Consider the following 72089-nt stretch of genomic DNA (forward strand, 5'->3'; position numbering starts at 1 on the left):
AAGGTTTCCTGGCCTCAACGAAGGAATCAGTTACAAACCCTTTCTTTAAATGTGTCTTGTCCATGTCTGCCTCACTTCTTCTGTTCTGCCGTTGCTGTCAATCTCTGCGATTTCCTTCCTTTTATTTTCCTTGCTGAGCTAATTTCACCTTATATGGAGTGCTGTGTATTGTAAATTGAATATGTGGAGATTCAGTTCCTTCTTTATTAGGAACAAAAATTTTTTTGTATTGCGTTATATATGTATATTGTGTTTTTTCTTTTATTTGCTTTATTGTTACTTGTTTTGTATTTTGATTTATGTCAATATTTTTTGCATATATTTATCCATGAATATGTATCAAATGTAACATACATAGTTATTGTGTCATGAATGTCTTGTACATGCCACGCTTGCTCATGCTTTCTATTTTGCAGACTCTATGTTCCAGCTTTCATTACCCTTTACAGTTCTTTAATTTGCATTGCCTTTTTTTGAGCCCTTCCCTGAGATTGCCTACCATTGCTGCACCTGGTCCCTGTACGGACGCCTGAGGTGTTACAGGTTATCATGACAACTCTGTTGTGAGTTTCCTGGGCGGTCTCGGAGTGCTGGGGGCGGGACTTAGTGGGAACCACACAGGCCGCTGGTTCATACACATCTACCAACCATCTCTCCCTCTATCCCTCCCGGCAGCCAAGCACATCGGATGATGACTCGGTGGAGTCCCTAGTTGTGGGGCAGCGCTGTCCCATCCTCTAGCAGTGCCGGTGTTCCGTGAGAATTACCTACCCGTGAGAAAAACCTACCCCTCGTCACTTCCGGTGCACGGCACTGTAATGCAGCGGTTACATTAAAACAGCTGTGCTGCAATACGAGTCATCTCCGCTCCTGTCCCTGTCACTTCCCTGATCTCGGCAAGTAAATATAAAAGCGGCGGGGGGTGTATGAAAACATAAATGACGGAGCCGAGAGCCGCTTTTATATTTACTAGCCCAGATCAGGGAAGTGACAGGGACAGGAGCGGAGATGACTCGTATTGCAGCCCAGCTGTTTTATGTAATGGTCGCGTGGGTAGGTTTTTTTCACGGTACACCGTGATCTTTTCATACTAGTGCGCATGCGCACTAGTCAGCTCCTCAGCTGTCCCATTACGTATCCGGGGCTGTGAGCATGCGCACTGCTGCACTGCTCAGCTGTTCCTGGCCGGAAGTGACGAGGGTAGGTTTTTCTCACGGGGTAGGTAATTCTCATGTTACATCGGTGTAACGTTAGAATTCCATACCTCGTTAGATTTCCATACCCTCGTCACTTCCTGTCTCAAACAGCTGAGCAGCGCAGCAGTGCGCATGTTCAGAGCCCCGGATATGTAATTGAACAGCAAAGAATTTGACAAGTGCGCATGCTCGGAGGGTAGGAAATTATCACGGCACTGTGTGTAATGTTATACTTGCGGCGGTAACATTAAAACAGTTCGGCTGCAACATCAATAATCTCCTCACCTATCCCTGTGACTTGCCTGATCTCGCCTAATAAATATAAAAGCGGCGGCGGGTGTATGAGATGTAAATGACGGCGATCGCGGCTCCGTGATCCGCTTTTATATTTATTACCTGAGAGCAGGGAAGTGACAGGGGAAGGAGCGGAGATGAGCCATGTTGCAGAGGAGCTGTTTTAATGTAACCGCCGCAAGTGTAACTAGCGTGAGAAATCCATACCCTCCGTAGGTGCACCGGAAGTGACGAGGGTATGGTTTTCTGGAGGGTATGGTTTTCTCACGGGTATGGTTTTTTCACGGAACACCGGCCCCACCCGCCCTCTACGTCCGCATTCTGTTGATGTTATCTAAGTCAGCTGAGTGGAGGGGGATTTAAATCGAGCTGCTGCCTTTCCGACAGCACTGCTCTCCAGACGCCGTCTTGATCAGATGATCTGGCACTCCTCGTGTTGAAAGGTAGCTATATTGCACTCTGGTCTCTCATCAGTATGCATACCTCCTTTATAGATTTATTTTTTGATGTCTCCCTCTCAGTTTTAACTCACACCTGGGATTGCTTCTTTATGTATTCCAGGTGGAATTTGGTATTTGAAAGCTTGTTGGATGCACCCCTAACAGTCTTGCATACCTCACATTTTCGAGTGCCAATTTAACTGTGAGGATTCATCTCCTTTTATATATATATATACTACCCAGACTTCTGATTTTTTTGGGGGGTTGCTTTTGACCTATGGGCTTCACCTGCTTTTAATACTTTTGTTGCTGAATCTGACCTTCTATATTGGATCTGTAAGCAGCTCTTATATATATTAGATAATTTTCTTGCATTACTTTGTCTAGTATCCAGTTTTGATTTAGCATTACCATTACTAGGTTTGAGCCCTGTGGCTTCAGCTCCCTTATCCCCCTCTGCGGGGGATGAACACGAGGTCTGGGCGTTAATCGGGTGTTTTCAGCTCCCGGGTTTGGGCTCATACATCCTCACAATTTATGTTCCACACCACAGGTATGGACCATTCCTTTTCCATCTCTTTAGAGTTTGCAGAGCATTTGGCATCAGCGTGTAGTGGCATTCTTTAAAATACAAAATGTGTATATAAATATTCATGTGATAATTTTTTTCCATTTGTGAAACTAACTATACTGACCGTGTATGTTCATTCAATAGTGGCATCCATACTTACGCTCAATTTCTGAAGAAGCCTTTCCGGCGAAACTGGTCAAATCTGTAAAGGGTAATGGACCAATATGCGTAAAATGATTTCATTCAGCATATAGTTTTACTTTTTGCATAAGTCTTTTTAAATTTTTTGATATCAAATAAAAAATCAATCTATTAGTTTGTTTGGCTGTATATTTGGCTGTACTAGCTAGGCACCTACAAAGTCCCATTATCCCTTTGCTTTCTTTTCTTTCCAAAATAGGGGAAATTTGTGCTGCTGCAACTTTTCTGGCTCTGAGGAAGGGGGTACGCCCCTGAAACGCGTCAGCCCAGCCACAGCAGCCCCATGCGGCACTCTGCATGCCATTTTGTTATGTATGGGACCTTGGCTACCTTGGAGATTGTATATGCAATGTTGATGTGTGTATAATCACACCCGCTTTGTGAGTATATTGTATACTTTTTAATATTTTAATAAATGGTTTTAGTGGTGATGCACTAGGTCGGTGCGCCCCTTTTCTTTTGTCTTTTTCTCTCAGTTGGTTCTGGATACCCTTGATCCTGAGGGGGCAGCAAGACCATTGGCCTTTTTTTCCATCTGAGTCTGAAGTGCATCTCTCTTCCCTTCGTCATATTCTACTTGAGCGCAGGAGATTTGCTTTACTACTACACAGGGGGGCCCAACAAAATTGGGAATCAGTGCAGTCGGGCGAAGGGGCAATTACAGAAGGAAGCCCTGTGCAGCCCTCTGCAGCAGCTGAAAGCCAGTTTCTCCCCCTCCTGCCAGGTTTCAGCTGTTGCAGGGAGAGACACAGACACAGGGCATCCTTCCTCTAGTTGCTTTTCTGACACCGATTCCCCTCCCTGTTCTGCCTGCTCCTGTTCCCCCCCTTCCCTGTGCATCCCTTTCACTGTGCTGCCCCCTCCTCCCTCCTGCAGTGCTGCAGGCTTCCATGTCCTGTAAAAAAATAAGAAACTGTAAAAAAATAAAAATAAATAACAATTAAACATTGTAATAAAAAAAATTGTAAAATAAAATAATTGTTAACATTTTCAACTTTTGAAAAATGTAAAAAAACAACTAAAAAGGAGCTAATCCACACAGGTTCTCTGTTATTTTTGTGTCCGATAATAATGATTTTAGTGTATTTTTAGTGAAAATATTGTCTTGACATATTGGAGGGGGGCCCTGCCAGGTAGGCTGTACGGGGCCCCGTGATTTCTAACTGCAGCCCTGTGTCCACATACTCATATTGGCTGCACCAGGACTAGACGGACTGGATATCCTTAATAACAACACTTTTGGATATTTTTATTTTGGATTTTTGTGAAAGCACACGGTGTTCCTCACACTGGATGAGCCTTGCTAATGTTTTGAAACATCATTGTATTTTTTTTCTATTGTTATAGCAGCAGCTAAGGGTTCAATGAAATATTATTTTTAATTATATACTTTGAATTTCTTCCTCTGCCTTATGTGCGCTGGGTTTGAGGATTTGTTCACCTGTTGTACTAATTTACCACTTACCGCCCGCCCACCGTCATATGATGGCGGAACGGTGCGGCTCTCGTTCAGGGACTACGTCATATGACAGCACCCCAGAACGGCCTCTCTTGTGCACCCGGGGGGCACGCAGTGCGGCGATCATGGCCGCGCCGTATTGCTAAGACACGGCGCGACGCTGATCTTGGTAAAGAGTCAATGATGTTGCTCTTTACCCATGTTATCGGCTGTGTCCAATCACAGCCGGTCACATGTAAGTGAGGAAGTGCGTTTATCGGCTCTCCTCGCCTCACACTGTCAGAGTGTGTGGCGAGGAGAGATGATCAGCAGCTCCTCCTCAAGCCCTGATTACAGAAAAGTAAAAAAACAGTGCCAACCGGTGCCCACTATCAGTGCCCACCATCAGTGCCCATAGTGCTGCCCGTCAGTGCCTGCTCATCTATGCTGCCTGTCAGTGCCGCCCATCAGTGCCCGTTAGTGCGGCATATTAGTACCTCCTCATCAGTGCCACCTCATCAGTGCCCATAAGTGCCACCTCATCAGTGCCCATAAGTGCAGCCCATCAGTGCCCATAAGTGCAGCCCATCAGTGGCCATAAGTGCCACCTCATCAATGCCCATAAGTGCAGCCTATCAGTGTCCTTCAGTGCCGCCTCCTCAGCGCACATCAGTGAAGGATAAAAATTACTTATTTTCAAAATTTACTGACAGAAAAGTTTGAAAAAAAAAAACGTTTTTCTTATTTTCTGTCTTTTTTTTTTTTTTTAGTAAGAAATAAAATACCCAGTGGTGATTACATAACTCCAAAAGAAAGCTCTATTTGTGTGAAAAAAATGATAAAAATGTAATATGGGTACAGCGTTGCATGACTGCGCAATTGTCATTCAAAGTGTGACAGCGCTAAAAGCTGAAAATTGGCCTGGGCAGGATGGGGGTGAAAGTGCCCGGTATTGAAGTGGTTAAACTTGTAAACTAAAAGTTCCAGAAAAGACCTGTTTTTTTTAAAACAATAAAGCTTGTCACACCTTTGCTGTGACACTAGTCAGGTACATGACATACGTTTTACATTACGTATGAGATAATAATCTTCATGCAGCTTGCAGTCTTTCCACAAAACTGTTAATTAGGGCTCCTCCCCATCCCCATCAAGTGGGGGGGGGGGGAGTATTTAAGACACAGGGCGGAACCCAAGAGAGCACAGTTGCAGGCATGACGATGGAGGAGGACGAGGAGAAGGGAGAGCAGGTCTCTATGGAGGACGGCCAACAGCGCCTGGTTAACACACCGGCGAACAGGCGTGTTAACCAGGCATCACCTCAGAGACAGGTAGGAACCTGGGAGAGGACGGGGGGAGGGAGTGCAGACTCCATACATCAGAGGGACATGTTGGGACATGTATTAATTCTGTCACACTGTACGACAATGTTATACAGGAGCAGTGTGCCAGAATTATTATAATAATGTGATTTTTTTTTTTATTTTTATTTTGCAAATTTTTGAAATGAGGAAGAGAGATTGTTCCTGGGATGACTTACTATCCAGCTCTAATGATAACAGTGTCCATACACGGAGTGAATTCATATAAAATTGAAATGCAAATCCTTTTACTGTCAGGGATTAAAGTTCGATCAGACGACTGACCATGCACCAATACTGCAATACTTAAAATTACAAAAAAAAAAAAAAAACAGTAATGAAAACCCAACCATAAAATCCCATATACACAATCCTATACCCGCATTTGATCCAGAGGAAGGCGAAAAAAACCCCAGCAACCCCAACATTAACCCCTTCAAGATCAAAACAAACCCTAACGTCCAAAACTAATTTTGAAATTTTGACACGTGTTAGTATAAGCGTACATATCAACTACGTAGGGTATCTAGGAGGATTAAATCTTTTTTTTTTTTTTTTTCAGGAGCAATTAGGCTTTCGTTTGGCAGTAAATGTTAATGCATACATCCTGATTTTGTTTTCTTAATAAAGGAAAACAGGCCCAAAATAGTAGAAAAAATATAATTGTTTAAAGTTTAGCCTTATATTTTTATTGTATGCCATTACCCAGGGCTTTATTTCTCAGGGGAAAAGTGTCGGTATTCCCCCCCTTCTCAGTCACCCCTTGGCTCCACCCCCTACCCACCTCCGAGCACTGCCCCTTGGTCTCCCCCCCTACCCACCTCCGAGCACCCTCCCTTGGTCTCCCCCCTACCCACCTCCGAGCACTGTCCCTTGGTCTCCCCCCCTACCCACCTCCGAGCACCCTCCCTTGGTCTCCCCCCTACCCACCTCTGAGCACTGTCCCTTGGTCTCCCCCCTACCCACCTCCGAGCACTGTCCCTTGGTCTCCCCCCTACCCACCTCCGAGCACTGTCCCTTGGTCCCCCCCCCCTACATACCCCCCAGTATTGTCCTTTTTAGAGAATATAGAACCAAGTATCATTTTATGGTGCTCAGTAATTTGTATGGAATTTGTTATGATAACAAGGAAAGTAATAAAATAGATCTCCTTGAAGAAAGCTCCCAAAATGTCCTGGTTTCGTGACAACTGTGGAGATTTTCTTCAGCATTAAAAAAGTCTCCGGCCTTATGCTTTACCTCGCTCAGGAAGTGCAGCATTACCCAGGGACAAGGTCCAGCAACCCAGCATCAATAGACTCTGCAGCAGCCAGCAACAATAGATGCCTCCCTCAACAGTAGATCCCTCCCAACAACTATTGACCCCCCCCAGTAACATAAGGCCCCTCCAGAAAGAACTGGTTACCAAGCAACATAAGACCCCCCCCTGCAACAATAGATCAGGCATCAACAATAGATCTCTCCCTCAACAGTAGATCCCTCCTGACAATTATTGAGCCCCCAGCAACATAAGACTCCTCCAGGAACAGGTTCCCCAGAAACAATAGACCCCCCCCCCTCCCAGCAACAATTGATCTCCCAGAAGCCAGCATTAGTCGACCCCCCAGCAGGCAGCAAGAATAGACCCCCCCTTCCTTAACAGTAGATCCTCCCAACAACCATTGACCCCCCACCAGCAACAATAGCCCCCCCCCCCCCACCAGCAAAAATAGATCCTACCCTTTGACAATAGACCCTTCAGCACACACCACTACCCTTGCCATTACATACATTCAGAGCTAGAGGTGCCAGAACTGTGTTCCCCTCCACATTACCGCTGAAAAAAAGCCCTGCCATTACCATGATCCACCACCAAAAAAAAATGCAAAATACATGTTCCCACTCCTGGTGATTGCAGCAATACCACATATGTCTGCGGCATTTGTTCTTTGCACCTGTATTAGAGGCAAGAAACCATAGTACGTCTTTTCTTTTTTATCTGTGTAGCTCTGCTGGCTCTGTACACGTCCCTTCCCTGCCAGTATGCAGTCAGACCTATATGGAGCAGGGTTCGCCCCCCCCCCCCACCCTCTTCTGCACAGTGACAGAATAAATGCAGTTGTTTTTTTTCCTGCTTTCTCACACCTGTGCTGTGCGCACGTGTGTCGCTGCTGCTTCCCTCTTCCCTACTAGCAGAGTAGATCAGGTCTAGCAAGACCTACTAAGGACACTGAAACTTGTATTTCTTAAAGGGGCACAATGCAATACAAGTTAAATGGGGGCCAGATTGAGAATTGCACTTCAGAACCTAACAGCCCTTTTTACAGAGGAGGAGGGGGGAGAGCAAGATTTTTTTTTAGTCCAGGTAAATACGTCAGCAGAGGATGAGTGTACAGGCACTTAGAGTACAATGGGGGGAGAGAGGGAGAGCAAGATTTTTTTTTGTCCAGGTAAATACGTCAGCAGAGGATGAGTGTACAGGCACTTAGAGTACAATGGGGGGAGAGGAGGGGAGGGGGGGAGGGAGGAGGGAGGGGGAGAGAGGAGACTGACCCATTAGGGGCTACCTAATTAGCTACCCTATAGCTCTAATACTGCCTGCAGGTCTTGTTGAATGCCCTAAAGCAAGTCAACAGTTACTGGGCCCCAATGTTTAGCCGGCAGAAGGGCCAGGACTAATGACTCTTTTTGTTCAGTAGTTACAGAGGTACCTCCTTAGGAGATGCTGCACCATACCCCAGTCAATCCCTTGAGTGCACTCTTAAATTAGTAGTATTAGTTTCACTCCTACTGCATTTTAACATGTATTTACATTGTTTATAGCTGTAATCTTAGTCACTGTGGCATAGTTATTACTCTATCTAGCACACTGTGTTCAAGTTCACCAGCTGTGTGCTCATTTAGGTTGTGCTCTTCTCGGCCTTTTGGCTAAGATCAAGTGTAGTATCTCTTCTTATCAGTTGGTATGGAACCTGATGGTTAGTATCGGCATGGGGCTGAAAGGTACCGGGGCGCTCTGGGCGTAACTGGAGGACCGGGAAGTAAGCCATGCCAGAGAAAGCCGGATGGGTCCATTGCCTTCTGCTTTGAATGGGTCCGCCCCTGTCAGTTTGAAGGTAGTGAGAAAGCCGGGTGGACCACGGCTAGTATTGCTCCTGGATATATTGGTAAGGAACGGCGGATGGTGGTGGGAGAGCTTTTCCTCCTGGGTTGAATCTGGCCTTGCAAAAGGCTTGTCCCCAGTTGAAGGCAGGTTCTCCCTAAGCTGTCTAAAGTTCCGATGCCTCCTGACAGGATAGGGCTACACTTGGTCTGGCCATGGGCCGAGACCGGAAAAGCCCGTGGTGTACGTGCCCCTGGGGTGGCAGCCCAGGGGTGCCTTAATTCTCACTGGTGAGGGGCAGCTCGCCTTGAGTTTTTCGGCACCTTCGTCACTGCACCTACACACTTTTTCAGCACCTGCTTCTTGGGCTAGGCCTTTTGGCTTCGACAAGAGGAATTTTTATTCCGGCCGGAAGGCCTGCCTTTGTATTTTACACATTGGCACTAATTCACCTCTCCACTTCCCCTTCCCCACCTTTTTGTTGTGTGTGCTTTTTCTTTGTGGTGTGTCACTTCACTGTCACTTTTTTCTTCCTGCACGACGAGTACGGTGTGGGTCTCTGGGCCTACCTTGAAAGTCTTGGGAGGGGGTGGACATGGCCTTCTGGCTTAGTTCGCCCTCTGTCATGGGGTCTCCCTTCGGGGGAGCCCCACCCAGTACTTGGGGTGGGCTGTTTCGGCAGTCCCCCTGGAGAACGGGGTTTGCCAGGTCTTGGCCAGGCAAACCATAGGAAGTACCTCAGTCCCTGTCAAGAGTCTTGCGCCCCGGGGGATCAAGGTATAGGTCCAACCTCTTCGGAGGCCAGACCATTCGCACACCCTGTGCAGTTTTTGTGTGTTTCACGTTTGCGTGTGTGCACTTTTTATGCACCGGGTGTTAAGTCTTTTTGAGTGTGTTTCACACGCTACGGGCTTTTTTTAAAAAAAAAAAAAAGGTTCTCCTGCCCTTTATATAAAACTTGTATCAATAGATGAAGTGTGTATTTATCTCTTAACGGGTGTGCCTCTATTTTCTGGTAGTAACCCACAACCAGGTTAAAGTTATTAATGACTGTCTTTATATAAGCTTGCGGTGATTTCTATTCACCCAGGTGTGTCAGAGGGGCAAACGCATGAAAGACAAAACCAAGAGAAAATTCCTAGCTCAAATCACCAACCAGTCTGCTTACCAACAGTAGGCCAGTAAGGTCAGTTATAGATGTGGGCAGGAGCCATTTCTTTGTTACTGGTGTAAATATTGGTGAAGGGACACACTGGACACCCTTGCTGCCATTGTGCTATGTACTGGGTGTCCATGGTACCCCTGCACTTTTAAGGCGGATTGGGCTACCTCCAGGCCCACCTGCCCCTTATCTATCCATTTTAATTTACGTGCTTCCTCTGTGGAGACTCATCAAATTTAGAAGGGTTAGGACTGCAATACAGGGTGCCGTGAAGGGGCTTTGCAGCTTATGCATGCGTTTGCAAATGTGTGCTAAGTAAACTCTTTTTTTTGTTTTTAATGCATACCGTTGGATAGGTGAATTTGGTTGGTAAGCAGACTGATTTGTGAGTTGAGCTGGGAATTTTCACTGGCTTTGTCTTTCAGGTGTCAGAGGGGCTGAGATTGTTCTGGGAGTTGACGCTCAGAACAGAGTACCCAAAATTACCAAGCAGCTCCTTCGGAGTGGCACTACCTTTTTTTTGTCCTACCTAACCACACTGACAGTAACACTAACTCCTGCACTAACACTAAATATAAGACCTTTTTATCTTACCTAAAACGCGCTGACCCTAACACTGCCACTAACTATCACTAACACTGGAAGACTGACATTGGCACTAACTAATGTTTACACTGCCACTATCTGACACTTACCCTAAGGACTCACTCACACCATACATGCATAAAAAAACTCATGGGAGAACCGCACAGGATTCACTTGCAGAGACATCAGTTTTCATGCAGGTTTCAGTGGGTTTTTATGCACACTGTTTTCATGTGCGTCATTTTTTTTTGTCCTATTAACACTAATGTTGATATCATGTAAGTTTTTTTTTTTTTTTTTTTTTTCCCGTGCAGAAAACTGATTCCTGCGCCACATTTGAGCAGCACAGGAAATATCCCAGTAACATTTGTGTTTTTGCCATTTTTGCACATGTGCTCATTTGCATTTGTACATGCACTTTGCTATGCAAATTTACTATAAATAGGACCATAAAAACTGAATTTTTGTAAAATCTTACCGTAAAATTCCTTTCTGTGAGTCCTCCGACAGTCGCCGCCCCTTCCCAAGTCTTCACCAATGGGTACTGACCTTTGCTCCGCAGGAGTAGCTAGGCAACAAGATTTGTTAATAACAAAAGCTTTTAACATAGACACACCCCTAGGGGCTGTCCCCTTAGTCAATACCTCCCTGCACCAGCATTCCCAACTCAGTTTGGTAGCATAGCAGTAAGTACACAAAAACCCCAAAAGAGGGGCGGGGGGCGGGGGGCGGCGACTGTCGGAGGACTCAGAGAAAGGAATTTTACGGTAAGATTTTACAAAAATTCAGTTTTCTCCTACGTCCTCCGACAGTCGCCGCCCCTTCCCCAAGTCTTCACCAATGGGACGTCCCAAAGCAGTGTAGACCTGAGGGGTGGGAGACGCAGCTGCAGAAAAGCAACGCAGTACCCACATCAGAGAAAGGAACCTTACACACATTAAGAGAACCAACTGGGCAACAGGAAAACGTGCTCAACAGGAGAAACAACCCAGGAAAAAAACAAGTAACTCAGGGGTAAAACACCCCAACAGCCAAAGACCCCAAAAAAAAACAGGGGTCCCTAAGGCACTGCCGCACTGAGAACTTTACGGCCAAAGGAGGCATCAACCGATGCCTGAACATCCACCTTATAGAACTTTGAGAAGGTGTGAACGGACGACCAAGTCGCCGCCTTACACACCTGGGCCACAGAAGCCTGATGCCGGAAAGCCCAAGAAGTACTCAAAGACCTGGTAGAGTGCGCTTTCACAGGGAAGGGAGGGACCTTCCCCCTCAAGGCATAGTCACAGCCGACGCCGCCATACCCTTCCGAGGTCCCTCAGGAAGGACAAAGAGGAAATCCACCTTGCGAAAAGGCTTAGTGGACGACAGGTAAACCCTGATCGCCCGGACAACATCCAATGAATGTAAGGCAACCTCCTTAGGATGCTTCGGTTTCGCGCAGAGCGAAGGCAAGACAATTTCCTCATTAAGGTGAAAATCCGAGATCACTTTCGGCAGAAAGGACGGGACAGGTCGTAGGACCACCTTGTCCTTGTGGATCACCAGGTAGGGAGAGCTTCAGGACAAAGCCGCCAGCTCCGATACCCTGCGAGCCGAAGTGATCGCCACCAAAAAGGCCACCTTTTTGGACAACAGAGGCAACGAGATCTCCCTGATCTTTTCAAAGGGAGCATGTTGCAACGCGGACAGAACCAGGTTCAAGTCCCATGGAGGCAAAGGCTCCCTCCGCGGAGGGGCCAAATGGCGCACCCCTTGAACAAAGGTGCGGATCAACGAGTTTGACGCCACAGGGCGCTGAAAAAGGACGGCCAGTGCAGAAATCTGGCCTTTAATCGTGGCCAACGCCAAACGCTGGTCCACTCCAGTTTGGAGGAAAGCCAACACTCTGGACACCGAGTACGAGCGAGGGGAAAACCCCCTGGACTCACACCAGGCAAAGTATGCTTTCCAAGTATGGTAGTAAATCTTTCCCGAAGAGGCTTTCCTAGCCTTGATCAAAGTGGGAATGACCTCAGGGGAGAGACCTCTGTCCTTCAGGACCTGGCTTTCAACAGCCAGGCCGTTAAAGCCAGCGACTGTAAAGCAGGATGGAATATCGGCCCTTGAGACAGGAGGTCTTCTCGAAGCGGCAGATGCCACGGAGCGTCGACTGCCAGATTTACGAGGTCTGCGTACCAAGACCGGCGAGGCCAGTCCGGTGCCACCAGAATTACCGTGTGCGGTTCCGAGGCTAACCTGCAAAGGAGCCTGGACAGCAGCTGAATCGGTGGAAAGGCATACATCAGACGATACTGATGCCAGGGCGCCACTAACGCATCTGAGGCGTCTGCCTGAGGATCGCGCGTCCTTGCCACGAACCTTTCCACCTTGTTGTTTAGGCGAGACGCGAACAGGTCCACATCTGGGGAACCCCACTTCGCGCACAACATCTGGAAGACCGGGTGAAGGGACCATTCTCCCTGGTCCAGGGTCTGGCGACTCAGATAATCCGCCTGCCAGTTCTCCACCCCCGGGATGTGAACTGCCGTTATCGCCGGGACGTGCGTCTCGGCCCAAGACAGAATGTCGGCTACTTCCCGAGCCGCTCGGGCACTCCTGGTGCCCCCTTGATGGTTGATGTAGGCCACCGCGGTGGCATTGTCCGTCTGAACCCGAACCGGACGGCCCTGAAGCCGTTCCGACCATTGCAGAAGGCAAAGCTTTATCGCTCGCAATTCCAGAATGTTGATCGGAAGGGAGGACTCCTCCTCCGACCATGTCCCCTGGGCGGACAGATTGCCCAGGACACCACCCCAGCCCGTCAGGCTGGCATCCGTGGTAACCACCGTCCACAGCAAAAGACGAAAAGACTTGCCACCCGACACTGCCGGGGACTGTAGCCACCACAGAAGACTCTGTCTGGTGCGGTGGCTCAACGAGATCCGCAGATCCAAGGACTGCGGACGCCCGTTTCACTGCGCCAGAATCTCCGCCTGGAGACCCCGCCTGTGAAATTGGGCAAAATGGATCGCCTCGAAGGCGGAAACCATCAACCCCAGACATCTCATGTATGTCCGGAGGGACGAGCTGTGGTTGGCCCTGAGGGCCCCGACCTCGTCCTGAAGCATCCGGAGTTTGTCCTCTGGAAGGAAAACCTTCGCCTGAACAGAGTCCAGAACCATCCCTAAATAGGGAAGGCGAACCGAAGGACACAGAGTCGACTTCGGAAAGTTTATGGTCCAACCGAACTCTTGCAGCGTCTGCACCGTGGTGGACAGGTCGGCCATCAGGCTCTGGCTGGCAGTTGACCGTATGAGGAGATTGTCCAGATACCCCAAGATCGCAATACCCTGTGCCCGCAACAGGGCCAGGACCGGCGCCAGCACCTTGGTAAAAACCCGCGGAGCCGAAGCGAGACCGAAAGGTAACGCCACGAATTGGTAGTGTTCCTCCGCAATGGCGTATCGAAGGTACCGTTGATGACCTTCGAAGATGGGGATGTGTAGGTACGCATCCTTCAGATCGATGGAGGCCATGAACTCCCCCGGACTCGGGGCAGCCACCACCGAGCGCAGGGATTCTATGCGGAACTTGCGAACCCGCACAAAGCGGTTCAGAGCTTTCAAATCCAGAATCGGACGCACCTTGCCCTCCTTTCTGGGCACAGTGAACAAATTGGAGTAAAACCCCCGAAATCTGTCCCGATGAGGCACCGGGACCACCACTCCTTGGGTCCGCAGGTCCCGCACCGCCAGGTGCAGATCCTGCAAACGCTCTAGGCAAGATCAAACTGAGTTGGGAATGCTGGTGCAGGGAGGTATTGACTAAGGGGAAAGCCCCTAGGGGTGTGTCTATGTTAAAAGCTTTTGTTATTAACAAATCTTGTTGCCTAGCTACTCCTGCGGAGCAAAGGTCAATACCCATTGGTGAAGACTTGGGAAGGGGCGGCGACTGTCGGAGGACGTAAGAGAAAGTCCTTTTAGATTTAATAATCTGATTTTCTAAAGAATCGTTCAATCACTTTAATACATGTATGACGACCATAAGAAGAGTTGCAATATGCCAATGTCTCTGATAAGATATGGGGTATGTATTATAAATATTGATATTTATTGATGAATGATGACTTAAGCATTTTGTGGCAAGAAAGCCCAAACCTATTATACGGGAGTGCAAAATTTATCTGGGTCACTTTGGTGTACAGTTGCTTTACATACAAAACGAGAGGCAACAAGATGAAGCTAAGTATTATTCCAGTTATACTTTGTGACATCTGGGGGCCAAATGCTGTATTTTTTTTTTATAAATCAATTAACATTCATTCACTATACGTATTTTGGGGATAATAGGGGCACAATAACTTCAATATATCACTATTTTTTCTGGGATGGACAAATATAAAGTAAGAGCGCTTTTTTTGGAAGACATCCCAGAGTGTGGCTAGGTGTGGCTGATGTGCTCATACATGAGTGTTGATGATTGCACACAAGTGCACTTTAATTGTTACAATGTATATAACAGTAAAGCTAACATTTCGTTTTTTTATTTTTTGATTTACAATAAATTGTATTACTGTAAATAAAAAAAATAAAAAAAAGTAAGTAAATATACAATCAGGGTACAAAATTTGTATAATACATGTGGGCTATAACAAAGTATAACTAGACAAATACCAGTCAAACCCCAGTAAATAACACCAATAAGTAGTATATTGGCTAAAGTTATCATGGAGTAAGTGTACAAGAGGACAGGTAGCACAAACTAAAAAACTAAACAAGCATAAAAAGCCCTAGAGGAAATATCCATCCATTAGTGGGTAAGTGGTTGACCAGGACAGAAGGGAGGTGATTGAAATCTAGCTAGCTAATAAATAAAATCATGCGGGCTAAATACCATGTAAAAGGATGAAGGAAAGAGAGATGAAAGTAAAGGGAGAAGAGAAAAGGGAGAAAAAAAGGGGGGAGAAGGAGGGACAGGGTAGGTCAGGATGAAGCTGGAGGTGAGGTAAACCCATGTGGTCCAATGCTGGTGGCAATTTACATGGATGCCACCTGTGATCAAAGGGAAAGGAGGGAATGGTCAATATTCAAGTGGTTGATAGCGTTAAGCCATGGGTGCCAAGTTTTAAGATATTTAGCATAATTGAGAACAAAGGTTCGTTTTTCATGTATCATGGTGTTTGACCTCAGCGAAGGGTGTCAATGATTGTTTCCAGGCTTTAGCTAGGGTTTGCCAGGCCACCAGGAAGATGTATTCTACCAGTATCCGTTGAAGTTTGTTTAGACATGAAATGAGCTTGTGTAAAAGTGCTTCCCAATCATTTTTGTGGGAGAGTAATATGGAGGATTGAATTCAATATATTATAGACCGGAAATTAGAGCTGTAGGGCAAGTCCACCAGATGTTTAATAAGGTGCCATGGTAAGTGAAACCACGTAAACGTAATAGTGAAGCATTAGGAATAATTTTGGATAGACGATGTGAGGACATATACCAATAGGACAATCATTTATAAGCATTTTCTTGCGCAAGTACATGGCGTGAACCTCTGGAGTTAGCTAACCATATAGATTTCGAATCTCGAGAATCTAAGTGGAGTCCAGGTCATACTCCATTTGTCCATGTAAGCAAGTTTATTAGGACTTAGGGAGTCTTTAAGTAATGCATAAACAGCAGATATTAGGAATTTAGAGTGTGGGTTCAGTCAATTGGCTTATCTTAGGTCCCAGATGGCCATAGAGATCCTGCAGACTTCTAAGGACCATCTTTGCGAAATAATATGGGAGAGCCAGTTGTTGCTTCCCAGGGTGATAGAACGCCATGCATTAGAGCAGACCTTTGTCTGTCTTAAACTTCTCTAAATCTCAGGAACTGACCACACTCAGTAGGCAGTGAAAACATTTGCAAAAAGAACAAAGGAAAACCTGGAGCTCATACAGGAAAGGACAGTCTTTTTGCAAATGTTTTAGTTCTTTTTGTAAATGTTGTCACTGCCTATATGTTGCTTGTGGCTTAGATATATTGCAAAACATAAATAGTGCTGTCCTTTTGATGTTTGTTTGTTTGTTTGTTTTTAGTTTCTTTGAGAATGTATTAATTTCTGCTTATGCTTTTGAAACCTATTTAGTGTGTGTTTCTGACAAATGCATCTGATTTTGGTCTTGCCGATTCATCGGTCAGGTTGCCAGTGGATCTGAATGGGAAATACCACATGGTTTGCTATGTTTTGTATATAAACAAAGTTTAGCTGCGCTTGATTAGAAATAGAACAACCAATGAAAAAAATGATGATAAGATTAGCAGCCAGCACATTAAGTGCCGGTTCACACTGAAGTAGCACGACTTCGGGGGCGACCCAGTGAAGTCGCGGTGCACCACTGTGCACCGTGACTTCGGCGCGACTTGCACGGACTTCATATAATGAATGTCTATGCAAGTCCCTCCGAGGTCGGCCCGAAGTAGTACAGGACCCTTTTTCTAAGTCGGAGCGACTTGTGTCGCTCCTATTAGAACGGGTCCTCTAGCAGTCAATGGACCGCAACGGACCGCGACTTGTCAGGCTGACAAGTTGCCTGACAAGTCGCGGTAGTGTGAATGGAGCCTAAGAGATTAAATCCCAACTATAAACTAGAACGCATGACAAAATGTGCAGCGCTAAATATTCAAAACAAATACATAGGCAAGAAAAAGATCATGATCTAAACAGTCACTTTTAGACTATATACAAATGCATTCACATTCTGAGAAGCAACTCTCCCTAAACGTGAATGGAATGTAATCACGAATAGTGAATCCCTCAGGCGATTAGTCCCGTAGACGTATAGTTGATGGATAACACTGCAGGACGGAGAGAAGCTTTCACCAATCACCCAAAAGCGTGGCCGCTTACCAGAAAACGTGGATCCCCATAACAGGGATCTACACTGGCTCCAATGTAAATAAGCCCTGGGCGTGGTTGACCACAACGTAAATGGTGTCCCCTCTCCTCCAGCCAGATTATCCTCCAGATGTATTTAATGTAGGATCCTTACAGAGTTCCACACTTCCAGAAGTATACTTATAGGACCCTCATAAGCTGTCATGCTGAAGAAGGTGACCGCTTAAACAACAGTGGTGTCAGAAAAAAGAGCAAAAAAAGGGACCTCTCATGGTGAAGTACGTAAACACTGTGTATTTTATTAAAGCAAATAAAATCCACTCACATGTGAAAAGCAGTCAAAAACAGCACAGCATACGTCCTGCAGAGGTGTCCCTTAGAGCGGTTAATAGGTCGTGGATAACGGATAGCCCAACCTCAGCCAAAGTAAACCGGAGAGACTCTAAAGATGCTGGTTCCCTTACCGGTTTCGTCAGAGAGGGACGTCTTCAGGGGCATATGTTTTGTATACATTGAATTCTATAGCCGATTTTCTTCTATAGAGCCGTCCCGTAAATTAAGCCGTCCCGTAAATTAACCTATCACCTGTATATGATTGTCAGTTGTATGGAGCTTTTAAATCTGCGCTTGATGTTCAGGTTCATTGGGTAATGAATAAGTACTGGTGAGGGCATGAAACGCGTTTGGCTTCTTATCTCACAGTGTCATTTGGATTTTATCTGCAATAAAGGGGTTCATTAGTGCGCAGCCATCTGGACTTTTCTTTGTTTTTCCATTGTGCAGCATGCGAGCTGGGCTTGCACCTGATCGGAGGATGTGTTTTGCGGTGGTTCAAGAGTGAACTTTCCTAGCAACAGTGTATTAATATATTGTAGACTGGGTAGTTGCATTCATTAGGAGTGAGACTTCGGCTGAGGAAGGCTATTGGTCGTAACCAAGCGAGATACCCTTGGTGCAACACTCCATCCAATCCTACAAAGCTATCATCCGCATGGAGAACATACAGTTTCTGTGCATCAGCATATGCTAAAGCTGGTGCTTTTGTCAGCTTCTTCAATTGAGCCTCTTCACATGCAAAAATTCAGTGAAAAGGAACTTTTGTAAAGCCCCGTACACACGCACCGATTGTTGGCCGAACGATCGGCCGTCTTTTGTCCAGTGCTGTCGTGTTGGTTGAAAAGTGCTCAAGACTGCACACGAATTTTGTCGGCCAACAACAACCAACTTCAGAAGTGATGTCATGTGATGGTTAACTTTCCGTGTGTTTTTTCTTCTCTGAGCATGCCCAGTCTTGCTCATATGGCTTTTGTCGGCCGAAATCTGTACTGACTGACGAACAATCGGACGTTCTTTGTTGGCCAACAAAAATTTTATAGCCTGCATACCAGACTTTGTTCGGCCGAAAAGTCGCAGTTGGTTGTCGGAAGCATCATACTAACAAGCCGACAATCGGCCGATCGGACGTTGGCCGAATATTTACGGCCGACAATCGGTACGTGTGTACGGGCCTTTAGACTTCTTTTGATTCCTTTAACTGCACACATCAGTCTTCAACAGTTATATTGCTACTCAAACTACTGTTAATCCCACGTCAATCTCAGCAGTGCCTAAAAAAGTAGCCCTCTTTGGGGGTTATGAGAAATGCCCCTCCCAAACAGGATATTGCGCCTAACTTGCGGGTAAATAAGAGAACCAGAACCTTCACTAAGTGGAAGAGTGGAATTTGATATTAATTCAGTGTGTTGGGTTATTTTGAGGGAACAAGAAATTTACACTGTTATACAAGCTGTACACTCAGGGCCGCTGATAGTGGGGGACCACCAGCCCTCTTGTAGGGGGCCTGAGCACACAGGGGGGGCCCACACAGAGAGGGGAATTAGTGATGGACAACAAATATAGAAATTTTCCTCCAGCACCTGAATCTGATCTGTCCCTCTCCCTGCTATCAGCTTTTATCTGCTGAGAAAGAGACAGTTGTCCCTCACTAATCCCCCTCCCTGTGTGGGCCCCCTCCCAGCACTTATCTCTGCTCAGGATTTTATTTGTAAATTGTAACTTTGTTTCTCTCTCTCTGTCTCTCTGATCACTTAGCTCCAACTGCCCAGCATGTATATTTTTCTCATCTCATCTTCTTTTTTATTTAACATAGTTTTTTTTTTTTTAGATTTATCAGGAATTATGTGAGTTATGTTATATTTGTGTTTGCTAATGGTGATTTTGTTGTAATTTTAGCTAAATATATCTTTAATATTTTCTTGGGGGGGGGGGCCCTGCCAGGTAGTCTGTACGGGGGCCCGCGATTTCTAACAACAGCCCTGTGTACACTCACTACATTCCATTGTAGTAAAGTGTAATTTCTCCAGTGTTGTCACATGAAATGATATAATAAAATATTTACACTACGTAACTGTTCCAATCTGAAAAAACCCTTTTTACTTTCTTTTTTTTTTGCATTTTTTTTGGTGAAGGCAGAGTCTGTGATGTGCGGGCTGAGTTAAGAGTTGGTGACGTTTTGGACCCCAGGCTGGGGGAACAAAACTAAAAACTGCATCTAGGTTTTTCCATATGATTAATTTTGTGCGTTTAGTTTGTCCCATTCCCAAAAGATTTTTAGAAAGTGCAGTTATCCTTTGCAGTGTAAAGTCACCTATTTTCTGAAACTACATAGATTGTACATTGCTTTCTTTTCTTAAAATATCATTCAACAACATAATCACATGTGTTTTCTTGCAGATTCGTTCCGACGACCCTTTGTGGAAGAGACCTTGGTGCATATGGGGGATAGCAGCCATTGTTGCTGTGATGATCATCGTAGTATCTGTGGCTGTATGCAGAGCTACATTCCCTGGTAAGCCAAACATCTGAATAGTATGTGATGTGTTAAGACACTCGCGCCAAAAAGGAAGGGAAAAAAAAAAAAATATATATATATATTTATATATATATATAATATATATATATATATATATAGAGATAAAACAGGACTGCTGCTGTTGACAACCCACAATGGTGAAGGATGGAAATGAATGTAATATAAATATTACCCACTATTATATATATCACACCATTATTATCTTTGAGACATGCGCTGTTGGTAATATTTATATTACATTAATTTACAAACATCTGAATAACTCTATCACGCAGCAGACCCTTTGTTTGGCCATGAGATTTGGAAGATGGTGTGTTTGGACGGCTCAAAAAAAGGGAAAGCACAGCGTCTGATGTATAAATGTTCAAGGAAGAATATTTTTTTTTCTTGCCCTTAGCAACTTTTGTAGAAGAATTCAGACCACTGCAGAGAAATTATAATCCAAGTATATTGTATATACATGGCACATTAACAGCAAAGGGGTACAGTGCTAAATTGTTTACATTTCCGGATATATTTATACCATTTTGATCACTTATGCAAAGATGTTGATTAGCTTTTGACATAGCCCTTCTTAATACCAGCCAAACCGACTTATGTACTCTCCAGACCTCCAAAGCTCTGTGAATTTTCAGAACACAGTGTCTATATTTAGCCATAACAAGTTCCCCTAGGATCAAGGTGGTCCAGAATCTCCCTTCCCGCATAACAAACTATACCTTTCACACTTCCCCACATTCTTGTTTAATAACATAATGAGAAGTTGGAGAGAAGAAGACCATGACCGTCAGGTCTGAAGCTTGACTAAAGCCATGTTCATAATTCCTCAACACAACCAATCCACGTTCAATTCCTGTTTTTAAGGGTCCAGGATCTAAAACAAACCAAAAAATGGATTCTGATGTTTGACAGGGGCAACAAGAAATCTTTAGGATATGCTCAAAAAAATCAGAGAGACCCTCAGAAGTTTGGTAAGGCTGGGGGGGGGGGGGTAGGGAAGCTGTAGAGCTGAATGTTATAGATAATTTGTTGTATGAATATTTGTTAGAGCCGGTTCACACTGGGGCGACTTGTCAGGCGACTTGGTCGCCTGACAAGTCGCCGTGGGTCGACTGCCATAAATTAGCACAGGACCGGTTCTAATAGGAGCGACACAAGTCGCTCCTACTTAGAAAAAGGGTCCTGTACTACTTTGGGGCGACCTGCATTGACTTCAACGATATGAAGTCTGTGCATGTCGCTCCGAGGTCGGGGTGCGCGCTGAGCACCGCGACTTCACAGGTCGCCCCGGCAAGTCGGATCGCCTCAGTGTGAACCGGCTCTTTATTGTAGTGGATTATTGGAGGATACAGATAATGTTGTTGCCCTTTGACTACAAAATGTGGCTAAGGAGTTGCCAGTCACAAGACTGACTAAACAAAGTTATGTACAATTTACCAGAAAGGACTGGTAAGAGATGTGTAGTTTCAGCCTAATCTAGCTGTGTGTCCATTTTAAGTGCTGATTTCTTTTTTTTTTTTTTTAGTGCATGAAAATCCATGCTGCCCCAATCAATGGACACGGTATGATAACACCTGCTATTTTATATCAAAGAAGGACGCTGTCTGGAAATCTGCCCAAGAGTACTGCAAGGAGGAAGGGGGGTCATTGCTGGTCTTGGACAACACCTCACAGGTAGGTGAAAACACCTAAAACTAAGGGAGGAAAGGCAACTGACTCAAATTAACTCCAGGCACAAAAACATTAATTGAAACATGTTCCTTAATAGCCACAAAAGATACAAATCCATGTTGTGTGTGCCAAATGCTGTGCTGTACATAGCCTGTGCAGAGGGCAGAGCTGTGGGAGGGGCCCAACAGCTCCACCCACTACAGGGTGTATACAGACAACAACAGGAGGGGCGGGGAAAAGACCAGTCACCTTGCGCAAGGAGAGAGAGCAGCAATGATCGGTCTTTATTACAGGAAGCTCCTGCATAGAGGGAAAGTCTCACACTGGATTACTGCACAGATCTGGGAGAAATACACAAACTAAACCAAGATTCAAAGAAGAATACACATGACAAATGGATTTAGACAATATGCACTGATCCCTGAGTTCAGCTTTTACACAGCAGTGTTCGTTCTCTTAGTCTACCCTGTATTATAGTTTTATTATTTGTTGATCCCACCAGTATATCCTTTATTTTTCTACAAAGTCTAACAGGCCAAGCTGTCCAGAAAAAGGGGCAATTACTAAATTTCTTGGTTAGCAGTCTCCTAAATTAGCTGCTATAGTATGAATGAGGTTTGTATGAATTAGATTGTTAGCTCCTCAGAATACATAGACCTAGTCATGGTGTTTTAATTTACCAGGATCTTACATATTAGCTTTGTGTTCAAAATAAACATACAGTTTATTGAGCCATTTGAATGTCCCCCACCCCTCCTTGTTTTACAGCGGCATATTGCTGAATTGTTCACCCTGAAGGGAGATTACTGGATCGGCCTAAGAAAAGTCAATGAGAAATGGACGTGGACAGACGGATCAGTCTACACAGGCACAGTAAAGTAAGTGCTATAAACAGTATATACAGAATCTCACAAAAGTGAGTACAACCCTCCACATTTTTGTAATTATTTTTTCTCTAGCGCTCATCGACAGACGTAGTCCTCGGTGATACACCACCTTCGGGTTATGTTACCTCCGCAGGAGCAGGACTAGACAGGAAATTAAAAAGCTCTGGCCACACCCTAGGGGCAGTCCCAGAGGGTATATCCTCTCTCTCTCTGCCTCAGCAAATCAGTTATTTTCTGTCTAGTTAGGAGTAAGGACCTAGATACCTTGCTGGGATCTTAGGTCCTGGCAAGAATTTTTTTCTTAAAGGATTTTTAGACAGCTTTTTTTCTCCAGTGTTCCTGTGAGATCTTCAAGCAAGAAAGCTGAACTGGGCGACGGGCTGGATGTTGAGATCCGGTGGTCACCCCAGTTCAGCCTACGAGCGCGTGCAGGCCATAGCTCCGCGCTGGGTCGGCCGCGACAAAGTCCCATTAAAAGGACTAAACCCGCGAGTTAAACGTCTCGCTGAAACGCCAAAGACCATGAGTCACGGCGTTCGTATCGGTCGACAGCCCTCCCGCCCCGGTGGAGAGGGGTACTGTCAGGAGTTGGTGCCCGCCTGGTTCCGGTATGGTGAGTAGTATGTTCCCCCTTTTTCCCTGACGGGTTTTGTGGTGAACGCGGGCCCCTCTCTGTATGGTAAGAAAGAGTCCTTTCTATCCTATAACATGTCACAGATCCTCCTACTTTGAGTGTGATTTTATGTGCAAAAAGCCAGGAGGCTTGGTTTGGGAGCTAACAATCTATTGTATACATGTTTAAAAGATGTAATCTGTGGCATTCTGGGAATCTTATGGGTTAAGTATAAGCTACCTACCAGTCAGAAGCCACGGACATGTAGACTGCCTTCCAAATCAGATCTCCAGCTATTAGCAGGCCTCCCGAACGGCCATGCGGTCCGCCAGGGCCGATACCGCCAACCACGCCATATCCCCAGGCAGAGACAGTGTTGTGTGCCCTGCAGCACACCGCCATTCAGCAGGCCGCCGCCATTTTTTCTTGCAGGATCGCACGAGCCGCCATTTTGGCGTAGCCTCGTGTCTCCAGCATGGGGGCGGCCATGTTTGAGGTGATCCTACACCTCGTGGAGCTTGGGGGAGGCGCCGGAAGGCGTGCAGAGGGGCGGAGCCGCCTCCTTTCTTCCTGGGCAGCCAGCCAAAAGACTTCCTGTTTGTCAAGACAGCGCTGTAAGCTGTTGCAGTTTAACTCTGAGCATCAGGTGGTGAGCCTGGGGGTCTATCTCTCTCTCTCTCGATCGATAGCTAGCAGGTAACACTAAGGGGTTTTTTGTGGCGCTGGGGGTCAGAAAAAAAAAAAAAAAAAGTTTTTTTCTTTACTTTTGAATTATATTATCCAGGAAGTAACTGGAGTTATCATGGACCCTGCCACACATATTCCCCCACCTGTTTCCCTCGAGGGGGCCTCGGGACCCGCCGGTGCACAGAGTATAGAGTCATTTACAGCAATTTTGGAGTCTATGGTGGCTCGGGTGGAGGCGGCCTGTCAGGGACGGGGGTCAAGGAAGCGACCCCCGCCTACCCCTATACTATCTGACACCTCTGACTCAGATTCAGAGATGGTCACGGCAGTTGCAGGTTCCTCTGCAAGGGCTGCTATCACAGGTAAAGCCCCCTCAGAAAGTGAGGAGGACGCTTCTTCTCTTGCTATTATTCAGGAAGAAGCATTGGTGGACGCACTAGTTGTGGCAGTGCAAGAAACCTTAAAACTTGAGGCTTTACCGGCAGAGGCAACTGTAACAGAGATGCCTTTTGGTACTAATAAGCCCATCAAGACGGCGAAGGCTTTTCCTGTACCTAAATGTTTTGGTAATCAGATTAAAGGAGAATGGGAGCATTCTAAGCGTACCTTTACTATTTCCAAGCGTATTGCTAGACGCTATCCGTTTGAGGAATCCATCATTAAGAAATGGACGGTACCACCAATCGTGGATCCGCCTATTTCCAGGCTGAATAAAGCCACGGTTATTCCAGTGGAGGACACTTCGTCCTTTAAGGATCCGGTGGATCGAAAGATAGAAGCAGAGTCCCGCACTATCTTTTCTCTGATAGGGTCAGCATTTAGACCAGTAATCGTTATTGGTCTAGTTTCCCAGACACTTACGGAATGGGCGAAAATGGTACGCCAAGATCTTAGGGGAAAAGATATTCCCCAGGAGACATCTGATTTGATGGAACAGATCATACAAGGGCTACGGTTTATCTGTGACGCAGCCTTGGACACTACTCCCCTATTAGGGCATGCATCTAAGTTAGCAGTGATCCTCAGACGTGTGCTGTGGTTAAAATGCTGGTCAGCTGACCTAGGTTCCAAAAAGACCTTGACCAATCTCCCTTTTCAGGGGAATCGTCTATTTGGGGCCAACCTAGATGAAATCATTAAGGATGCCACTGGGGGCAAGAGCACTTTTTTGCCACAGGCTGCAAAAGCTAAGGGACCTCGCAACAAGCGAGGACCTTTCTTTACCGCCCATAAAGGGCGCCCGGCTGGTACTAGCGGGAAAGGCAAGACTCCTCCAGGAGGGTTCAAGAAGGGCTGGTCGGACAAGCAGGGGACCAACCCAGCCAAACCCGAAGTAAAGGAGTACACAGCCTGAAGGTGCGCCCCCACCCGGTTTCAGGGTGGGGGGACGTTTTCACCGGTATTCAGGACATTAGATCGAGCATCAACCACTACTACCGGTGCGATTCTTCCCTTCCAACATTTAAGTACCACAGGAAGCGGTAGTTACCGTTCCCTGAAAAGATCTTTTCCTTTACCTTTTCCTAAGATTAGTCCCGATACCTCACAGGAATCGGATCTGGTTGACCAGATAGGCCAAGTAGCCTCTAGTCGGGTGACTTCGGTCCCTGAGGTTCAACCAGAAAAGATCACCTTTCTTGATAACTATCAGGTATCTGATAAATGTGTGGGAACAGAAAACGACCAGACTTTCTCGGATGGTCGGGGCCAGATAGCTCTAGGGACGCCTGGTTCAGATCCAATCAGCGCAAGTGGTCCTAGAAATTCTAGGCTGGCCTCGTCAAGCCGGCCTGGCCGACTTGGACATGTTAGTCGCAGACGTTCCGTGGGAACTTCGTCTCAGGGAGTGTCTGTGGTCTCAAGGACCAATTTACCTTCGTGCTTTACAGTCGCTGGTTTTAATGGCCTGGCCATTGAGACCCAAGTACTGAAGGACAGAGGTTTGTCTACTTCAGTCATTCCTACCCTTATTAAAGCAAGGAAAGCGACTTCCAGCAAAGTCTATTATCACACATGGAAGACTTATATTGCGTGGTGCGAATCTTTAGGATTTCCTCCACGTACCTATTCGGTGTCTCGAATATTGGCCTTTTTGCAACAAGGGGTTGAGCAGAAGCTAGCCTTGAGCACCATCAAGGGTCAAGTTTCAGCATTAGCAATCTTCTTTCAGAAGCCTTTAGCTACCAAATCCTTGGTGCGGAATTTCATCCAGGGGGTGCGGCACCTGGCTCCTCCAGTCCGCGCGCCCTTACCGCCCTGGGATCTTAATTTGGTTTTGTCGGTTCTACAGAAACCTCCCTTTGAAAACATCAGGGAGATTCCCTTGCTTACTTTATCCCAGAAGGTGGCCTTCTTGGTGGCTATTACTTCTGCTCGCAGGGTGTCAGAACTGGCTGCATTATCATGCCAGTCACCATACCTAGTGATTCATAGGGATAAGGTAGTACTTCATCCTAAGCCATCTTTTCTTCCCAAGGTGGTTTCAGATTTTCATCTGAATGAAGATATTGTACTACCTTCCTTGTGTCCTCAGCCCAAGCATCATCGGGAACATGCGTTGCATTCCTTAGATGTGGTTCGGGCAATCAGGGTATACCTGAAAGCTACGGAATCATTCCGTAAGACGGATTCACTTTTTGTGATCACGGATGGCCCCAGAAAGGGTTTGCCTGCATCTGCCGCGACCATTGCCAAATGGATTAGACAAACGGTGGTACAGGCTTATTCTATTAAGGGTCAGAGTCCTCCGTTCCCTGTTAGGGCGCACTCCACTCGAGCGCTCAGTACTTCCTGGGCCTTTCGCCATCAGGCGTCAGTGGTCCAGGTATGTAAGGCGGCCACCTGGTCGTCGGTACATACCTTTACAAAATTCTATAAAATTGATGTGACGGCATCGGCGGATGCCTCATTTGGCCGCAAGGTTTTGCAGGCCGCAATTGAGGAGACCGGTGGTCTACCTCGAGGGTTTTTTTTTTCTGTTTGAAAAAAAAAAAAAAAAAAAATTTATTTTCCCTTTTTTTGTTGAGTCTCATCATTAAGGATGAGCATTGTAAACTTCTAGTTGGCACCGGTTGGGCCTTCTAGATTGGGATTTGATTTTCATTTTCCCACCCCTCAGTTGTGATACTGCTCTGGGACGTCCCGAAGGTGGTGTATCACCGAGGACTACGTCTGTCGATGAGCGCTAGAGAAAAATGGATTTTTGTAAAATCTTACCGTAAAATCCTTTTCTCTTAGCTCATCGACAGACGTAGTCCCCGCCCCTCTGTTTTGGAGTTGGGTTGGGTTAAATTCTCTAAGCACTGCTTTTTCACATAACTGATTTGCTGAGGCAGAGAGAGAGAGGATATACCCTCTGGGACTGCCCCTAGGGTGTGGCCAGAGCTTTTTAATTTCCTGTCTAGTCCTGCTCCTGCGGAGGTAACATAACCCGAAGGTGGTGTATCACCGAGGACTACGTCTGTCGATGAGCTAAGAGAAAAGGATTTTACGGTAAGATTTTACAAAAATCCATTTATTATCTTTCCCAATCATCCTCCAGGACAGTCACATTTGAGATAGGCTCCTCCTCTTACAGGAAATACAAGCACAGTTAAGTTTAAAATGGCCACCTCTAGGCTGCCCTTCAGTTTTCTTATGTTTCCTGTCCTGCTATACTCTCATTCCCTGTTTGTTATTTTCTTTCCTGTCCTCGGCAAGCGTCCCTGGACACCTCCTGCCTCCACCTGTACCCGGTTGGTGAGGTCACTATGCCCCAGGTGTCTCTTGGGGATGGGGGAGGAGGACTCCTTGAGGGGGGTTACCTACACAGGACCCCCTTCCTAGACCTTGCTCTATTTTTTACCGGTTCTATATCAGATGATATGGATGGGTGAGCTGCCGGAAGATCTCCCTGGAAGGTTTATCTTGGCTTACCTCTGCCCAGGGGAGTTTAGAGGCTGTGCCTACCATAGAGGGTTTCTCTTCAGCCAGCCGGAGGCCCGTGCTGAGCTGTCCGCTACCTCTCTCCTAATGGCTTCTGCACGCGGGGCTCCAGGGGAAGTTTCAGCATCATTCTCGCCTAGTCAGCTGTGCCTATGGCGCGGCGGAAGTGACGTTTTCAAGATTGCGCCGTCACCGGAAGTAGCGCGGCAGGCATCTTGGAAAAGGGCACCAAAGCAGGCTGATTAAAAAAATCAATTCAGCTGATTATAGGGGAGGCCATTTTGCTTTAGACACCCCCTTTTTTCCCTGGATGCGGCGCAGTGTCTCACTGACAGCTGGCGTGATTTCCTTCCCTCCAGGCAGTCCTAATGGCGGAGGACCTGGACCCCATTCCACAGGCTGCTGACTCAGGCCTCAGCCTTTCATGGTGAGTGGAGGGGAGATGCTTTGTGGGGGGAGGGAGTCGTACCCTGGGGTAGCCTACATGGCAGATGCGGCTGCAGAGGCAGTCAGGATTTCAGGCCGCACCACAGGCCTGATCAATTGGGCCAGAAGGGCCCTCTGGCGCAAGACCTGGGATGGTAACTATGCTTCTAGGAACAAGCTATGTAATGTTCCTTTTGACGAAAATCTTTTGTTCAGCCAAGAGCTGGACAAAGTCTCAGCAAGGTCGGCAGACGAGTCTTAGGGTTTCCCATCTAAAAGAAAGAAGAAACCAAACAAATGTTTTCTCCGGCCAAGAGGAGAAGCCCAATCCACAAGTGAAAAACCAAATGCACAAAGGAAGTGGGATTTCAATGAGAACAAAGGCAAATCAAATGTTCTTTTTCCCAACCCCGGTGGCAACAGTAGCAAACTCCAGTGATGCCAGCCTTCCAGGGGGGGGGAAACTGCGACACTTTTTTCAACAATGGGAAATATTTTTGTCTAAACACCTTCATTTTACAAATCGTCAAGAAAGAGGGTACAAGATAGAATTCACGACAGAACCTTACCACAAATTCCGGACCACATCCCTTACAGAATCACCTCTCGCAAGGGAAGCCATGGAGTCGGCAGTCAAGAACCTCCTAGTCGAAGGCACGATCAAGGAAATTCACCTTTCTCACCACTTGTCAGGTTTTGTCTCCCGCATCATCCTCAGGCCGAAACCCTTGGGCAAGACACCATCTTATCCTAAATCTCAAAGACCTCAACCATTCTGTGAGGTACAGGAAGTTCAAAATGGAGTCCATTTTCTCTGTAAGAACCCTGCTCCCAGAGGGGGCTTTCCTGTTAACATTGGATTTGAAAGACGTTTACCTTCATGTTCCGATCCATCCAAAACATGAAGGAGTTTTTAAGATTCACCATCCACTCGGGGAGATAGACTCGCCTGTTTCAGTTCCAGGCTCTCCCCTTTGGGATCACTTTGGCTCCCTGGATTTTTACGAATATAGTGGCGGAAGTGATCCAGGATCTCAGATTAAAAGGAGTTTGTATAATCCCCTACTTGGACGATTTCCTCATTTACGGTCCAACAAAAGCAGATGTACTGGCAAATCTCCAAACGACAGAGTTTTCTCACCTCCTTGGGTTGGGAAATCAACAATAAGAAGTCCAACAAAATTCCATCACAGAGGGTAGAGTTTTGGGCTATAATAGATACGGTGGCCCAAAGAGTCTTCTTACCGCAGGAGAAAGTGACAAAACTCATGGAAACGACAAAACATTTAATTTCGTTACCCAGAGTTACAAGGAGGGACATTATGGTGCTGTTAGGCCTCATGTCGGCCGCCATCCCGGCAGTTCAGTGGGCTCAGCTCCACATGAGACCATTGCAGTGCCATCTATTGAGCCACTGGAATGGGAAAACATCCTCAGTAGACGGTCAGATTGTGATCCACCCCCCCCCCCCCCCCACGGTCATCAAGAAATCCCTAGCATGGTGGTTAAGGGAAGATTCCCTCTCACTCGGAAGACTCTGGTTGCCTCCCATCCTAATCAGGGTAACCCCAGATGCAAGTGCCTCCAGTTGGGATGCGCACATAGGGCACCAGGTGAGACAGGGTACCTGGTTCCACTCTGGGGAGGACGTTTCTTCAAACGCAAGGGAGCTGGCAGCAGTACGGGAAGCCCTTCATGCATTTCAGGAAGAAACAGTCGGCTCACATGTTCAGATACTCTCAGACAATGTCACGGTGGTTGCCTATATTAACCACCAAGGGGTATGCATTCAAAACAGTTTATGAGAATTGCTCACAACATACTTACAGGGGCAGAGGCCTGCCTGCTTTCTCTCTCGGCCATCCACATAAAAGGGACGACCAAGGTTCTCGCAGATTTCCTGAGCCACAAACAGCTGGATCCGACAGAGTGGGAACTGAATCATCTAATTTTCAAGTCTATTACTCAGACATGGGGAACTCCGGATGTCAACTCCTTTGCTACCGCAGACAACAAGAAGGTAACAAACTTCTTCTCCCTGCACAAGGAAAGGAATGCTCTAGGCATAGACGCCTTGGGGTTTCCATGGAAGTTCAACCCCGCTTATGCTTTTCCACCTACCCAACTGATTCCCAGAACCATCAGGAAAATCCGGTTGGAAAGAGCGAGGGTGATCCTGATAGCTCCATTTTGGCCGAAGCGAGCATGGTTCACATTGTTGAGGAAGATGGGAGGAGGGCCCATGGATTCTTCCTAACCACAGCGACCTCCTAGTTCAAGCCGAAGCCCATCCCCCACATATTCGAAGATTGAACTTTGCAGCCTGAATCCTGAATGGTGCCTTCTACTAAACAAAGGTCTCTCTATCAGAGTTACAGATACCTTGCTCCAAAGCAGTAAGCCGGTAACCAGAAAGATCTACAACAAAGTGTGGAAAGTATACAGGGCCAAAATGCAACCAAAGAACAGGAACTTGAGTGACATTAGCACTATCTTACATTTTTTACTGGATGGGGGGTTTAGCGGTTAGTACTCTTAGGGTACAGGCGGCCGCCTTGTCAGGTTTTTGGATATGTCGGTTGGTGACAATCCACTGGTGAAGAGGTTTTTCAGATCTATTGAAAGATCTCGTCCCAGTAAACATCAAAGAATGGCCCCTGGGATCTCTCATTAGTGCTTCAGGCCCTCACCAAGGCCCCGTTTGAGCCTCTAACGGACTCTTCCCTAAAACATCTTACCTTTAAAAACAGTACTCCTAGTTGCTATGAGTGTGAGTTAGTTGCAGGCTCTTTCCATTAAAGAACCCTTCTTGACGGTCTTTCAGATAAATTGGTGCTCAGAACAGACCCTCCCTTTCTCCCAAAGGTGTCCTCAGCATTTCATCGTTCACAGGAGGTGGCCCTTCCATCCTTTTGTCAAAACCTGTCTTTCCAGGGTGAAGAAGAAGTTTTCGCTACTTTGGACGTTAGAAGGTGCGTTCTACACTATTTAGAAGCTACTGAATCATTTAGGAAGACTTCCAGCCTGTTTGTACTGTTCAGAGGCACTCAGAAAGGTAAAGCAGCCTCTAAGGCCTCCATAGCCAGATGGATCAAGTTGGCTATTAGTACAGCCTACATTGCTCAAGACCAGGACATTCCGTCGGACATCAAGGTACATTCCACCCGGTGTGTATCTACCTCTTGGACAGAGAAGGCTGGGGCCTCGGTTGACCAAATCTGTCGAGCAGCCACCTGGTCCAGCGATTTTGACTTTTGCAAAACACTATAGGGTCGATCTGGTCTCCGCCCAAGATCTATCCTTTGGACGCAAAAGTTCTACAAGCAGTAGTCCCACCCTAGGTACGCATCGTTGGGGTCTCATGTGACCGTCCTGGAGGATGATTTGGAAAAGTCTGAGTTATTACCTGATAACTCCCTTTCCAGGAATCCTCCAGGACGGTGGACCCCCGCCCTACTGACTGGTTTGACTATTGGGGTGTTATTTCAGGCTTTCCCCTAAGCTGTCCAGTAATCTTTATACAACTGAGGGTCAGCCTAGAGGTGGCCATTTTAAACTTAACTGTGCTTGTGTTTTCTGTAGGGGGAGGAGCCTATCTCTCATGTGACCGTCCTGGAGGATTCCTGAAAAGGGAGTTATCAGGTAATAACTTTACATTGTAGCAAAGTGTAATTTCTTCAGCGTTGTCACATGAAAAGTCTGTTGACACATGAAAAGTAGTGAGTGTACAGCTTGTATAACAGTGTAAATTTGCTGTCCCTTCAAAATAACTCAACACACAGCCATTAATGTCTAAACTGCTGGCAACAAAAGTGAATACTTCCCTAATTAAAAATGTCCAAATTTGGCCCAAAGTGTCAATATTTTGTATGGCCACCATTAATTTCCAGCACTACCGTAACCCTCCTGGGCATGGAGTTCACCAGAGCTTCACAGGTTGCCACTGGAGTCCTCTTCCACTCCTCCGTGTTGACATCACAGAGCTGGTGGATGGTAGAGACCTTGCGCTCCTCCAACTTCTGTTTGAGGATGCCCCCCAGATTCTCAATAGGGATTAGGTCTGGAGACAGTCCATCATCTTTACCCTCACCTTCTTTAGCAAGGCAGTGGTTGTCTTGGAGGTGTTTTTGGGTTGTTATCATGTTGGAATACTGCCCTGCGGCCCAGTCTCTGAAAGGGAGGGGATCATGCTCTGCTTCAGTATGTCACAGTACATGTTAGCATTCATGGTTCCCTCAATGAACTGTAGCTCCCCAGTGTCGGCATTACTCATGCAGCCCCAGACCATGACACTCCAACCACCATGCTTGACTGTAGGCAGGACACACTTGACTTTGCACTCCTCACCTGATTGCCGCCACACACGCTTGACATCACCTGAACCAAATAGTTTTATCTTGGTCTCAACAGACCACAGGACATGGTTCCAGTAATCCATGTCCTTAGTCCGCTTGTCCTCAGCAAACTGGCTTTCTTGTGCATCATCTTTAGAAGAGGCTTCCTTCTGGGATGACAGACTAATTTTATGCAGTGTGCGGCGTATGGTCTGAGCACTGACAAGCTGACCCCCACCCCTTTAACCTTTGCAGCAATGCTGGTAGCACTCATACATCTTTTTCCCAAAGACAACCTCTGGATATGTCGCTGAGCATGTGCATTCAACTTCTTTGGTTGACCATGGTGAGGCCTGTTCTGAATGGAACCTCTCCTGTTAAACCGCTGTATGGTCTTTGCCAAGACCCTGAAACTAAGCTGCAGCACGGTGGCAATCTTCTCTTCTTGGGTCCCTCTTTTGAGCTCCTGGCCCCTCCCTCCTGTTGAGTGCCCCCACAGTAAGCAGACTGCGGTGGGGGCACCCGAGCCAAGTCACAGCTCCCTGTGTCCATTCAGACACAGAACTGTGGCCCGGCCCCGTCCCCCCTCTCTGCATAACTGCAGCATTGCTGTATCTAGAGGGACCTCAGGTAAGTATTGAGGGGGTTAAAGGGGGCTGGAGGTTAAAGGGGGCTGCTGCTGCACACAGAAGTCTTTTTATCTTAATGCATAGAATGCATTAAGATAAAAAAAAAAAAAAACACCTTCCTTTACAATCACTTTAAGTCACACATACAGTATATGAATAGTTATCATTGGGGAACGGCTTGTCATACGACTTTGTCCAAAGTCGCATGACAAGTCATACAAGTGTGAATGGAGCCTAAAAGGGGTAAGTGGCATGGGTATAAATTAACAATGGTGGAATATGAAATAAAATAAAATAAAATAAGATTAGATGGAATGCAAAGAAATGAGCGCAGTGATTTCTTATTTTTATCAAATGTGATTAACCTGCATGATGTATTGGGAGCCGCTTGCTTGGCTGCCTGCCTTGTTCATGTCCCAAGGCTGAGAGGTATGGGAATTCCACTGCTCTTTAATGCTTTCACTAACCTAACCTTACTGCATTCACCCAACCTGCCAGGATATGTTAGTAAGGGGCTGGCCAGGTTCTCAGCATATTTTTTACTTTAGAAGACACTCCGAATGGCATCCAGCCTGCGTACAGGTGGTGTACATAAAGTATTGAATTAGTCAGGGATATTTGTTCACTTGGAGAGCTTGGCAACCTCCATTATGCCTAAGCAATCCTTAGATGTGGCATCTGCATTTATTTTTCTTTGTACAGGTTTATTTCCCTTATTTACCACCTGGTGATTCTGCCAATAACATTTCCTGTCCTAGGGTTACAAAGCTCTCACTGTACTGAATCTTTGAGGAAACAGTGTTGAAACCCTAGGACAGGAAGTGATAGGACTTTTTTTATCTACGGTATATACCAGAGAGGGAGATGTTCTATTGTTCACAGTCAGAGAGAGCTGGGAACAGTGTACCTGATAACCGTAAAGGACATGTATGTATCGGCAGTGGTGTATAAAGGTTTTGTGCTGCCCTAGGCCGGAATAAACTCGTGCACCCTCTAAACTCGTGCACCCCCTAATTTAACTACAGCCCACCCCTTCCTGTCAAGGCCACACCCCTTCCTGTTTCAGACCCGCCCTGTCATCTGTAAACCACACCCCTTCCTCTTTAGGCTCCACTTCTTCCTCTCTGTACATTAAAAGTGGGTACAAAGTGCCTACTTGTATATTTTGTTCTTTTGTATAGGAACGTTGGTTTGTGGGAGCGCTCCTGGTAGCGAGCGCGCGCTCCTGGGGGGCCCCCACTAGGCAGCGGGGATGCCAATCCACGGGGCCAGTGGCCAAAATTGCCACTGGGCACCCGCGATCGCTCCCTCCTGAGAGAGAACAATGGTCTGCTGTTATAAACACAGCAGACTGTTGTTCTATCTGAAATGATCACAGAGCGCCTGTGATCCTCCTATTTAGAATCACAGGTCTCTATGGTCATTTCACAAACCCCTCCCCCAGTTAGAGTTAGAAAACACCCCCTAAGCTCACACTTAACCCTTTTATCACCCCCGGGTTAACTCCTTCCCTGCCAGTGTCATTATTACAGTAACAGTGCATATTTGTAGCACTGATTACTGTAGTAATGACACTGGTCCCCCCAAAAGTGTCAAAAATGTCAGTTAGAGGTCCAATCTGTCCACTGCAATGTTGCAGTCCTGCTAAAAATCGTTGATTGCTGCTATTACAAGGGAAAAAAATAAAATAAAATAAAATGACAAATCTTTCCCCTAGTTTGTAGACTCGATAACTTTTGCGCAAACCAATCAAAATACACTTATTGGGATTTTTTTTTACCAAAAATATGCAGCAAAATACAAATTGGCCTAAAAGGATGACAATTTTTGATTATTCAATTTTTTTGGGGAATGTTATATATCAGAATGTGAAAAACAATATATTTTTTTTCCGAATTGTTGCTCTTTTTTTGTTTATAGAGCAAAAAATAAAAATCGCACAGTTGATCAAATACCACCAAAAGAAAGTTCTATTTGTGGGAAAAAAAGGACATTTATTTTTTTAGGGTACAGCGTCGCACGACCATACAATTGTCCTTTAAAATAATGCAGTCCTGAATCGTAAAAAATGGCCTGGTCATTAAGGGGGAAAATCTTCCAGGACTGCGGGCATGGTGCAGGAGATGCAGGGGCTGCGGGCATGGTGCAGAAGATGCAGGGGTTGCAGGCATGGTGCAGAAGATGCAGGGGCTGCGGGCATGGTGCAGAAGATGCAGGGGCTGCAGCCATGGTGCAGGGGTTGCGGGCATGGTGCAGGGGCTGTGGGCATGGTACAGGAGATGCAGCACTGTGGGCATGGTACAGGAGATGAAGTGCTGCGGGCATGGTACAGGAGATGCAGTGCTGCGGGCATGGTACAGGAGATGCAGGTATGTGGGCAGCATGGTACAGGAGATGCAGTAATGTGGGCAGCATGGTACAAGAAATGCAGGAAAGTGGGCAGCATGGTACAGGAGATGCAGGTATGCGGGCAGCATGGTACAGGAGATGCAGGTATGTGGGCAGCATGGCACAGGAGATGCAGGTATGTGGGTAGCATGGTACAGGAGATGCAGGTATGTGGGCAGCATGTACAGGAGATGCAGGAATGTGGGCAGCATGGTACAGGAGATGCAGGAATGTGGGCAGCATGGTACAGGAGATGCAGGAATGTGGGCAGCATGGTACAGGAGATGCAGGTATGCGGGCAGCATGGTACAGGAGATGCAGGTATGCGGGCAGCATGGCACAGGAGATGCAGGTATGTGGGTAGCATGGTACAGGAGATGCAGGTATGTGGGCAGCATTTACAGGAGATGCAGGAATGTGGGCAGCATGTACAGGAGATGCAGGAATGTGGGCAGCATGGTACAGGAGATGCAGGAATGGGGGCAGCATGGTACAGGAGATGCAGGAATGTGGGCAGCATGGTACAGGAGATGCAGGAATGTGGCCAGCATGGTCCAGGAGATGCAGGAATGTGGCCAGCATGGTACAGGAGAATCTCCTGTACCATGCCCGCAGCACCTGCACCTGCTGCGGAGGAGTCTCGCTTACCTTGAGGCACCTTACATTTAAAAATGGCGCCGCCCGGCGCCATTACGTCACCACGCATGTGCCGCCTGCCCGGGAATAGCCAAACGTGTACAGGCTTTCCCGAGCTGCGGTGGTGCATGCGCAGTGCGCATGCCGGGCCGGCCGTGGCCATTCTTTTTTTTTTTTTAGCAGCTAGTGCAACGGATCTAGGGGGGTTATTTTTTATGCAGGCAAAAAAGCCACCCCCCCCACAAAGTGCCACCCTAGGCCTAGGCCTTGTCGGCCAAGGCCTAAATACAGCAGCGTGTATCAGCTCATTGGAGTTTTGTCAATTATTTTTTTTTTTTATTTATCCAACATATTTAACCACTTAAGCCCCAGCCCTATTTCAAACAATTTTTGTTCACGCGTTAAAACCAGTATTTTTTCCTAGAAAACTACTTAGAACCCCCAAACATTATATATACTTTTTTAGCAAAGACTCTGGAGAATAAAATGTCGGTCATTGCAATATTTTTTATCACGCGGTATTTGCGCATCGGTCTTTAAAGCGCCATTTTTTTGGAAAAATTTTGAAAAATCACATTTCACTAATGTTAAAAAATACTAAACAGTAAAGTTAGCCCATTTTTTTTTGTATATTGTGAAAGAACATGTCACGCTGAGTAAATAGATACCCAACATGTTACGGTTTAAAATTGCGCCCCCCCCCGTGGGATCGCGACAAACTACGGTCAATAGAGATCTCAATCTGCGACGCTTTAAATTTATTTAACGGTTACCAGTTTTGAGTTAGAGTGTAGCTCTTTTTTTTAATTATTGCTCACGCTCTGGCGATCGCGGCGATACCTCACATGTGTGGTTTGAACAGCGATTTCATTTGCGGCTCGACTTCCGTATACGTTTTTTTGTGCGCGAGCTAACGGTGACGGGGGCGGCTAAATTTTTTTTTTTTCCCCATTTATTTTATTTATTTTTTTAACTTTATTAAAGTTTTAAAAAAAAAAAAAAAATCTGATCACTTTTATTGCTGTCACAAGCAATGTAAACATCCCTTGTGACACCAATATGTAGTGACAGGTACACTTTATGGAGGGATCGAGGGTCTAAAAGACCCTAGACCCCTCCACTACACTTTCCTGTATGCAAAACGCCGAAAACTGCATTTTTGCATACAGCCGTTTTTCAAATTTGCCACCTTTTGCAGCACAGTAACCCGGACGTGACGTCATGGACGCCGCCTCCGGGTTATGTCATCGGAGACCCAATCGAAGCCGTTTCCGGCATTCATCGGGACTCCATCCAGCTGGCGGGCGTGCCGGCTGGGTGCTCGGGGCTCCCGGTGGGACGGGAGCCCCAAGCAAAGCCACGGAAGGCGGCGGGAGGGGGGGACGTCCCCTCCCGCCCCCCCCCGGGTACCGATAGAGTGGCTCCCGAGCCGCATCGGTCGGTACTGACGGAAAGCCGACCGTCGGCTTCAAACCACGGTACCGGGATGATGCCTCTAGCTAGAGGCATCATCACGGTACACTACCGCAAAGTTTACTGACGTAGATCTACGTTAGTATGCGGTAAGTGGTTAACAAAATTCTTTCAGTAGTATATTTATAGCTGAATTCCAAGTATGATCTTAGCTTTGACTAATGGAAGTATGGATATCTCAAACCTGAGGGAGTGCAAGCTAATAACTACTACAGTGATCACCACACCCTTTCAGGCCCTTTGCTATTCATTATCACCGCCATTCACATAATGCCTTGTATTTTTTTCAATGCGTACAAGGTGTTCTGTGGTTGGATGAGGTGAAGATTGTAACATCACAGGGCCCAGAAAGTCGTGGTGATCTCTGTAGAAGTGCCAACTATTGCAGTGATTTCCAGCTTCCTCAGTGGCCTCTCACAAGTATTTATACTTCCACTTGTCCAAGGTGGACCAATGTAAGTATGCAATGCAGGTCATACCTGGAGTTTGGTTAAAAATGGACTGAATATTAACCCAAAAGATGAATTTGGTCCATTAAAGCCAAAGAAAGTTGCTGTGAATGTCATATTCTGTGCAACGGGTTTAACTATATTTTGATATTAAGTTCTCTTAACAATTGAGAGGAAAGTAGAGTGGGTGTAAGTTGAAAATTCATGCGTATAAACTAACTATTGCTACTATAATAAGTGTAATGATGACCAAGGTTCCTTTCCCAATGGTTGCCCTGCAGCCGGGCTCACAGTCACTCCTTCGGATCAATGAACAATGCAGGGTTATTTTTTTGGGTGTTTTATTTATGGGTACCATGGATGGGGATAGGGAATAAGGTGGGATACTACAGAACTATGTGCAAATAGGAGGACACTAACCCTTCTTCTGTAGAACTATGAGCAAAGTCCTTTGGCAAGTAGATAAGGACTGTGCTACTCCTTTGAAGTAGCAACTGCAGATTTAAAATCTTCCTTTTAAATAATCCAAGAATAGTCCCTTCACTAAGAATTAGATAGATTAAGCTTTTCAGGACATGAATACAATGACCCCTTTTACACACACAGTTGACACCCACACAACAACCCACAGTCTCAAGAATATTTCACACTAGTCTGTAATCACAAATGTCTTCAGATGTTGGTTGCCTCCAGCCAATATCTTCCAGACACCTTTTTCCCAGTGACTTTAGACTAGATCCTTAGATGTCAGCTCCTCAGGCAGCTCCCAGTGACTTTAAGCATCTAGGTCCCTCAGCTACTCCAACTGAGGCCTCACGAACAGCAAGCACATGGCAGGGTTGCCTTAAGAGGCAACCAGCCCCCATTAGGCTTTGATCTCCTCCTTAAGGACAAGACAATTATGTTCCTGGTCCCAGACTATTTAGACCCTTTTACAGCAGTCATCTGTGCAGAGCTCACAGTGATAGGCTGAAACGATATAAATATGCATACTGCCAATTTACATTACTCCACACCTATGTTCCAGAACCTTTCAGAGAATTCTGAAATGCAGGGAGAGAGCAATCTAACCTGCAGCCTGTGAAACACAGAACCGACCTAACCAACCACATGCAGCTGCACTGATTTTAGTGAGCTAGAACTAAATTTTCCTAGCACAGAATATGCATCTGCACTGGCTATAGTGAGCCGAACTAAATTTACCTAACCTGGCACCAGACTAGGAGGGTGCTACAACTGGTATAGTATTTTATGCTAATCCGCTTTTATTTGATGTTATTCAGTTACTACCTATACCCTAAAAAGAAGAGGAGATCAAAAGTGCATAAGTATACAGCAAGCTGGAAATCACCAGACTTAGCAATTAGGGTGTCATTCGATCCCTTGATTGGCTGTGTGGGTGGATAGTAATAAGTACTTTGAAACAAACACATTGCCTGTCTTCCTGATTCCTCTGGGTATTTCTGGCTATGGCCGTAAACCGGAAGTCAATGTCACCCGATGCATCCCGACGCGTTGCGTCACGTATCACGTGACTTTCTGACTTGCTTGAGAAAGTCACGTCATCTGTGACGCAACGCGTCGGGAGGCATTGGGTGACGTCGACTTCCGGTTTACGGCCGTAGCCGGAAGTACCCAGAGGAATCATACCGTATCAGTGCGGCTGCCTATTGTTTCTGATTTTAAATGTGAGTGTATCCCTGCTTTTTTACAAATAAAGTGAGTTTCTACATACTTCACTATTGGCATCATTATATCTTTTTTGGAGTATACTGGTACCGTCGGAGCCTGTTTGGGAACGATAGTTATGGAGCAAGTAGTGGATGTAGGAGTACACTAACTGGTATACAAGTTCAAAAGCCACCGGAGAAATCCAGCATCTCGCCCCCAGGGTCAGATATCAACTAAAGCGCCTTGATTGGTGCAGTGAGGTGAGCGGCCACTGCGTCTATATTGTCACTGCTCACTCCGGATCACATCACTGGATATCCACAGTTGTTCTCAGGATTCACCAATTGTCACTTGATTATACTGTATGTGCACATATGAACTTCACCTGATCACTGCACAAGCTTTATTATTTTTTGCACATGGACTATTAATTGCACAAGAAATATATATATATATATATATATATATATATATATATTCACTTATAGAGTTGTTTACATATTTTTTCACTTTTAGAATTGTGTATTTATTTATATAGAGATATACTATAATCACGCATTTATTGCATACATTTGCACATTATATATGGATTATTAGTTCATTCAGGAATATTGTTTGCCACATTAGTCACCATTGATTTATATCCATTTCAGACATCTGTGAATTTATGATCATTGGATTAGCCTTTTTAGTAATCATTTGATCCTGCGATTTCAATCGCTTGATGCGATTATCCGGCATCTTTTCTTGAATTTTTAAACGGTGTGGTCTTTATTCTTGGATGGAAGTTAGATACATATTTCAGCAGTTCTTTTAGAGTGTTTGGCTTCTTTACCCTTTATATCAAAAAACAGATATATTTTGTTTAGGATTCGGATTATTTTAGTATTCGGATTTTATACTATTTTATATTTTATATATTCTCCTTAATTTATATATTCTACTTGTTTCTTAAACCCTTTATATCAAAGACAGATACACATTTGGTTTTAGGATTCGGATTATGTTTTAGGATTCGTATGGTTTTGATACAACAGTTTTATATATACTACTAGTATTATTCCGTGGATGTATTAACCCCAGATCTACTTAAAGATATCTTATGGTGAGTCCCATTATCCCTAGCTGTAGAAGTTTTTTCTGAGGTTTATGATATAGGGTCAGCTCATTCAGAGCCCTTCTGAGATTTTTCCCACTAGCGCCGACTCATCTTTTAATTTGATTTCCTCATTGGTATTTGGTGAAAATACTAGAGCTGGCTGTTTGTGGTATAGGATTGGATCCTAATCTCATAGCTTTGTTAGGATTTTACCAGCTGCAATACATTATAGGAATCTCTCCTGTTTGGGTACCTAAGTGACAGCGCACATATCACCCCTATTTTTACATATTTAACATAGTCTTAAACCTTGTGGACAGCCTTCCCAGAAGAGTTAAAGCTGTGATCGCTGCAAAGGTGGGCCAACTCAATATTGAACCCTACGGACTAAGACTGAGATGACATTAAACTTCATGTGCGTGTAAAGGCAGGCGATATAGTGTATGATAAAAGCCATGGCCCTCTAACTGAAACTTACTGCAAGCGGAATCAAAGCATTCATAGTGCAGAATAAGTTTGAGATTCGGTGTGTTTGGATCCTAGTATGAACCCACATGAGTGAGCTCGCCAAGAAACTGTCAGCTGTACTGGGCCAATCATCGGCAGTCAGGGCATTCCCTGCCCTGCAGCCACATGTAAATAAGGGGTGTGTATCAGGGGCAGACTGGCAACTTTCAGCCAAGGGGGCAAGTAGAAACCAGAGGCCCATGGTACAGAGACTCGGCCCCACTCTCCCTCTTCCTGTCCTTCTCCTGACCCCCATTCCAAGCTGAAGCCCTGCTCTAGGTACTCGCTACTCACCAGCTGAATCCAGGTTCCCAACCTGCCCAGCAGGGGACAGTTGGAGGGGAGCTGGGACAGCTCGGTTGGGGCTGGCCAGGGGAGGAGTGTCTTAAGTGGGGCATGGAATCATGAAACTGGCCTCTGCTCAGACACAGTTTACACCATCTATGCTGGGGAGAGAGGCTTGCACTATGTCCTTGTCTTCAACTCACACTCAGTAGGTTAGCGGTGGGGACTTTTTACCACTCTTCACAAGGAATCCTTTAGGCATGTCTGTGGCAGAAGCGGTGCAGCCTTTTTACAGGACATCAGAGCGGCCTAGGGGGCATTTACCCCCCTGCCCCCTGGTCCAATCCTCCCCTGTGTGTATACAGATGTCTTTGAAGTGTGGAATACCACAGCTGCTTTTGAATGGCTCAGTACAGTCAGCAAGCTTCCAGAATTTTTATTATACAAGATTTATATAGTGCAGTTTGCGATTTGCTTTACAAAATGAAGGCAAACATTATAGTTGCAATACAATTTGGTACAAGAGGAATCAGAGAGCCCTGCTTGTTAGAGCTTCCATCTAAGAGGGAGGGTCAAGTGATACAAAAGATAATAGGATCCAAACACCCCTGAGCTCAACCCTAATGCAGACCTGGGATAATAAATGTTTTTTACAATCAACAGTATCACATCTATATTCTAGATGTAGATTATTTAAAGTGGTTGTAAACCTCTTATATGAAATATGAACAAAGCTTGTTTCTCTAAAGTGTGTACTTGTCTCAATCCAAAACACCAAGTGTCATTTCTGTCTGCTGCCTCCTTCCTCTTTCAGCATGAGTCATATCTGACAAGTTTTCCTGCCACCAAGAGAAAAATGGTGACAGGGAGGGAGCTCCAGCAAGCAACATGTGATTGACAGCTTCATCTCTGTTTCAGTGTGCTGCGTGAAGGGAGGGGGTTGTCCCTTCCCTCCAATCAGCTTTTAGCCATTCCCACTGAGATCTGCAGAGTGTAACTTCAGCTCCCCCCCTCCCACCCCCCTACTTTCTGAAAGCTCAGAGATCCTCTGTAAATTCTGGAATTTGAATGGCTGTAGAGAAGAGGAGACTGCAGATAAACAGGTACAAATTATGTAGGAGATTTGTTTTATCTCTGTGTATCACCAGAGGCCAGTTACTTCACTGGATATATGCATACCTCCCAACTTTTGAAGTTGAGAACAAAGGACATTTCGGGAGGACAGCGTCCTGCGGCACATGTAGCTGCAAAAAGTGGGTGTTTAATAAAAGACCACATAGAGTTTAATAAAAGACCACATAGATGAGGTCTTGCTGGAAAAAAAATATTTTAAGCAACAGTAAGCATGGATTCATGAAAGACAGAAGTTGTCAAACAAACCTGATTTCTTTTTATGAGGAGGTAAGTAAAACCTTGGACAGAGGGGTGGCTGTGGATGTAGTATACTTGGATTTTGCAAAAGCGTTTGACACAGTTCCCCCACACACGGCTAATGTGTAAGGTAAAGTCTACTGGCTTGGAAAGATCAGATTGCAAATGGATAGAAAATTGGCTAAAAGATAGAATTCAGAGAGTAGTGGTTAATGATTCTTACTCTGAATGGTCTAAGGTTATCAGTGGTGTACCCCAAGGTTCAGTGTTGGGACCCTTACTTTTTAATATCTTTATAAATGATATAGGCTCTGGGAGTAAAAAGTACCATTTCAGTCTTTGCAGATGACACCAAGCTTTGCAGTGGAATAACTTCTTTACAGGATGTCTCCAACTTACAAGCTGACCTCAATGCACTGTTTCATTGGGCAACTATTTGGCAAATGAGGTTTAATGTTGATAAATGTAAAGTTATGCACTTGGGGGCTAAGAAAATGCATGAATTATACATTCTAGGCGGAGTACTGAGGGAATACATAGCGGAAAAGTATCTGGGTGTTCTGGTAGATCATAAGCTTAATAATAGCATGCAATGCCAAGCTGCGGTTTCCAAAGCAAGCAAAGTTCTTGAGGCATGGACTCCAGAGAGAGAGATATAATTTTGCTCCTGTACAAATCATTAGTAAGACCTCATCTGGAATATGCAGTTCAGTTTTGGGAACCAGTTCTTAAAAAGGATATCGGGGAACTGGAGAAAGTGCAGAGAAGGGCAACCAAACTGATAAGAGGCATGGAGGACCTCAGCTATGAGAAAAGCTTAGAGGAACTGAATTTATGAATTTATTCTCTCTTGAGAAGAGGAGATTGAGGGGGGATATGATCAACATGTATAAATACTTAAGGGGGCCATATATTGAACTTGGTGTTGAGTTGTTAATTTTAAGGTCAACACAGAGGACAAGGGGGCACTCTTTACATCAAGCGAAAAACAGGTTTAGTCTTCAAATACAGAAAGGTTTCTTCACCGTAAGAGCTGTGAAAATGTGTAATAGACTCCCTCTAGAGGTGGTTCTGGCAAGCTCCCTAGATTGCTTTAAAAAAAGCCTGGATTCTTTACTGGGTGTACTTAATATGTGGGTACTAATATTTATAAGTAAAGTTGATCCAGGGAATATCAGATTGCCTCTCGGGGATCAGGAAGGAATTTTTTTCCCATACTGTAGCAAATTGGATCATGCTTTGCTGGGGTTTTTTCGCCTTCCTCTGGATCAACTGCGGGTATATGATTGTGTATATGGGATTGTATGGTTTGGTTTTCATTACTGTTTTTTTTTTGTTTTTTGCTTTTTATTGGTTGAACCAGATGGACATGACTAACTATGTAACTATGTAGCACATAATAACAAATGATGATCATGGTCAAGTTGCACCTAGCAGTGGCTTAAATAGGGATGATTATACATGAGCTGAGCCTTGTTGCTGTATACAGTGCAGCATTGCTTTAACAAATGAACAGCAGAAGGAAATGGTATCACAAATGTCAGAAATATGCAATGTAATACTTGGGCCTAATTCACATTATTGGTTGTAGGGTTGGTAAAATTGTGGCTCAACCACAGGGTTTTAAAACCTCGCCAAGTGCTCCCGCTTTGTCTGCAGGGGCAGCAACCAGGGGTGTACATATGCTGCAGCCAGCATACTTTGCTTTGTGGCTGCAGCAGGAGTTATACCCCCTGATGCTTTGGCGGGCACTACTGCCCACCGACTGCAACCTATTCAAGTGAATGGGGACACCCTACAAGCACTACTTTTTCAAATCATACCATACCAAACTTCATAGTACTGCAGTACTATGCTATTTGAAGGCCACAAACGCGCTGCCATTAACAATTACTGGCACCCACATGCTTATCACAATGGCAGCATGGTTGCATGCAGTGGTGGAAATGGACAGAATGCACCTTTCCTGCACTGTGTTCCTGTGTGAACCAACCGTTAGGGAGATAGATTCGAGAGAGGGAAGGACCAGTGTTATATGGAAGGAAGGATCACTATGGTACATGGAAGGCAGGAAGAAAGGATAACTATGGTACATGGAAGGCAAGAAGAATCACTATGGTATATGGAAGAATGGAATGAGGGGTCACTATGGAACATAGAAGGCAGGAAAAAACACTATGATATATGGAAAAAAGGAAGGAGGGGTCATGGAAGGAAGGATCACTATGGTAAATTGAAGGGAGGAAGGATCACTATGGCACATGGAAGCCAGGAAGAATCACTATGGCACATGGAAGCTGGGAAGAATCACTATGGCACATGGAAGCGAGGAAAGATCCCTATGGCACATAGAAGCCAGGAAGGATCCCTATGGCACATGGAAGCCAGGAAGGAATGCTATGGCACACGGAAGGCAGGAAGGATCACTATGGCACATGCAAAGCAGGAATGAAGAATCACTTTGGCATACGGCAGGCAGGAAGGATCACTAAGGTATATGGAAAGCAGGAATAATTACTATGTCACATGGAAGGCAGAAAGGAAGGATCACTATGGCACTTGGTAGACAGGAAGGATCATTATAGCACATGTAAGGAAGAATCACTATGGTAAATGGAAGGGAGGAAGGATCACTATGGCACATGGAAGCCAGGAAGAATCACTATCGCGCATGGAAGTCAGGAAGAATCACTATGGCACATGACAGCCAGGAAGGATCTCTATGGCACATGGAAGCCAGGAAGGAATGCTATGGCACATGGAAGGCAAAAACGATCACTATGGTAATTGGAAGGCCAGAAAGATCACTATGGTATATGAAAAAAAGGAAGAATCACTATGTCACATGGAAGGCAGGAAAGAAAGATCACTATGACAAATGAAAGGCAGGAAGGATCACTATGGCATATGGAAGGCAGGAAGAATCAGGAAGAATCATGGCACGTGAGAGGTAGGAAGGATCACTATGGTACATAGAAGACAGGAAGAAATGATCACTATGGCACATGGAAGGCAGGAAGGATCACTATGGTACACGGAAGGCAGGAAGGATCATTATGGTACCTTGAAAATAGGAAGTAAGGATTACTATGACACCTGGAAGAAAGGAAGGATCACTATGGAACATTGAAGGTAGGAAGTATCATTATGGCACATGGAAGGCAGAAAAGAAGGATCCCTATGACACATGGATGGCAGAAAAGAAGGATCACTATGGCACATGGATGGCAGAAAAGTAGGATCATTTGGCACATGGAAGGCAGGAAGGAAGGATCATTATGGTGCATGGAAGACAGGAATGAGGTATCACTATGGCACACAGAAAGCAGGATCACTATGGTACATGGAAGACAGGAAAGAGGGATTACTATGGCACATGGAAAGAAGGACTGCCCACATGCCGTGCGGTTTTGGGGGACACAGAGGAACATGGGGAGGAGGTGGAGCTGGCCTGGCCTCCCTCTTCCATTCGTACTGAATGTAGGGCAGGTAGGTGAGTGCAGTGGGGATAGAGTGAGCTACTGACTATTATATTCAGCAGTCGCTGATCCATCTGGCATGGAAATGCCAACAGAACCACCCACAGCTCAAATGTCATTCACAATTTTAGCAGTGTGTTGCCAGCTTAAACCAGAAGTTTCCTCTACAAATACACTTATAATCTCTGCCTCCTCCACCCCCAGCAGACATTTTTCTGGGGGGCTATTTCTTTATTTTTTTCCAACAACCCTAACCCCCACTTCCATTCTGACCTTAGCTAGAATGTGTGTCCTGCTCCTGTAGTCCCGTTGAATATTTCTGTTGCTTGTTCAAGCAGGCAATTGTGGGGGTGGGGGGGTGTGTGCAGAGTCTCTCACATCATTTGAGGCCAAGCTGCCTGAACCCAGAAGAGGCAGCCATCTGAGCAAGATGGCAGCAAGGGACGCAGGCACAGAGAACTGAACACAGGATCACTGCCGGAAGGCACCGGGTCTGTGGTGAATATTTTCAAAAGAACACAGGATAACATTTAAGGGGAATGGGGGAAGAAAAAGAAGGGGGGGGGGGAGTAAGTCCCTTTCTAAAGAACTGTCTTGTCTTTTTTTTTTTTTTTACTGTACTGTCCCCTATTGGACAAAGCACATGTAGTACTTTGTCCTGTGTTGCTAGGTGCTTCCTAACCCTAGCTATGAGGTCCAACCTGCCCCCCTTTCTGCCACCGCCTTTCCAACAACAGCTTGGAAGGAGACGGACACTTCATAATGGTAGATTGTCTCAGCTGTAACACTTTCCTGAGACGAGCAACAGCAAGAGGGCTGCAAAGGCTGACACATCCCCACTCCCTCTGAATTCCTCTTGGGCTGTTTGTCTTGGGAATACCTTCAGAACAGAGACAAGTTGCTGTTATGAAGTGCCCTTCCTAGCTGTTTTTGGATCAGCCGTGGCAGGTCAGACATTTAAACTAGAGCTAGAAAGCACCTAGCAATATGGGCCAAAATATAGCATGTACAATGATAGAGAAAAGAACAGTATGATGGATCTTCTTGAATAATATCATAAATCTCCTTCCCACGATAAGAAATTTGCAGACTGTTGACTGCCAGCAATGTGGCAGAGCCTGATTGGTTCAGAGTGTTGCCTTTTCCTCTCCCAGTCTGAGTGCTGCTCTAAGCAGGACTACAAATGGCCAACATCAGGACAGATTCAGGGTTCTATGTTCGGTCTATGGATGTAATAAAATTCATCCTTTATCACTGAAACTGATAAAAGCCCACTGTTTGATTTAATAACCTTTCACAACTTTATGTAATTTGTTGCATTCTTTCAAATTTCGTGACCATGTAACTCCCTAGATTTCCATTGGCGAGCATTAATTTTGGTAAATGGCATTGTGTTAAGTCTATTGTAAATCTACAATAACTTGTTCTCTTTACTTACAGCTATGATGGGCCACAGGTTGACTGTGCATATTTTAACAGTGATCTGGGTGCTCTAGGGTGCTCTTCACAAAGGCCGTGGATATGCAAGAAGTCTCTGTAATGCGTCAGACATGTCCACGTTGATGGGACTGTCCAGCAGAAAGTCTCTTATGATGGGACCGTACTCCCGAGTCCAGATATGATTTCTCAACTTGGGAAAGAAGGACACTGAAGGATATGTACTGGATCTAGAAGAGACTGAAACAATTAAACAGCATTGCACTTTCCATTGTTCCCATGAGCTTTTGCATTAGTAATAATATGTTAAGATTGGATGATGCTCCCAGTGTCCAAATGTGGTCTTTTATTAAACCTAGGACTGAATGATACCAAGGGAATGTACATTAGAGACTGGAAGACATAAAAGAAACTTGAAATGATACCCAGCAAAGGAAGGCCAAACATGTAAGTATTGGCTATATATGCACATTATCCTCCATGTTTACCTCCCATTCTGGTGCTCATTATCCTGTTACCTGCTTCCCAGGGGGAAGTGCTAAGCCCTGTGCATATAAATGATTTGAAAACTGGAAACTTATATAAATGAGCCTACAGTATTAGCTATACTGAAAATTGTGACAGTGGGACCTTCCAGCTTCAAACTTCTATAATGGAACTGTACACCATGGTCCAGACATGACGTCTGTTTACAAAAATAAGAGACTGAATGACACTAAGTGGGCTTTGCATCATTTTTAAGATGTTGACAATTTTAAAAACAAAAAAGTTTTTAAGATTATTTTGAGGATTATAAAAAAGCAAAAACTAATATTTTTGCATAAAAAAAAAAAAAGTTTGTTTGTCTCTATGCGTTATCATTATATATACATGACATGCAGTTATATTTTCTTATGCCATAGGCAGGCTCTGCTTGCTACCTAGAAGCAGTTAAAATTGAAGAGAAAAAAGAATTGTCAGCAACTAAAGTCTTTTGGTAGAGGAGACTGGGGAAGTTTCTTCTCCCAAAAAAAAAACTATTTTACGTACCTGCTAGCTATTTTGTAAGCTGTACACTGACCCCTGAGCATGTGCAGTACAGTGTCCAGCCCTGGCATGTTACGGATGCTTAGAATGGAGCCATGTGCTAAGATAATGCAACTCCAGGAGGCATGTAGTTAAATCATCAGTACCTGCCCATTGAGTAAAGCAACAAGACAGCCGACCCAGAAAAAGAGGAAGGCACCAGCAGGGATGAGTATACAGGGCCGGTGCTTCCACTAGGCAAACTAGGCAGCCGCCTAGGGCGCATTGCCACCTAGGGGCGCAGCCACGAGTCAGCACTCTCCTTTATTAATGATCCCTGTGAGCTGAGGGGAGGGGCAGCAGTGGGGGAGGAAGAAGGGACATGTGTCTGGGGCAGTGGCGGAACTACCAAGCCTTGGCTTTCCACCAATGTTGGGGGGGCCCCAAGAGGCAGGAAGGGAGCCCACCGGAGTGCTGCCTGCATGATGATCCTCTTCGGCTGGAGCTGTGGTGAGCACTGTGGTCCAGGAGACAAGTGTCCTAGGAAAAGGGATCACAGTGAAGGAGGACAGAGCGTGGGCCACTCTCTTCATACCGCTCAGTGAGCGTCCCCAGAGCAGGGGATCGGGGTCCCTGGGTGTGACATGGAAGATCCCTGGTGTGAAAGGGAATCGGGGTCACCAGGTGTGTCATGGGGAATCGGAGTCACCAGGTGTGACATGGGGGATAGGGGTCACCGGGTGTAACAGGGAGGAACATCAGGGTCCCCAGGTGTGACATGGAAAAACATCAGGGTCTCTCCGGGTATGACATGGAGGAACATCAGGGACCCCTGGTGTGACATATAGGAACATTGGGGTCACTGGATATAACAGTATGACATGGAGGAACACGGGGTTCCCTGGGTGTGACATGGAGGAACATCGGGGTCAGTGGGTATGACAGCAAGACATGAAGGAATATTGGGGTCCCAGAATGTGACATGGAAAAACATCAGGGTCCCTGGGTGTGACATAGAATGACATCAGGGTCCCCATGTGTGACATGGAGGAATATGGGGGTCACTGGGTACGACAGAATAACATGGAGGAACCATCAGATCAGGGTCACTGGGTATGACATAGAGAAGTTTTTAAACCCCTACCCTTTTTATTTATTTTTTTGGGGGGGAGGGGGTGCAAGTAGCTGGTCTTGCCTAGGGCGTAGAATAGTCTAGCACCGGCCCTGTGAGTATATGCAGGTAACTTGAACCTCTCATCACTGGAGGAGAGCAGACCCACAAGTAAGTGTGTCATAATATACAAGTATGCTGTGGATACTTGCACATTATGACAAATGCTGGCCACCCCAACGCCATTTACTTCTGCTTTGAAAGTGAGCACTGGAGGATAAACTACTGCCATTGTTACCATTTAATTTTCAAGGAAATATATAGTGTTTTTGATCATATCTTCCTAATTTTAGAATTACAAAAAACATGCCTTGGTTTCTCTTCTGTTGTTTGGTAAAATTTGAATTGCTGCATGGTAATAGTTCATATTTACCACTTCACAGCATTGCAGTAAGTCATCCTTGTGGAGAGGCTCTGTTGTTTCACATTCACCACCTAACAACCAGACTAAAGGCCCATACACACGTACCGATCGTCGGCATACAAACGTGGGCGGACGAAAGATCTGCCGATTGTACGCTTGTTAGTATGGTGCCTCCGACAGCCGTCAGCGCACATTCTGCAGACAAGAGTCTGTCTTGCAAGCATTAAAATTTTGGTATGCCGACACCAGAACGGCCGATTGTTCGCCAGTCAGTACAGAAATCAGCCCACAGACCGCAGATTTGCAAGACTGGGCATGCTCAGAAAAGAAAAAACACAGGGAAAGTTAACCATTACATGACATCACTTCTGCAGTCGGCTGTAGTCGGCGGACAAAATTCTTGTGCAGTCTTTGCACTTTTCAACAGACACCGACAGCCCGGGGACAAAAGACGGACGATCGTCAGCCGATCGGGCCTTTACTCACTGCTATGCTGTGAAAAGACTGAAGTAGCAGGATGTCATTACACTCACTACTGAATATGTCAGAGGAACACAACTCTCCCTCTGTTAGCAGATATGGGCTGTATGAATTTTTAATATGTAGTAAAATTCAACAAGTACTGGCAAAGCTGGGATTTCATGTCAAAGACCAGTATGCTTTCTGAGAATTTTTTAAATCGGAAAAAAAAAAAAGTTTTATTGTACAAAATGTCATATAGTACAAAAAGTCGGAGTCCAACTCCATATATAGAAAACTGTCAAGAAGTCATTTCACTTTCTAGGCAAATATACATTTTTCCAAAGTTTGTACATATCACCAGCACAGACATACCTCATTTTAGAGGAAGAAAGCAACATAAAAATAAAAAACAAAATGCAGAGAAATTAAACTAAGAAAACTCTAACAACCAACATCTTCGGTGTGCATAGTCTCTTGATGAAGTTAACAGTTAACAGATGCCTTACACAATGTAGAACCCTTCCAGCAAGAACATCCTACATCCCATTTAGATCATTTTTAATATACATCAGATTCCACATCCACCCTTTTCACATTTGGAACAATCTATTTAGAACAAGTCACGGGGGGGGGGGGGGGCACCTCAGGAGTCTCTAACCACTCCTGCCAAACTTTTATGAATTTTTGGGTTGTATTTTTTGAATGGATCCAATGGATCCACGTGTCATCAATGAATCCAATGATGACACGTGGGGGCTTGAGAAGAAAGCCAGTATCTCGCTATTAATTTCCTGGCTAAATATAGCAACCTGAAAAATATAGGCAATTTGGGACTTTAAATGAGGCACAAGCAGGTGATACTTTGCATCTCCATCCCTGTATATGAAAAAACTGAAGAAAAAGGGGACTAAAAGAGGTGCATGGAAAACAGCCCGTCCCGAGTTTGGTATACTCACCCACCAATCTACCAACCAACCGAATAAACCTGTTTAACAATGTAGGTTAAAACAGGGGTTTAGTTGACACATATTTGCAAACGCATGTGTAAGCTGCAAGGCCCCTTCACGGCACCCTGTGTAATATAGCAACCTAACCAATGCTGTATATGTGGAGGGAGAATAAAGTTCTTCCACTAAGCCACCAAGTATACATGTAATAGGGTTCAGTTGTAACTGGACTTGGTATATACTGTATAATTAAAAGTCCTGACCAACTCCTCCCAATACTGAAACTATTTGGGGCATTTCCAGAGCATATGTATCAAATTTCCTGAATGTAATTGATATTTTGGACATATAAAAGAATCCCTTCTACCCCACAAATACAGCTGTATTGGTGTTCTATATGTGTAATGGAGCATAAACAGATGCAACAGTCTTTGGGCAGCCGATACTGATACCAGCGGGCCAGCTGCCAAGATCTGCTCCCAGCTATCCCCATCCATGGGACCAACATCAGACTCTTTTTCTCTACAGGGCTGCGAGCCTTGGGGCTTGTATATAGGTTATTAAACAAGCATATATACAGGTACATCTCATAAAATTAGAATATCATCAAAAAGTTAATTTATTTAAATAATTCAATTTAAAAAGGGAAACTCATATTTTATATAGATGGGTTACACATGGAGTTATATATTTCAAGCATTTCTTTCTTTTTATTTTGATAATTATGGCTTACAGCTAGTGAAAACCCAGAAATGTTAACAACATGAAAAATAATACAGAAATGTTGGATTACTGAAAAGTATTTCTATGTACAGTATAGTATGCACTCAATATCTCTCTCTCTATACACTCAATATCTCTCTGAGATACTGAATTTTGGGTTTTCACTAGCTGTAAGCCATAATCATCAAGATTTAATAGAAAGAAATGCTTGAAATATATCACTCTGTGTAACGCATCTACTGTATATAAAATATGAGTTTCACTTTTTCAATTGAATTACTGAAATAAATTAACCTTTTGATGAGATGAATGATGCATCTGTATACGGAAATTATTCTTTTTTTTATCCAAAGTGGAAGGGATAGAGCTAAGAAACCCAAGAGTCATCTAAGTGCAGAACTGAAAATCTTCTTTCCATTCTCATAGCATGGCGTAATTACAAGTATATGTAAACTCAAAAAACTCAGTTTGCTCGGTCTCCGTGACTGTGCTCTCCATTGGTTCGAATCTTACCTATCTCACCGCACCTTCAGTGTCACTTACAATTCCACTTACTCCCCTGCAACTCCTCTTACTGTTGGAGTCCCTCAAGGTTCTGTCCTTGGACCGCTACTATTCTCAATCTATACCTCCTCCCTGGGTCAGCTAATAGCCTCCCATGGCTTCCACTACCATTTCTATGCTGATGACACCCAAATCTACCTCTCTACCCCTCAGCTCACCCCATCAGCCTCCTCCCTCATCACTGATCTACTAACAGACATATCAGCCTGGATGTCTCACCACTTCCTCAAACTGAATCTAGCTTATAATATTTCCTCCTCCACGTGCCCCTTCCCCAGAATTCTCTTTCAAGATCAATGGAACAACTATCAGTCCTTCCACACATGCCAGGGTGCTAGGGGTAACCCTGGACTCTGCACTGTCCTTTCAGGCTCACATCCAATCCCTGTCCAAATCATGCCGCCTTAACCTCCGAAACATCGCTAGAATACAGGCCTTTTTAACCAACGACACCACCAAGCTTTTAATTCACGCCCTGGTTATCTCTCGCCTCGACTACTGCAACTCCCTCCTCATTGGATTACCCTTACATAGATTATCCCCCCTTCAATCTATAATGAATGCTGCTGCAAGACTTATCCACCTTACCAACCGTTCAGTGTCCTCCACCCCTCTCTGCCAATCCCTTCACTGGCTTCCACTCACCCAACGAATAAAATTCAAAGTGCTAACAATAGTTTACAATGCCATCCACAACTCTGCCCCCAGCTACATCACTAACCTGATCTCAAAATATCGACCAAGGCGCTCTCTTCGGTCCTCCCAAGACCTCCTGCTCTCTTGCTCCCTTGTCACCTCTTCCCATGCTCGCCTCCAGGATTTCTCCAGAGCTTCTCCCATTCTTTGGAACTCTCTACCCCAATCTGTCCGACTGTCCCCTAATCTAGCCATCTTTAGACGATCCCTGAAAACCCTTCTCTTTAAAGAAGCCTATCCGGCTTCTAAGGGCCCTTTCACACGGGCGCTCCGTATGTCCGCAAATCATCCTATTTTTTTGAGGATGATTTACGGACATAATGTACGTCAATGGCATTGCGGATGTCAGCGGAATACCATTTGCTGACATCCGATTTTCTTCCTTTCAGTTCTGTTCCGTTTTTTGGAACGGAACAGAACCCTATTTTTTCCTCTGTTCAAAAAACGGAAAGGAAGCAAAATCGGATGTCAGCGGTGTCATCCGCTGACATCCGCAATGCCCATAGACTTACATTATGTCCGTATATCATCCGCAAAGGGATGGGATGATATGCGGACATACGGAGCGGATAACACAAGTGTCATCCGCTCCGTGAAAAAAAAAAGTGCCGGAGCGGAACGCAATGCCCTGTGAAAGAGCCCTTTCTAATAACACTGTTTCACTTTCTCCTTCAGCTCATCCCCCACAGCTATTACCTTTTGTATCACTTGACCCTCCCTTTTAGATTGTAAGCTCTAACGAGCAGGGCCCTCTGGTTCCTCTTGTTCAAAATTGTATTGTAGCTGTAATGTCTGCCTTCATTTTGTTAAGTGCTGCGCAAACTGTTGGCGCTATATAAATCCTGTATAATAATAATATTAAGGGTAATTCCGTTTGCAATTGGGGCAAAGGATTTTAATTCCAACCCAGCAAATAATTGTGGAAAATATTTGACTCCAATGTCTATCCATACCAAAAAGATAGGTAATTTTCCCAAATCAGTATTAAATCTGTTACCCAGAATAGGAGTGCATTCAAGGAAACCCACCGTACCCATTCTACATTTTAGCTCTGTCTTTCTGAGAATCTTGGTGGCAGCCTGTAATAAATGTTTGTTTCTAAAATACAGCATATTATATATTTATAAAATACTGATTTGTAAACCCAACAAAAAAATGTAATTTGTTAATGATCTAGTATTCTTCCCTTTCAAAAGTGCTAGCCACACTGCTGGCTTCACCATATGAGCCACATACCTGCAACAGACATGCAGCCAGTAGAGTCTACAATTTCTTAATGTACTGTGTTTTTACTATTTCCAGGAACTGGGTGACATGCCCCTGATCAGCCTTGGGGCAGTAGTCAAAATTTGGGGCCTATTGTCCACTTTAGCTTTTTTTTTTTTTTTTTAGATGTTGAGACTGTCATAGTCCTGGAACCAGAAGCAGAAGATAACACAACCCTCTATAAGTGAAGAAATGCATCTACAGGCTTTATTTTTCATTAAGTAAGCTCTGAATTTCCACACAAGTTTATGGGAATTCAAAACCCACTTGAAGCAAGTCAAATGCAGGTCAGGGGGTCACTTGCAAGATAAATGCTCCTGTCAATTAATTCTGAATGTTCAGAGAAGCATGTCAAACTTGTTTCAAACTGATGCCTCTACTGCTTAACACAAGGCTTTGGGCTCGTTAACACAGGCCTTTTCTGTTGGGGTCAGTGTGGCTCCAACAGCTCCTAAGATGTAGAGGAATTCAAATATCCAGCATGTCTGTGTGGTTTTATGAAGATTATTTATGGTAGGTCTATCTCATAGAAACGTTCCTACAAAAATTGCCTCCCTTGCCATCCTACCAACATGAACTGGCAGTGCTTCTACTTAAAAATGATATTTCTAGAAATAAAACATGTTATACTTACCTGCTCTGTGCCCCTTACCTCCTCTTTGGCATTCCCCTGCCAGACCTGTCCACTCCTCTCTCCTCCGAGTGCCCCTTCCGCAAGCTCTAAGAGGGCATCCTTGTGTGCACCATCTTGAGCTGGGCTGTGTGCATTCTCAGAAACACACAGTGGCAGCAAGCCAGCTCACTTTTCACAGGAAATTGACAGTCAGCAGCAGGAACCTAGGAAGAGAGGAGAGTGGTGCTGCAGCTGGGACAGTGCTGCAGCGGTGAAAGTAGTCAGGTGTTTAGGGACAGTGGTGGAGCGGTGAAAGTAGTCAGGTGTTTAGGGACAGTGGTGGAACGGTGAAAGTAGTCAGGTGTTTAGGGACAGCCGGAACAGTGCTGGAGCGGTGAAAGTAGTCAGGTGTTTAGGGACAGCCGGGACAGTGCTGGGGTGGTGAAAGTAGTCAGGTGTTTAGGGACAGCCGGGACAGTGCTTTAGAGGTAAAAGTAGTCAGGTGTTCAGGGACAGCTGGGATAGCGCTGGAGCAGTGAAAGAAGTCAGGTGTTTAGGGACAGCCGAGAAAGTGCTGGAGTGGTGACAGTAGTCAGGTGATTAGGGACAGCCGAGACAGTGCTGGAGTGGTGAAAGTAGTCATGTGTTTTAGGGACAGCCATGACAGTGCTGAAGCGGTGAAAGTAGTCAGGTGTTTAGGGACAGCTGGGACAGTGCTGGAGCGGTGAAAGTAGTCAGGTGTTTAGGGACAGCCGGAACAGTGCTGGAGTGGTAAAGTAGTCAGGTGATTAGGGACAGCCGAGACAGTGCTGGAGTGGTGAAAGTAGTCAGGTGTTTAGGGACAACCAGGACAGTGCTGGAGCGGTGAAAGAAGTCAGGTGCTTAGGGACAGCCGAGACAGTGTTGGAGTGGTGAAAGTAGTCAGGTATTAAGGGACAGCCAGGACAGTGCTGGAGTGGTGAAAGTAGTCATGTGTTTTAGGGACAGCCAAGACAGTGCTGGAGCGGTGAAAGTAGTCAGGTGTTTAGGGACAGCCGGAACAGTGCTGGAGTGGTGAAAGTAGTTAGGTGATTAGGGATAGCCGAGACAGTGCTGGTGTGGTGAAAGTAGTCAGGTGTTTAGGGACAACCAGGACAGTGCTGGAGTGGTGAAAGAAGTCAGGTGTATAGGGACAGCCAGAACAGTGCTGGATCGGTGAAAGTAGTCAGGTGTTTAGGGAGAGCCAAGACAGTGCTGGAGCGGTGAAAGTAGTGAGGTGCTTAAGGACAGCCGAGACAGTCCTGGAGCGGTGAAAGTAGTTAGGTGTTTAGGAACAGCCAGGACAGTGCTGGAGAGGTGAAAGTAGTCAGGTGTTTAGGGACAGCCGAGACAGTGCTAGAGCGGTGAAAGTAGTTAGGTGTTTAAGGACAGCCAGGACAGTGCTGGAGTGGTGAAAGTAGTCAGGTGTTTAGGGACAGCCGAGAGTGCTGGAGCTGTGAAAGTAGTCAGGTGTTTAGGGACAGCCAAGACAATGCTGGAGCGGTGAAAGTAGTCAGGTGTTTAGGGACAGCCGAGACAATGCTGGAGCGGTGAAAGTAGTCAGGTGTTTAGGGACAGCTGAAACAGCGCTGGAGCGGTGAAAGTAGTCAGGTGTTTAGGGACAGCTGAAACAGCGCTGGAGTAGTAAAGTAGTCAGGTGCTTAGGGAAAGGGGTAGGATAGGTAGCAAGGCATTTTTGACCTTAATGCAGGTAATGCTGATTTTACTGATGTGGGTTTAGTAACACTTTAACCACGGGGCACTTATACCCCCTTCCTAACCAGACCAATTTTCAGCTTTCAGTGCTCTCACATTTTGAATGACAATTACTCAGTCATGCAACACTGTACACATAAGAAAATGTTGTCCTTTTTTTCACATAAATAGAGCTTTCTTTTGATGGTATTTAATAATCACTGGGTTTTATATTTTTTGTGCTATAAATGAAAAAAGAAAAAAACAGAAAATTTGTAAAACAAATGCATTTTTCTTTGTTTCAGTTTTAAAAAAATAGTATTTACATATACATATCTTTGGTAAAAATACCCCAAATAAGTATATATTATTTGATCTTTGTAAAGCTTATAGAGTCTACAACCTATGGTGGCAATCATTGAAAATTGATCACACCTGATGTACTGCCGGCCTAGCTCATTTCTTGAGACACTAACAAGCCACAAAAGTACAAATACCCCCCAAACGACCCCTTTTTGTAAAGTAGACATTCCAAGGTATTTAGTAAGAGGCATGGAGAATTTTTTGAAGTTGTAATTTTTTCCCACAATTATTTGCAAAATGAAGATTTTTTTATTTATAATATATATATATATATATATATATATATATATATATATATATTTATATTTATTTTTTTAAATTGTCATATTACCAAGTTTTTTCTCACACACTGTATAGGCATACTTGCAGCTTCACCCCAAAATACATTCTGCTATTCCTCCTGAGTCTGGTAATACCACATGTGAGATTTTTACACAGCCTGGCCACATACAGAGGCCCAACTAGCACATTATATAATTGCCTCACAGGTTTACAACTGCTTTAACCAATAACCATTGGTGCAGTCAAAATTCTAATAAAAAAAAAAAAAAAAAAAAGGAAGCAACGCTGGAATTGAAGGCTCTTTAAAAATAATCTTCCCTAAGATACCTGTCATTTGAATTCAAGCTTTGTGAAGGGGTGAGCCAATAACACAAGCAGGAAATCAGATTTGGAATGGAGTATCTGAATATTTGATGCCCTGTATGACCTCCAATTTGGGTGAAACATATAAAAATGAACTATCTTTAAAAATGCAAACAGTATTTATTAACATTGTCATCATATAATACACCACAGACTAGTTTTGACATGTTTCAAGTGCAGACTTTATTTTACATTGCATTACAAGCTAGTGGCTGCTGCAAAGGACCTTAAAGGCAAACTCTGGGATTTGGAATTTTTTTCTATGACGTCAGGAATTTTATAAGATGCCTTCAGTGTTGCAAAATTAAAAAAAGGCCGAGGACATACTGTAAGTTCAGGAAATCAGGAATCAGCCTCTTGAAAAGATGTCACCACAGCGCCCTGCACTCACAATGTAATGATGCATACGGTGATGGGTCAGCACAGCTTTTTCCATCATGGAAGATCACCTTCAAGAGAGGACCCAATGGGAAGAGGACCCTTCTTGTCACATGACCAGGCTGAAATCATCTAAAGGTATTTTTATAAAAAAAAGCATAAAATACTGCAGAGAAGGAGGAAGATCAATTGAGGGAGGAGGTCAAAGGCTGAAGATGGGCTTTAAAGTTACATTTTTACTTTGACCATTCAGGGAACAAAAAAGACAGCTTCTCTTAGCAAGACTCAACCCACCAACAGCTTCGTCACTCTACACTACACCACCTAAGACCTTGAAAATACCTGGTTCCTGGGCACTGAACCACCCAAGAGTTAAGTCCTAGCCTGTCCAGCTTTTTTATGAGAGCATTATGGGGAACTTTATCAAATGAATTGCTGAAATCAAAATAGGATATGTCCACAGCACCACCTTTGCCAAAAAATATAGAGACATATAAAAAACACATAGAATAATCTGACATGATCTGCCCTCAGTAAAGCTGCTTTGGGCCTGGAAATCTGTTTGAATTTTTTTCTGTGATTATTGTTCCTTTTTTTTTAGCAGTGAGTCTGTGGGGAGGGAGTTGTAGATAACAGAACTTGTATTAACGTGGTTGTAAACAGTAATGGAATCTAAGCTAAGCACATTTATCTGCAGCATTTACTTATCTCCAAAGCTCTGTGTGTGGTTTCTCCATGCTACTTCCCCTCACATCAGATAAATTTGTGTTGGGGAGGGAGATGAGCATGGTCTGTCTTGTCTATTCAAAACACAGGTGCGTGTGCGTGTTGCTCCTGACAGATGAAGGAAGATTTTGAAAATGTTCTGCTCTTTTGAAGGGGGGGGCAGTCATTCAGCCAATCTGCTCTCACACAGTGTAACTGCAGCCTCTCCCGGCCCCTCCTCTAAGCTCCTGACAGATGAAGGAAGATTTTAAAACTTTTCTGCCCTTTTGAAGGGGTGTAGTGAAGAGAGGGCTGCAAATAAACAAGCAAAACCTATGTAGGAGGATTTGTTTCATCTCTGTGTATCATCTGAGGCTGTTCACTTCACTGGGTATATGTGAGGGTTTACATCCACTTTCAGAGTTCAATAATTCAAAACAATGCCAGTGGGAAGGCGTCCGACTGGGAACATTCTCAGAAGGTATCAGCAGTGTGTACCAGAGCAGGTCTCAGAGATTCCAACAGCATCTGTCTTGAGGGGCGAAATCCGGCCTGGCGGGTCTTTGCCCAAATACGGAGGTCTCCTGAAGGGTGCTGCGTTCCTTTCTTGACCCTATTCATCTGGAACCTCTCCCTGCCACAAGGCACTGTCACTTTCAGACAGGTAACCTGTCCCTAAACTACCCCCATGCAAAATTTACACCAAGCCTGGGAGCCAGGGCCCTAAATAGTCACTTCAGTCGAGTGCAGGGACGTTTGGAGAGGTCAGTGGCTGGTGGGGCACTGTGTAGTATCAGAGCCAGATACACACAGGATACATATTCACAAGTTAGGTGTTGCCTTATGAGGAGTTTGTGTAATCTCCATTAGCAACTGTAAATAGATATGTACTGTATATATATATATATATATATATATATATATATATATATATATACTGTATATACTTAGTGGTATAAGATATAGGGATTTGGTTTTTACTAATAGTTCGATGTACCCATTTGTGTGAACACAGTTTGAAGGCTTTAGTATAAGAAATTAATTGACTTACCAATTCCTTTTGAAGTGCAGGAATGTTAGGTTGGACTAAACAAGTGTGTGTCCCTAAAAATGTTCTGCTATTTTCCCTGTCGTAAACTTGTATGCCAGAAAGGACACCAACTTAACCACTTCTGGACCAGAAGGTTTTACCCCCTTAATGACCAGGCCATTGGGTGGCTTTAACTGGTAATTGCACGGTCATGCAATGCTGTACCCAAACAAAATTGATGTCCTTTTTCCCCACAAATAGAGATTTCTTTTGGTGGTATTAGATCACTAGAGATGGCCTTGCGGTTCGCCCAGCGGTCGGTTCGCGGCGAACTTTGCTTGTTCGCTGTTCGCCGAACATGCGAACATATGGCAATATTCGCGACCGCCATATTCTTTTACATTGTGAAGAACTTTGACCCATGACACATCTATCAGGTGGTACAGGACAGCCATTTGAGACATTTCAGCACATGGACATACCCCCTACCTTATAAATAGACTTGATCTGGCTGCCATTTTACATTCTGTCTTTTGTCAGTGTAGGGAGAGGTTGCTGTGTGGAGCAGGGACAGACTGTTAGTGACACAAATCGCTAGCTAATAGGTCCCCAAAAGTCCTTTTTTAAGGACTGGTATAGGTGTACTATTGTTTGGTGTGCAGTATACTGTATAGGGGTGTAATACACTTATAATATATTTTCTAATATAGAAAGCATGTTATAGTGGATTTGTATTGTGCAGCATTGTGACTGGTGAGCGGTTCTGCAGCGATACTACAACTACAAAGAGTGACAAACGCAATTAGAAAAAAGTATTATAGCTGGTGTGATATACTAGTCGCCCCCCCCCCAAAAACGACAGTTTGAAGCGGGATGTTATATAACAATATACTTTCATAATAGTGTATTTGGGTACTGCAGAAATTTTGCCTCTTTCACTGCGTTACCTCTGCTACACACAGTGACAAAAGTTACTGTAAAAATTTTTTTATAACTGGTGTAATAGACCAGTGGCCCCCCAAAACGACAGATTGAAGCGGGGTGTTGTATACCTTCTTCCAAATATACTGCACTTCTTCTTACACTGACACTTACTTCTGTATCCTGTGAATGCCTAATGTACCTCCAGCCAGAGAATACAAAGTTCTTTGCTGTCAGGTGCACGCCTGTCGGCTAATTTTTGGGGCCTGTAATGGCCGACACTTACTTCTGTATCCTGTGAATGCCTAATGTACCTCCAGCCACAGAATACAAAGTTATTTGCTGTCAGGTGAACGCCTGTTGACTAATTTTTGGGGCCTGTACTGGCCGACACTTACTTCTTTATCCTGTGAATGCCTAATTTTTCAGACTGGAATTGAAAATCAATGGGTCTGTAAACGTTCCGCTAAATTGTGGAACGGATGCGGACCCATTTTACAGACGTGTGAATGGACCCTATATGTATTTGACATGTATTTACCGGCTGCTGTCAGTTCTGGCTGATTTAGGCTGAGCTATTACACTAAAACCGAGTAATATTACAAAAAACAAAATACACGTTATAACTGTATAAACTATTTATATAACATAAAAAAAAAATTTATGGCAACTTTTCCAGTAGCAGAATTATCTCCTGCACCCCCTTCATAGCCTGCCATTGTCTCTCCTCCATGGCCTTCATGCGCTCCTGAATTGATGAAATTTCGCAGATAAAAAAAGAATGCTTGTCAATCGCAGATTCGCTTAATACTTCTGGTATGTCAGTGTCCATGTTGTGGGACTATGTGTGCACAGCTAGTAAGTATTTTGTGGCTGCAAATATGACCTGGAGGTTTTTCATGTTCACCTGCCATTAAAATGAATGGGACCTGCCGCAAACCTGCGGTTCGCGAACAGTTGAGCGCGTTCGCCAACCATCCCATCAGATGTTCATCCATCACTATAGATCACCTCTGCAGGTTTTTATTTTTTGCGATATAAATGAAAAAAAAAAAGTTTTAAGAAAAAATTACATTTTCTACTTTTTCTTATAAAAAATATCCAATAAACTACATTTTTGTCATACATTTAGGCCAAAATGTATTTAGCTACATGTCTTTGATAAAAAAAAATCTCAATAAGCGTACATTTTTTTGGTTTGCACAAAAGTTATAGAGTTTACAAACTATGGTGTATATACTGTTACTGTTAATATACTGAATTTACGCAGCTTTTACTTTCTGAATGCCTATCTCATTTCTTGAAGTGCTAAAATGGCAGTACAAACTCCCCCCCCAAATTACCCCTTTTTGGAAAGTAGATGCCTGAAGGAATTTCTTGAGAGACATGTTGAGCCCATTGACTATTTAATTTTTTTGTCACAGGTGTTTGTGTAAAAAAAATGTTTTCTTTTTTTTTTTTTTTTCATTTTTCAAAGTTGTCATTGAAATTATATATTGTTCACATATGCCATGGGTATATGTGGAATTACACACCAAAATACATTCTGCTGCTTCTCCTGAGTACAGGGATACCCCATGTGTGAGACTTTTTGGCAGTCTAGCCGCGTACAGGACCCCGAAAACGAATCACTGCCTTCAGGCTTTCCAAGGGCATAAATGATTGATTTCACTCCTCACTACCTATCACATTTTCGGAGGCAATGAAATGCCAGGATAGCACAACCCCCCCCCCCCCCCGCCAATGACCCATTTTCGGAAAGTAAACACCCCAAACTATTTGCTGAGAGGCATGTTGAGTCCATTAAATATTTTATATTTTGGGAAAATTACAATTCTTTTTTTTTTACACAAAGTTGTCACATAAACTATTTATTGTTCACACATGCCATGGGTATATGGGAAATGACACCCTAAAATACACTCTGCTGCTTCTCCTGAGTATGGGGATACCCCATGTGTGAGACTTTTTGGCAGTACAGGACCCTGAAAACTAATCACCGCCTTCAGGCTTTCCAAGGGCATAAATTGTTGATTTCACTCCTTACTACCTATGACAGTTTTGGAGGCCATGAAATGCCAAGATACCACAAATTCCCCCCAAATTACTCCTTTTTTCGGAAAGTAAATACCCTAAGCTATTTGCTGAGAGGCATGTTGAGCCCATGGAATATTTTATATTTTGCCACAAGTTTTGGGGAAATTACAAATTATTATTTTTTTTTTCTTACACAAAGTTGTCAACTAAATGATATATTGCTCACACATGCCATGGGTATATGTGAAATGACACCCCAAAATACATTCTGCTGCTTCTCCTGAGTACGGAGTTACCACATGTGTGAGACTTTTTGGCAGTCTAGCCACGTACAGAACCCCGAAAACCAATCGTTGCCTTCAGGCTTTCTAATTGCGTAAATTGTTGATTTCACTCCTCACTACCTATCAAAGCTTTGGAGGCCATTAAATGCCAAGACAGGACAACCCCCACCCCCAAATGGCCCTTTTTGGAAAATAGACACCCTAGGTTATTTGCTGAGAGGCATTTTGTGTATTTTGCAGATCTCGCTTTTTGTCACAAAGTTTTCAAAAATTTAAAAAAGAAAAAAGAATCATATCATGTGCCTCTGTTTAAATTACACAGGCACGGGATGTTCTGTTATTGGTCAGAAACGATCAACAGGTCCCGGCCAAAAATCATTGGCCTGGACCTGATGACTGATCGGTTCTGAACTGAATCAGAAAATCGCGCCCCCCCCCAGCCCCTCGCGTGATCAAAATACCAGTACGGCGATTCGCGCAGCTGAGCCAGCGTGCTGCAGTATACTGTATCTGAGGCGGGCGGTCGGCAACTGGTTAAGGTCCAGTTTCAAAAACAAAACAAAAAAAATGTATTCTTATGTTTGACAGGGGCAACAAGAAATCTTTATGATATGTTCATACATCAATGAGGCCCTCAGCAGTTTGGTAAAGCTGGGAGGTAGGGTACAAGAAGCTGTAGAGCTAAAAGGTATAGATAATGGTTATATTGCTATAATTGTTGACTACAAAATGTGGCCAAGGTGTGCAAGTCCCAAGTAGTGATGTCGCGTACATAAAATTCGCCGTTTGCGAACGGCGAACGCGAACATCGGCGAATGTTCACGAACCGGTGAACATTGCGAACCGCCATAGACTTTAACAGGCAGGCAAATTTTAAAACCCACAGGGACTCTTTCTGGCCACAATAGTGATGGAAAAGTTGTTTCAAGGGGACAAACACCTGGACTGTGGCATGCCGGAGGGGGATCCATGGCAAAACTCCCATGGAAAATTACGTAGTTGACGCAGAGTCGGGTTTTATTCCATAAAGGGCATAAATCACCTAACATTCCTAAATAGTTTGGAATAACGTGCTTTAAAACATCCAGTGTGTGTATACGATCAGGTATGATGTTGTATCGATCAGGTAGTGTAAGGGTTACGCCCGCTTCACAGAGACAGACCAAACTCCCCGTTTAACGCACTGCAAACAACAGCAAACAGACCAGAACCGACCAAAATGGGACAGGAACTGGGCTTTAAGGGTTAGGTAGGGTTAGGTTTAGTGTTAGGTTTAGTGTTAGTGTCCCATTCCTTGTCCTCACTGACATCATTGAAGGTCTCTTCCTCCACCCAGCCAGCCACGTACAACACCAAGGGTCCCCGAAAGGTGGCAACAAGCCCCCTGGGACGCCTGCTGTGGTTGGTCTTCCACCTCCTCAAAGCCACCTTCCTCCTCTGACTTCTCTTCTTCAGACTCCTCTCTCTGCGTTGCCACAGGTCCAGCAATCGACAACGACAATGCTGCTTCTGGTGGTGATGGGGACCACAACTCTTCCTCTTCATGCTCATCTACGGCCTGATCCAGCACTCTTCGCAGGGCACGCTCCAGAAAAAACGCATATGGGATGAGGTCGATGATGTTGCCTTGGGTTCGACCGACCAGGTTTGTCACCTCCGCAAAAGGACGCATGAGCCTACAGCCATTGTGCATGAGCATTTAGTAACGCGGCCAAAAAATACCCAGCTCCGCAGAGCCTGTCCTCTTTTTTTTAAATTAAAGAAAATTAATGCTTTTTCTATGAAAAATTATCACGCTGATCGCTTTTGGTCTGTTCACAATGAAGCAACTACCTTATCATCTGGGGTGTGCCAACATTGCCAACACACTCCTAGAGGTGATCGCTTCATTGTGATACGCAAGCCCCTTCACCACAACAAGGTAACGATCACGAAGGGGGATTGACACATGTATGTGCCTTTTTTTTTTTTTTTTTTTTTTTTGCAGCCACGGTGTAGTGTAGCACCAGAGGCCAGAAAAATTAGGCATGTACACATGCATGAAAAATTAGGCATTGTTGCAGCCGCTGCTGTAGCAGCGGCCGGAAAAATTGAGGTTTTCAAGGCAGAAAGTGATCTAAAACATTGCGGCTTGAACCGTAGTTGGTGGCGGAGACGTCACGTAAGTCATCCGGCATGCAGAGATTAAATACAGCAGCGTGTGGACCATTTTTAGCCCAAGGCATCTCATCAGGCCTTTTTTAGTCAAATGCATCCCCCACTGTCAGTCCCTTCGGGATCCATGCCTCATTCATCTTAATAAAGGTGAGGTAATCGAGACTTTTTTGACCTAGGCGACTTCTCTTCTCAGTGACAATACCTCCTGCTGCGCTGAAGGTCCTTTCTGACAGGACACTTGAAGCGGGGCAGGCCAGAAGTTCAATGGCAAATTGGGATAGCTCAGGCCACAGGTCAAGCCTGCACACCCAGTAGTCAAGGGGTTCATCGCTCCTCAGAGTGTCGATATCTGCAGTTAAGGCAAGGTAGTCTGCTACCTGTCGGTCGAGTCGTTCTCTGAGGGTGGACCCCGAAGGGCTGTGGCGATGCATAGGAATAAAAAAGCTCCGCATGTCCTCCATCAACAAGACGTCTGTAAAGAGTCCTGTCCTTGCCGGCGTGGTTGTGGTGGTAGGAGGAGGATTACTTTCACCTCTTCCCCTGTTGGATTCCCGTTGTGCTGTGACATCACCCTTATATGCTGTGTGAAGCATACTTTTCAACTTATTTTGTAGCTGCTGCATCCTTTGCGACTGCCGGTAATTAGGTAACATATCCGAGACTTTCTGCTTATACCGGGGGTCTAGTAGCGTGGCCACCCAGTACAGGTCGTTCTCCTTCAGCCTTTTTATACGAGGGTCCCTCAACAGGCATGACAGCATGAAAGACCCCATTTGCACAAGGTTGGATGCCGAGCTACTCATGTCCAATTCCTCGTCCTCACTGATGTCATTGAAGGTGTGTTCTTCCCCCCAGCCACGTACAACACCACGGGTACCAGATAGGTGACAACGAGCATCCTGGGATGCCTGCTGTGGTTGGTGTTCCTCCTCCTCAAAGCCACATTCCTCCTCTGACTCCTCTTCCTCAGACTCCTCTTCCAGTGTTGCCGCAGGTCCAGCAAGCGATGGTAAGGCTGTTTCTGGTGGTGGTGATGGTGATCACAACTCTTCCTCTTCCTCTTCACGCTCATCTACGGCCTGATCCAGCACTCTTCGCAGGGCACGCTCCAGGAAGAAAACATATGGGATGATGTCGCTGATGGTGCCTTCGGTGCGACTGACTAGCTTTGTCACCTCCTCAAAAGGACGCATGAGCCTACAGGCATTGCGCATGAGCGTCCAGTAACGTGGCAAAAAAATACCCAGCTCCGCAGAGGCTGTCCTAGCACCCCGGTCATACAAATACTCGTTGACCGCTTTTTCTTGTTGGAGCAGGCGGTCGAACATTAGCAGCGTTGAATTCCAACGTGTCGGGCTGTCGCAAATCAAGCGCCTCACCGGCATGTTGTTTCGCCGCTGAATATCTGAAAAGTGCGCCATGGCCGCGTAGGAACGCCTGAAATGGCCACACACCTTCCTGGCCTGCTTGAGGACGTCCTGTAAGCCTGGGTACTTCTGCACAAAGCGTTGTACAATCAGATTCAACACATGTGCCATGCACGGCACATGTGTCAACTTGCCCAAATTCAATGCCGCCAACAAATTGCTTCCGTTGTCACACACCACTTTGCCGATCTCCAGTTGGTGCGTGGTCAGCCACTGATCCACCTGTGCGTTCAGGGCGGACAGTAGTGCTGGTCCGGTGTGACTCTCTGCTTTCAGGCAAGTCAACCCCAAGACAGCGTGACACTGTCGTATCTGGCATGTGGAATAGCCCCTGGGGAGCTGGGGGGGGTGCAGTTGGTGTGGAGCAAGACGCAACAGCAGAAGAGGACTCAGCAGAGGAGGTTAGCAAAGAGGATGGAGTAGGAGGAGTAGAGGAGGTGGCAGCAGGCCTGCCTGCAAGTCGTAGCGGTGTCACCAACTCCTCTGCAGCAGAGCCACGCATTCCATGCTTGGCAGCCGCCAGCAGGTTTACCCAATGCGCAGTGTAAGTGATATACCTGCCCTGACCGTGCTTTGCAGACCAGCTATCAGTGGTCAGATGGACCCTTGCCCCAACACTGTGTGCCAGACATGACATGACTTCCTTTTCCACAATAGAGTACAGGTTGGGGATTGCCTTTTGTGAAAAATAATTTCGGCTGGGTACCTTCCACTGCGGTGTCCCAATAGCGACAAATTTTTTGAAGGCCTCAGACTCCACCAGCTTGTATGGTAAAAGCTGGCGGGCTAAGAGTTCCGACAAGCCAGCTGTCAGACGCCGGGCAAGGGGGTGACTCTGTGAGATTGGCTTCTTACATTCAAACATTTCCTTGACAGACACCTGACTGTGGGCAGGTGAGCAGGAACTGCTGAAGGTGAGAGGCGGAGGGGTGGGTTGTTGATAGGGGGCAAGGAGGACAGCAGTGGTTGACGTGGCTGAAGATGCTGGACCAGGAGGAGGATGGTGGCTTTGAGTTTGTGTGCTGCTTTTACTCATGTGTTGATCCCATTGGCGTTTGTGATGTGAGATCATGTGCCTTCGCAAAGCAGTTGTACCTTGGTGGGTGTTGGACTTCCCACGACTCAGTTTCTTTTGGCACAGGTTACAAATGGCATCGCTGATATCAGAGGCAGACACACAAAAAAAATGCCACACTGCTGAGCTTTGCAATGACGGCATTCTGGTGGTGGCAACAGCTTGCGTTGATTGGCGTGCTGTCTGGCTGACTCCGGGTGCCGAATCTACATCATGCTGTCTGACTGTGCCACTAGCTCCTTGCGATGACCTCCCCCTGCTTCCAACTCGTCGTCTCCTCCTCCTCTCTGTCTCTGAACTTTCCCCCTCTTCTTCTGCTCTTCTTCGAGCAGGCACCCAGGTGACATCCACGGACACATCGTCATCATCAGCCGCTTCACTTGACAACTCAGCAAAGGCAGCAGCAGCAGGTACAACATCATCATCATCACAATGTACGTCCATGTGTATAATGCTGCCTGACAGACATATCCCCGTTATCTACATCCTCTGGCACTAATAGTTGTGCATCACTTATTTCTTCCAACTCATGTGTAAATAACTCCTCTGACAGATCAAGTGAAGCGGCTGTGATGCTAGTGTTGGTGGTGGTGCCGGCGGGCGGGCGAGAGGTAACTTGAGAGGTGCCCGAAGCTGAGCTGGAGGAGGATGGTGCATTAGGGTTCCGAGCGGAAGCTGTAGACGATTGGGTGTCCTGTGTAAGCCAGTCAACTATGTCCTCAGAATTTTTTGAGTTCAGGGTCTGTGGCCTCTGAACACTGGGCATTATTCTAGGGCCAAAGGAAATCACAGCACCACGACCACGACGGCCCTTGCGGGGTGGCCTGCCTCTGCCTGTCATTTTTTTTTTAATGTGTTGTACTATGAGTGCAAGGTGCTGTGCCACCCTATAGGAGTGTTGGGCAGTGGGTACAGTACACTCTGTGGACCTGACAGTCACTGGCAGCCCAGGCAACTGCAATTATAAAAAAATATATATATATTTAATTTGCAAGCTGCTGTGCCACCGTATATATCAGTGGTGGGTGGGCACACAGTGGCACTGCAGTGGGCACAGTACACTCTGTGGACCTGACAGTCACTGGCAGCCCAGGCAACTGCAATTATAAAAAAATATATATATTTAATTTGCAAGCTGCTGTGCCACCGTATATATCAGTGGTGGGTGGGTGGGCACGCAGTGGCACTGCAGTGGGCACAGTACACTCTGTGGACCTGACAGTCACTGGCAGCCCAGGCAACTGCAATTATAAAAAAATATATATATATTTAATTTGCAAGCTGCTGTGCCACCGTATATATCAGTGGTGGGTGGGCACGCAGTGGGCACAGTACACTCTGTGGACCTGACAGTCACACTGGCACCCAGGCAACTGCAATTATAAAACAAATATATATTTTTTTAATTTGCAAGCTGCTGTGCCACCGTATATATCAGTGGTGGGTGGGCACGGAGTGGCACTGCAGTGGGCACAGTACACTCTGTGGACCTGACAGTCACATTGGCACCCAGGCAACTGCAATTATAAAAAAAATATATATTTTTAATTTGCAAGCTGCTGTGCCACCGTATATATCAGTGGTGGGTGGGCACGGAATGGCACTGCAGTGGGCACAGTACACTCTGTGGACCTGACAGTCACTGGCGCCCAGGCAACTGCAATTATAAAAAAAATATATATATTTTTAATTTGCAAGCTGCTGTGCCACCGTATATATATCAGTGGTGGGTGGGCACGCAGTGGCACTGCAGTGGGCACAGTACACTCTGTGGACCTGACAGTCACTGGCAGCCCAGGCAACTGCAATAATAAGAAATATTTTTTTTTTTCAATTTGCAATTGCAACAAGATGCTGTGCCACCGTATATATATCAGTGGTGGGCAGTGCACTGCAGTGGGTACAGTACACTCTGTGGACCTGACACAGCACTCACTGCAATTATGACAGAGGAAAAAAAAAATATTTTTTAAAATGCAAGGTACTGTGCCTGTGCCACCCGAAATGAGTGTGGTGTGCACACAGTACAGTCTGTGGTGGGTCTGTGGCCTCTCACACACAGCGGGCAGGTAACTGCAGTGCACAATAGATAAATATATATATATATATATATATATATATATATATATATATATATATAAAAAATACTCAAATACCAGCCCTCAAAAGGGCTTTTGGGGACAATAGAGATATATATATATATATATATATATATATATATATATATATATATATATATCCAAAAAAAAACTCAAATACCAGCCCTAGGAAGGTCTCCTGCTCTCAGTAACACAGAAATGATCTAAGATGGATGCTGCCCTTGCTTATTTATAGGAGGTGGGAGGGTGTGGGAGGGAGGTATGCTGATTGGCCTGGAATGTGTCTGCTGACTGTGATGTTCAGGGTCAAAGTTTGCCTCAATGATGATGTATAGGAGGCGGACCGAACATCGCATATGTTCGCCCGCAGCGGCGAACGCGAACGTACGAAGTTCGCCGGGAACCGTTCGCCGGCGAACCGTTCGGTACATCACTAGTCCCAAGCCTGACTAAACATTTATGTACAATTTACCAAAAGGACTGGTAATAGATGTGTAGTTCAGTCTTATCTAACTGTCTGTCTTCCATTTTAAGTCCACTGTAAGTTGATTTATTTATTTATTTATTTATTTATTTAGTGCATGAAAATCAGCGCTGCCCCCATAAGGGGACACGGTATGAAAACACATGTTATTTTGTGTGTCGAAGAATTACACTGTCTGGAAATCTGCGCAAGAATACTGCAAGGAGGAAGGGGGGTCATTGCTGGTTCTGGACAACACCTCACAGGTAGGTAAAAACACCTAAAACTAAGGGAGGAAAGGAAACTGGCACAAATTAACTCTGGGCACAAAAAAATTCATTAAAATATGTTCCTTAATAGCCATAAAGCATACAAATCCATGTTAGGTGCGCCAAATGCTGTGCTGTACATAGCCTGTGCAGAGGGCAGAGCTGTGGGAGGGGCCCAACAGCTCCACCCACTACAGCCTGCCTGGAGACAACAGGAGGGGACGGAGATAAGACCAGTCACCCTGCACAGGAAGAGGGAGCAGCAGTGAGTGGTCTTTATTACAGGAAATTCCTGTCTCACACTGGATTACTGCACAAATCCAGGAGAAATGCACAAGGCACAATAAGATTCAAAGAAGAATACACATGACAAATGGATTTAGACAACATGTACTGATCCCTGAGTTCAGATTTAACACAGCAGTGTTTGTTCTCTTAGTCCAGCCTGTATTATAGTATTATTACTTGTTGATTCCACCAGTATATCCTTTATTTTTCTACTAAGAAACATGCCAAGCTGTCCACGAAAAGGGGCAATTACCAAATTGCTTGGTTGGCATATTCCTAAATGAGCTGCCATAGTATGAATGAGGTTTGTATGAATTAGATTGTAAGCTCCTCCAAAGCACCATGACTGGGTCTTCTGTGTACCAGGATCTTACATTATATTTATGTTCAAAATAAATAGT

At 45.1% G+C, this 72089-nt stretch overlaps 1 protein-coding gene across 1 annotated transcript; it reads left to right on the plus strand.

Moving 5' to 3' along the window:
• Window positions 1-5351: 5351 nt before the first annotated feature.
• LOC309550362 (C-type lectin domain family 2 member B-like) lies at window positions 5352-48786 on the plus strand (the record flags this gene model as incomplete). Its single annotated transcript, XM_082250758.1, has 5 exons — window positions 5352-5468; window positions 19919-20033; window positions 21583-21731; window positions 22497-22606; window positions 48027-48786. 5 exons carry the CDS (start codon window positions 5352-5354, stop codon window positions 48124-48126), a joined length of 591 nt encoding a protein of 196 aa, XP_082106884.1. The 3' UTR covers window positions 48127-48786.
• Window positions 48787-72089: the final 23303 nt, after the last annotated feature.

This window comes from Pelophylax lessonae, assembly GCF_965119305.1.
Source record: "Pelophylax lessonae genome assembly, chromosome: 3".
NCBI lineage: Eukaryota > Metazoa > Chordata > Amphibia > Anura > Ranidae > Pelophylax > Pelophylax lessonae.